A 70500-nucleotide genomic window follows, 5' to 3' on the forward strand; every position below is an offset into this window, starting at 1 on the left:
TATCAACCCACCACCGTTTATATTACGCTTCCCACACTCTTGGACAGTACACTCAACATTTTACATAATTTTAACTAACAATAAACATAAAAAAACACACAATTGAAACTGCTTTGCTGTGCAGAAACTTAAAAATAATAATTTCATGAGTCAACAATAAATGCACAATTATTGTTGTTATTATTATTATTATTATCATTATTATTAGAATATTATTAAGATTGATATGATTAAAATTAAAATGCTACTGGAACTACTTTGCGTGCTGAAACTTAATAATATTGATAACAATTTCACAAGAATCAACAATAAATCCAAAACTATTATCATATAAAAATACACACCATTGAAACTAATAATAATAAATAATAAACCTGATAATAATTGAAAAAATACATTTAATGATAATTCACAGTTAATCAAAAAATATTGTTATTATTATCATAATGTTATTATTATTATTATAATACTCACTATTGAAAAGACTTTGCTGTGCCAAAACGTAATAATAATAATAATAATAATAATAACAATAATAATAATTATTACTATTATTATTATTATTAAAATATGCACTATTGAAACTGCTTTGCTGTTCCAAAACCTAATAATAATAATAATAATAATAATAAAATAACAATAATCATTAATTAGTAATCCACAGTAAATCCAAAATTATTATTATTGTTATTATGGAAATACTCACCACTGAAACTAGTTTGCTGTGCTGAAACTTAATAATAATAATAATAATAATCCACAATAAATCAACTACTATTATTGTTATTATTACTATTAAAATACTCACCATTGAAATGACTTTGCTGTGCCGAAACTAGTTGTGGTGATTTCACACACTGAGAAGCTTCATCTTTCAGTCATGGTCTTCATCTTCTTGCTATGCTTTGGGTTTAAACCGTCTTCTTGGTAGATCCTGGACGTTTAGGAGGCATCGTAGAGCGTGTTGTTATTCCGTATGAGGTCTTGTGTGGATACAATGGTACGAGCTAGAGCTTGCAATGCTGGGTATCTTTGTTTAGCAATGGAGAGCCTGCATTTTAATTATTTTATAAAATGAATTTTTGTTTATATACTATATTTGTTTACTGTTTCTTCACTCTTAAGCTAAAAATGGTTATTTTAACACATAAAAAAAGAATTCAAATGCTGAAAAAAACGCCAAAGAATGATTAATTGTGAGAACTGAATTACAAAAAAATAATAATGATAGCTCTGCGAAGTTACGCAGGGTCTACTGTACAGAGTATTAGGGACATTTTATTATAAAAGTTTAATTCCCTATTTATTACAACATTACAACTGTTCACTTAGTCACCCCTATTGATTTAAAATAGTCTGCTGGTTTGCAGAATTTTTTTTTATCTAATAAATCTGTCTTAAAAGATGAGTAGATGTCATTTTTAATTAAAATAATGTGGTAAATTGGTAAGAGCGCCGCCTTCTGGTGGAACCGCACTTTCAGCTCATTCGCTCAATACAATCTTTTTATTGTTTTCACAAAGCGTAACTTTTTCAGGTTTGAGCGTCTGACTGGATAATAGAGGATACTCAAGATCTCCATGGTAACCATCCCAAGGTGAGTTTATCATCTGTTTTTTTTCCCTGCATACTTTCCCCGACCTTGACATTTGAACATACGCAGTCAGACATCCGTAGGATTTGAAATAATCCTGCTCTGCATTCTAACGGGGCCAGATTAAACCCCATCGGTCTGACGGTTCAAAAATTCACTGATAAATGAATTAGTGATCTGTAAATCATGCAGGCACACACACACATACACACACACACACACACACATATGTGCAGGACAGCTATTATGAATAAGACGGTACTTTCTTACTGCTACAAACAGCAGTATTTCACAACGTTTCCAAGATTTTTAATAATTTATTTTAATCCAAGCGTCTTTTCTTGATGCTAATTATTTTCACAAATCATTAGTTTGGAACTTTGTGTTCAGATGTATGTAGGGGCAATTCCAGAAAAGGTTGTTCTGGTTGTTTTGTTTTTTAATTCCACTGAACCTGAGAGCTGCTAACACTCTGTGTAATGACAGTAAAAGTCTTAAATCCTTGAAGCCATCCATCCATCACAGGGCCACATATAGAACAACACAACAATTCACAACCCTGAACCTCCAGATTTTATTTGGACTGTGTGTGGAGGCCCAAGAACCTTCTGGCTGTGCAGGAAAAAGGTTTAAAAAAAGAAGCAAAATGCAAAATGACTGCATGCACTTTCACCATATGGCCACTAGGGGGCAGCAGAGTGATCTGAATGAAGACTGCCTGAATGCGTGTGTGTGTGTGTGTGTGTGTGTGCGTGTGTGTGTGTGTGGTCTCATTTTGCTTGTGAGATTTTTTTTTCTCCCCCCACAAACAGGAACTTTGCAAACTTCCTGCAGAAGTGTGTCAGAGCACCCCCCCCCCCCGTCTCTCCACCCCCTGCTGTTTCCATGGGTAATTAAAGTCATACTAACAATTAATTACCGCCATCCCAGCTGTGGCCGAGACCCACAGGTTTCCGACGCGGCGGCACAAAGTTAACGAATAGTTTTATCCATTATTTATGCGGCTCAATGTTTGTTTTAGTAACAGCCGGCTGCTGTAACGCAAATCTTCTTATTTGCATTTTGCAAAACAAAGAATCAAAATACCTTTTTCGACAGTCGGTGATGACAAAATGCTATTTTCCTCATTCTCAGATTATTAGAGACGGTGTCGAGACCCTCGTCTTCACGACGCCGTGAGGTGACTCGGTGAGGCGAGGAGCCGCAATACCGCGGGCCGGCGATGCTCCGCGCTCAGTCGTAACCATGGTAATCTGGAGGAAAATGATCTCCCCTGACATCCCAGGTATGCCGTTGTAACACGGCGGTTGAAATGCGGCTCCCGGCCGCCCGGCGGCGTGCACGGAGGAGCTCGCCCCCTCTCATCCACAGTAATGGATTTATTTCTATCTCCGCGAGCGCGCCGGCCTTGGGCGAGACGGCGGCTCATCCGTGACTGACAGCTGCTGATAGGAGCCCGGCGACGTCCGGAGCCTGTTGCCAGGGGCGACGGGGCTGCCTGCATCCATGCAGTTGCCATGGAGATCAGGAGTTCAGCCCCGCCGCCTGCAGATGGCAACCAGACCCCATGTCAGTGGGGTCTGGAGAGGTGCCTTGTGGCGGCGCGGCAAGTGGAACAGGGGGGGTGATGTTGGCATTCAAGGTTCACCTGCAATTCACACACCTGTGTGTGTGTGTGTGTGTGTGTGTGTGTGTGTTCACCCCAGGCAAGAGTCCTCTGTTTGGTTCATTTCCTGCATCCATTGATGAAGTAGCGAGTGTTGCTTGAGGAGAACCAGGATGAAGATACATTGAATACATCTATGCAGTGCATGCACACACACACACACACACACACGCACACGCCTGCTCCCCTCTGTTTGTCTCAGCCCACCCGTGGCGACATATCCCATCATTCTTGCAGTCAGAGGTCAGAGGTCACCCGGATAGAGACGACTTGGTATTTCCCAGCCCTGTGAGACATATCATGCCTGGAGTGTGTGTGAGTCTGAAGCTGACACACACACACACACACACACACACACACACACATTTTCTGGACTAACTTTTGGCTCATTTGCACAGACGTGTTAAACCATCACAGGCAAACATCTGTCGACACGTCTGCTTTTTATTTAGAGATCCAGTCTGTGCCAGTGCTACAACAAAAACAACAGCACTTTTATTAACTTTATTTTATTAGATTGCTCGATGCATACACACATATATATAAAAGGAGTTTTTGTAAATTTCCCGTTGCTTATATAATTAGCTCCAAAAGAAAAAGGACTGAAATAACAATATGCTGTGATGACATCCATAAGCATAATACAATATTTTATTGTATTTTTAATATGCAATGTAATAATAATAATAATCATCATCATTATAATAACAATAATGACAATAATGTTAATGACGATAACAATAATTATAGTAATATATTGATGATGATAATAATAATGAAATAATGATAACAATAATAATAATAATTAAAAACAACAATAATGATAAGATACTTGCTCTGTCAGTCGGCCGTCATGTGCAATAATTCTCCATCGTGCAAAAGTTCCATTGTTTTCTGTGCAACAACCCTCATTTATATACATGTCATCATATACATATACTTCTTAATACACATGCATATACGTTACATATATTTTTACATGTATTTTTATCTCTGTCTTTGCTGGTTGTTTTTTTTATATTAATCGCTATTTTAGTCTTTATCTTTAGTTTGATATCCACTTCTATTCCCCACTTTACTCTGTAGCAGGAGCTGCTTTCTACAAAAAGTAATTTCCCTCTTGGGGATCGATAAAGCTGATTCTGCAAACGATTACGAAAAAAAAACACGTGTTTTTTATTTTAAATTAATTTACTGTTCACACTCGTGGATGTCGTGCGTGTGCGTGTGCGTGACCCGGATATTTCTACAAACCAAAAGAAGCAGCTGCGCGTCCACGCTAGGATGCATCCACGCGTGGAATAACCGTGCAAAGGCGTCGTGACGCCACGCAACGTCACGTCACGCCACGCCACGCCACGCCACGCACCCCCGTTCAGCACACCGTGTTCCACATCCACAGGAGTCAAATGAGGACACGGCGGCGTTGGAGGGGCGAACCCGTCCACGCCCACCACCCCTCCCCCGTGGAAAGGGGGGACGGAGGGGGGGTCATGCGTGTTTTTGTGACACGCCACGCGTGGAAACGGACGCGGATTTTTTTTTTTCCGGTGGTTTTTCGTGTTTAACGGACCGGCGGTGCGTTCATGTGTAGTCGGACGTTTCGCTATTACGCGGAAAGACAGGCGCGCGTTGACGTTCAAGCGCTTTATTAAAGGGAATCAAGTGACAGATCATTAAGAAATAAACAAAACTAATAAAGAATAAAAGATAAAACAAATAAATACATTGATTTACCTAACACACCGTTCTTTCGGCTTCCATCGGGCTGAAAAGTAGCTTCACGGCTTCTCCCAAAAAGGAGGTCTGGAAATTCCGAGCGCAGAAGTTGCACTTGAACGCACCTCGGTTGTGAGATCAGCTGATTTTTTTACGCTGCCATTTTGTCCGGCGAGGAGCGAGCAGGCAGTCAGAGCGAGAGCAGCCCGCCGGAGACACTCGACAGGCGGCTGGACGGGACGGGACCAGCCGAGGGGGGGGTTTATTCTCCAGACACCGGCCGATAATGTGGAGGCGGTAGCCGGGAGAGAGCACCAACCGAGCCCGGGGACCGCGGAAGCGACCAACTGGAGCTGTCATTTTTTTTTTTTTTAAGTTAGCGGCTCCGCCGGCTCCTGTCACAACCTGCCGGGACTCGCTCCGCTCTCCCCGCCGCCTCTCAGGTTAGCTAACCCCCCTTCACCCCGCTAGCTACCCTCGGTGTCGCTGTCAAGCCCCACCGGAAAATAAAATAAAGTTCGGACGATGCCCGGTTCGGTTCCCGAGGACTTTCCACGACCGGGGAAGGGTTTCTTCTTCTTCTTTTTCTTCTTTTTCTCCTTCTTCAGCGAGCGAAGCTAAAGTGCCGAAGCTAACAAGTTGACGTGGAGGAGGAACTCGGGGGTTGTTCTCCGTCCGGTGGAGGGGGGGAGGCGGCGGAGGATCGGCGTCCGCCGCGGCCGTGATTCCTCACGGATTACTTTTCTTCCAACTTCCCCCTCCTTCTTCTCCACCTCCTCTTCTTTCCCCCCCCCTTTCGCCAGGGGGGGCTCCCCGAAACAACCGCGTCCAGGTGACAAAACCAGACGGTTTAAGCGATGTTTATTTCTGTTCATAAAGTCATCTCCAGCGTTCACGGATTCCACAGCGGGACTATTTCTCGCTCCGGGCACAGCAACGGAAACATTAGCTAACACACACTAGCACGGCTAATTCCCCTTTTCCGGATAGATAGATAGATAGATAAAAAGATAGATAGATAGATAGGAAATCTTTTTATTAAATCAAACAGCAGATTTTTTTTCCCCCCCCTGCAGAGACTGGACATTTTTTTTCTACTCACCTGGAAATCCAAAATATTTCTCTCCTCCTCCTCCTCGCCTCTTTGACAGTGAGGTCGGATCCCCATTGAGCTATTTTTATTTTTTTTTTTTGTATTTTAATTTTGGGGAAATCCACGCAGAGACAAGGAGTCATGTCGGGCCAGTCTATCACGGATCGGATCGCAGCGGCTCAGCACAGCATGACCGGCTCTGCCATCAGCAAGGCGGTGTGCAAGGCAACCACACATGAAGTCAGCGGACCCAAGAAGAAACACCTGGACTGTGAGTACATCTGTGTGTGTGTGTGTGTGTGTGTGTGTTTGCAAGTGCAAGGCTTTGCACACATTCCTTTACACTCGGCCGCCTGCAGGCTGAAGCACCTTCTTCCTGCTCTCCCTTCACAAACATCTCGTCCGCCACAACTAGCCCAGGAGTTGACGTTGCCCGGCAACCGGAACACCCAAGAGTGATGGAGCGGGTCTTCTTAGTGTCTTACTTACTTTTCAAGTGAAGTTATCTATTTTTTTGTTTGCGGCACTGTGCTTTGCGCCACCGCTTCTCGGCAAGAAGGTTCCCGGTTTGATTCCGACATGTTTCTGTGTTCCCCTCGTCTGCGTGGGTTCCCTACGGGTTCCTCCTACTGTCCGAAAAACCTTCATTAGGACCCCAAATTGCCCAGATGTGTGTATGAGAGGGTGAATAATTGTGTATCAATATGAGACGTGATTGAAAGGTTGAATGATTTTGTCTTTTTATGATGTGTGAATGAGAGGGGGGGGATAGTTGTGTGTTTTATGTGTGAATGCAAGACAGTGATATCATGTCTCCATTTGACGTGTGAGGGAATAATTTTGTTTACATTATGTGATTGAAAGGTTGAATGATTATGTGTCTTTATGTGACGTGTGAATGAGAGGGTGAAAAATTGTGTTTCCATATGACGTGATGAATGACAGGTGTCAAATGGTCTGAGGCGGCGACTCGGTGGAACTGACACGTGGCCCTGCTGAGACGGGCTCCTGGACGGCGGCCCTAAATAGATGACGTCAAATAATAGCTCAAGGAAAAGTCCAGCTCTAATCGCTTTTTATTTAGAAACTGAAAAATACCAGCGGTTCCAACATGTTGCCACTAGGACGTTTAGTCTCTGTACCGGGTTTTATTTATACCGCCCGTCTTCGTATTACAGGAAATGCCTTGGGCGTCCATGTCGGGGACGGCGCCGGCTACACCGACACGGTTACTTTAACGCTAACTTTCCAAGCCGCTCCTGACGAGGATGAGCTGCGGCAGGGAAAGCGTCGCTGTCCGAATGTGAATCTCCACCGGGGTAGTTCAAATGCATCTCAGCTCTACATCTGTGGAACTGGAGAAAATAATCCCTTCAACCGGAGTGTTCTTCGCACATCTGTTGACACCGAGCGGCGTCCGGGACCCCCGGCGCTCCGACACACCCGAAACACACCTCCGGATGCCGGAGATGTCTCACGGGGCTCGCGGAGCAGACGTGACATGCCGCGCTCACCTTGTTCTCAAGGAGACGCTGCTCAAACCCTTTCTGGCCTTTTAATTCTTTTGCCGTGTGTGTGTGTGTGTGTGCCCGCACTGTGGAATTCCACACAATCAGCCGAAAGCAAACAGAGCAAATACCTGTTTCCCAGGTAAATGACCTGCAGAATCCCGAAACGCAGTCCTGCTTCATTTGACTAAAGTGCAGCAAGGAGTAATTAGGTCTGTCTGAGCAGCTCGTGGCCGCGAGGAAGAGTCTGACTTCCTTTTTCGGGAGGCGGGGGTCGGCGAGGGGGGGGGCCGTGCAGCGCTCGTGACTAATACATGTGTGTTTGTCTCCGTCTCCTTCCTGTCGGGAGTGTTGTGATGTCACACAGCGAGGCGCACTGTCGCTCCGCGGCGGTGCGAGGTGAACAGCGATGGGGGGGTGGGGGCGTGGAAGGGGACGCTGTGAGGACACGGGAAGTGTGTGTGTGTGATGTCACACAGAGGTTACGGCACATGGGAAGCTATGATTTCACCTCATGGAGCGGTTACCGCTGCGTGTTGGTTGTTGCAAACCCCCACGTCAGCAGAGACCCCAGGTGGTGTAAAGTATCCTAAAAGAGTGACGCGTGGCAAAAGTATATATTGAGTTTGAAAGGGGGTCAGACGGAGGCCAGCTGGACGAAGGGAGGGGGTCTGAGAGCTCAGCTGCCACAAAGTGACCCCGTCCTTCATGGACCAGCAGTCTCATTCAGTCCTGGCTGCCGGAGAACCTAAAAAAAAAAACGTCTTTTTCTTCTTTGGGGTCTCAGAAGCTATATTTGACGGCGGGCGCTCGGCGGCGCCGACGCGTGACAAAGGCCGAGTGTAACTTTGTCCCTGCGTCGAGTTTCATCTAGTATTAATACGACTCCGTGTTCGGAGAAGGTGGGCGCACTGTCTACCCGCCACTTGTTTTGCGACGTTGCAATGATTGGGCTTCTTCCAGTTGAGTTTTTATTTCTGTTTTTTGAAGTTCTGGGTAGTTTCTTGATTTTTTTTTTGGGGGGGGCTTTTTTTATTTCGAAATCCTCCAGGTCTTCTTTCCATCTAAATTCCTTGCCAACCACCTCCAAAATGCTGGTGTCAGCGCCGCCAGTCTGTGTCGACCTCGGGATCTAAATTCAGTTGCTCCAAAACCGCGCTCCAGCTTTGCCACCGCGTCGCTCAGCTGCTTGGACGCCGCCGCCGCCGCCGCCTCTCGCTCAGCCAGTGACACAAACTCCAGGTCCGAGCCAAATCTGCAGGAATCCCCAGGGGAATGGCGTTCCAAGCCATTTTTATGGTTGCAATTTAGATATGCCAAAAAGAAAAACACACACACACACACACGAAAACAGATTTTGGGCTGGCAGTCTGAACAAAGCCTGAGTTTAAAGTGCTTATGCAGTGGAATGCTGCTCAGTAGAACCTGGCCGTCTTGAGGGAAAACTAACAGGCGGCGTGGGATAAAACTCAGCAGAAAAGCAGGGAGACCGGATCGGCGTTTGATCGGTATCATGGCAACTGGTACCGATCCATCACGGTCTATCAGTCAGCTCTGTAATCAATACATGTATTGCGGGAGAGGGATTTGGCGGTGCTGTTTGATATCGGGGCGTGTTCAGAGCTGGTGTGGTGGCGTTATTTGCGTATGCGCGCGTGTGTGTGTGTGTGTGTGTGTGTGTGTACTTACGGCATGCTGTCAGTTTGAGATGCGAGCCATTTATCGTCCGCGTCTCCGCAGCCGAAACGCCACGTTGAGCCCAATAATGGCAGGCTATTGATTTCTCCGTGAGAGAGAGGCCATCGGCGGCGGCGGTTTGGCGCAGTGTTGTCAAATATTCATCCGCCGTCTTCTATCCGTGATGCAATAATCAAATGAAGGCTAGCCTGTAGCGGTCAAGCTCTCCCGTGTGACGAAGGGGAAGGCGGTCAGATACGAGCCCTCTGATGCAGCTAGTTAGCGCGCTAATGAGCACCGGGTCGCTAGTAAGCGGTCAGTTATCCAGCCGATACTCAGCTTAAGTGCTGCGACCGTTCGGAGTGTGAAAATAGGCTTTATTTGCCGAGCGTCCTCTCAACTCCGTGTCACGGTAAGCGCTTTGCAATGACACAGGCCCTCGGGGACGGAGCCCGCCGTCTTACCCGGAGCAAAAAGGGTTTTAGCTCCACCTGACACAGTGTGTGTTTCATCGGCGGAGACCCCTGCGCTCAACAGGTGCGGGAATAAAAATATCGATTTTCCTCCCCAGAAGATTTACGCAGGGAACTATGTTACGCCGTAACTGAGGGGACAAGTGCAATGGAGACCCAGCCGGTTCCGTGGAGGACCGCGAAAGCTTTCTGATTGGCTCCCAGCCCGGTGCCGACGTGCAGACGCGCACGCTTTACACATTAATATATGTGTTTCAAAAGAATTCGCCGTGATTCTGGGCTGCAGACGCCAGGCGGTCTAACAGTTGTGTTTGGAGGTGAGCACATTCAGGTGCTTTACAGCTGCATACCTGCCTCTGACACACACACACACACACAGACGAAAAGCAAATCTGGGATGATGTTATGCTGCTGCCTCCCGTTCTCCCGCACAAAAACACAACTTTCCTCTCGTTCTTCCCGCGGCACAAATATTCAGCGGGTGTCTGCGGCTGTCTGACAGCCCGCCGTGAATGATCTCACCGGCGTATTTGCATCCAGGCCCTCAGCCCGGAGGCAAGAGGAAGGAAGGGGGGGGGGGGGGGGGGGTTGCCACTGCCGCCGTCGCCGTAGCGCTCGCCGGCGCAGCGGTGACATTCATGCACCAGCAGCGAAAATAAGTACCATTTCAAAGCTGCTTAGTTTCATGATTAGGACTGTCCACCTCAATTAACCCCGGCTTGTGAGTCAGCGGCAAATACGAGGAGTCCTTCTCATGGCTTCTGAAAGCCGCCATAAATGGCTCTATTTATGGAAATCATCATCGTAAAAATCAATGAGGGGTGATTAGAATAGGCTGGAATGAGCCTGCGCGTGTCGGCACACACCTGTGAGCGGTTCCCAGGTCGTCAAGGTGAGGGGTGTGTGTTTATGTGTGTGTGTGAGGCGGCTAAGTGATTGTCATGCAAAACACTCCGGAGGCAGCGTCCCTCCACTTTGGCATCGTTCAGACGCTGATTGTTTCGCCATCTCTCTGCAGTTACGGAGCAGTTGTGACATTTAAAGTCGAGTTAAAGTCTAGCCTCCCCCCCCCCCCCCCCCCCCCCCCCCGCAAACCCCTCTTTCGCCAGCACTCTGTTGTCATGGCAGCAAACCAGGCAACTGGCATGCGTTTGACGGGGAGTTGGACGGCGAAATCTGCCTCCGTTGCCGTAATGGCGGTGTTTTTACAACCTCTCTGGGTGGAGCTCGGTGTTTGTTTGGGAGACTTTTGTCTGCAGTCGAGCCTCCAAACTCACGGGTTTGTCACGATGTCGAGCTGCGACCGCAAGCCTGTATTTCTAGCCTCCAAAAGTATTTATGGCTATATATCCGTGAAGTTGTCCATCAAATCAACCAAGAGAAAGTCTAGTTCCTCCTTTTAGATCATCAGACTTGAATACTTTGCTCTACAACAGGTAGTACGATATCTTATATTAGCAATAGCACTGGAATTTGGTGCACGTTGACATCAAGCTAGCGACCTCCGGAAGGCTCTGTTGATGGATAGTGATAGATGTTTGTCAGTAAGCCTCAGAGAGGGTCTTTCCAAAAAAAAAAAAAGGATGTCTGTTGGCTGACTCGAAGAAGGAATTTGGACACTGCCAAATAAAAGATCAGCCGTGCATCTGTCGACTACCTATAATTAGCCTGGAGAATTTGTTCAGCCCCGTTTCGACGAAGTTCTCTCTTTTTTTTTTTTTTTTTTTTTTTTTGGTCATACAAGTTCTGTGACTCGAAGGAATGAAGAAAGTCAAGATGTGGACGCTCGTCTTCTCACCATCTAGTTTTCACCGTCGCACATTTGCCTTTCCCGTGCCTCAAAAGGGGCCGAAGGGGCCAAATCTGTTTTGTTTTTTTTTTTATTTTTTTGAACTCTGGTTAGCACAACTTCGGCTGGATCGAGACCACTGGCCCACATTTTTGTCGACACTGGAGATGTTGGACCATCGTGAGGTAAAAACTAGGTTAGGCCTATCTGACAGATGGGTGGAGTGTAGAAGTTGACCTCCAGGCCGAGGCGGATCGGGTCAGGACTACAGCTTGCATGGAGTCGGAGGCCAGGCGGGTCGGTGGCCGAGCAGACGGGGGTTCACGGTTCATCTCGTCCTGTGTGATCTGGATCGGCCCCAAGTTTTCAAAAGCTGCAGACGTCTCTCATCAGGTGTTCCAAGAAGAAAAAAAAAAAAAAAAAACCAAACAAGCTAGAACGGTAAATAACATCCTGTGGCAATCAAAGGTGGAGCGAGCGGCGCTTTCAAGCCCCCGCTTTCCGAGGAGAAGCCATTTAGCCGAGTTTATTGGCCTCCATATTCGCGAGCGATAAACAAACTTAAAAAGAGGACGAGTCCTCACAGATGGTTTTTTTTTTTGCGTCGACACACAATCCCACTGTGGTGCGGGAGCGTTCGGGGGGGGGGGAGGCGGAAACGGTCCTGATAATATTAACTCCGCAGTCTCGGAGCCCAAAGCAGTCAAAAGCATATAATTTTGCAATGCCGGATCTCAAATGTCAGTCATCTGCTACCACGGGAAATGCCTTTTTTTTTTTTTAAACTCGCCAGGAGCGGCCGTCCGCAAATGTCCACCCAACGTGCCTGAAATGGCCGGTATCGCCCGTTTGTTAAAAGGCAGAACTATGCGCAGCGGGTTGTAGCTTCTGGTCGCAGAAACACCGGGAAGTAAAAAAAAAAAAAAAAAAAAAAAAAATCCAGCGCGGTCGGAAAGTTTGGCGCACCTCCCGCTATCGGCGTCCCATCGATTCCGGCACCTCGACGGCGGCGCAAAGTGTGTCCGGCGCTATCTAAACAGAGCAAGGCGACCCCTCCCCGGCTGCTGGGCTCAGATAGGCCCGCTTTGGACGACCAGGCGGGAAAAAGGCTTATTGCTGACTGTCTGGATACGTTTGTTTCAAGTGAAGCCCGGAGGGAATGCACGTGGAGAGTGTGTGTTTCTGGGCTCTCTCGTGAGAGCGCTCGAGTTTGTCTCTCCGTGGGAGTATTGAATCAGCCGCAAACACACACACACACACTCGCGCTATAAATATGTAATGCCGACTGCGCACTACTTGTGCGGTGATGGAGTGAACACACACTCACCACCCCTTCGCCTTCAGGTGGAGTTTCCGTGCCGTCCAGACGCCCGTCGTTTCGCAGAATCCCGCGTGAGAAAACACTTCCAAATTGCGTCCGACCGCGTCGGCGAGATATAAGTTACCCTGATTTACGCGCCCGTGCTATTCTGAGCCGTCGTATTAATCCGCGTCGTGGACGTCAGCGGCCTCCTCCCGGAGGAAGCCCCCGGTCGAGTGTCGCGCGGAGGAAACACCCGACGTTTCATTTACACGAGTCTTTCAGAAGCAGCGTCGTCGGCGCCGCCTTCACGTGTCGGGGAACATTCTGTGCTTCTGTTCCCGTCCCGCTCCGACGCCGGGGTATTTTTAGTCGCGTTCTCTCAGGAGCCTCCGGCTGGGGTTCGACTCCTTTTTTTTTTTTTTTTTTTTTTCCCTTCTTCCCTGTACCTGCGTCGACGCCACACACCCGGCGGTGATTTCGCGGCGGTTCACTCGTCCGGCTTTCCCGAATTGACCGGTTAAAGCGGTGCGGCTGGAGAGCGGAGGCGACCCCCCGTTTGGATTTCAGCCTCCACTCCTGCGTCTGTGAAACCGAGAGCGACAGGGACACAAAAGAGGGGAGAAACCACTCTCATTTAAGACCTCAAGGGTGGAATTAAAGCTCCAGAACCAGAGCGACTCTATTAATAGCCTGGTGATGTTCTGCTTTTCTATCCTCTCTGCTGTTTTCTGCCATTTTCTCAGCTCCCCCAACACACACACACACACACACACACACCCATTCCTCAACCGGCATCCCACCTGCCTTCCCGTCTTTCCTCCGCATCGTCCAACCTGTAGCGCGCGCTCCGCTTTTTCTTTTCCCCGCTGCTGATTCAGATGGTTTTAATCAGCCGCGGCGATCGCGCAACCGCTAATTAGTTCTTTGTCATTTGACTTTAAGGGAAAAAAAAAAAAAAAAAAAAAGGCAGCCTTTGTTGCCGACGGCGATTATTCTTCCACCCGCATGTGAAGGGTGAGGCCGAACCTTTAACCCGAGGCCGGGGCGTCGGGTGACGTGAATCGCTCGCAAGTCGGACGGCGAAAGACGAGAGAAATGCCAAAGAGGTGATTAACAATGGGTTCCCCTTGGTGGCGGTCATCCAATCGATAATTTAAAAAGATCATTTTCGACTTCAAGCAGCACGATGTTAAATTCTAAATGTTGCAAGGGGAGCGTGTTTGTGAGCGCGGCGGAAGGATACGTCATTACTCGGCGTTCGTTTGGGCGAGGCGGCGCCGCTCGGGTCCCGTTATACCATCGCATGCTTTGATATATCTCATTTTAATTCCATTTCATTGTCATTTTCCCTACGGCCTAGTTTTAGGCTACGTAAGTGACTTAGGCTATCGTTGTTCTGACTTACGTCGGTTTTTCGGAAAAGGATCTGATGTAACTCGAGGACCCCCTGCACTTTGAGCACATTATTGACTTGAAAATTGCGTCCATGTCGGCACTTTAGTCGTCTCACGGCTAGAAATAGGGTTAGTTCATGCTGTCTCTACCTGCGCCACCTCCAGGAACACTCATTCATGCTCAGGTTAGTTTGGAACTCCATGAAACATCGTGGCCACATACACTGCTCAAAAAAATAAAGGGAACACTTAAAAAACACATCCTAGATCTAAATGAATGAAATATTCTTATGAAATACACAGTTGAATGTGCTGACAACAAAATCACACCAAAACGATCAATGGAAATCAATTGTATCAACCCATGGAGGTCTGGATTAGGAATCACACTCAAAATTAAAGTGTAAAAACAAACTCCAGGCTGATCCAACTTTGATGTAATGTCCTTAAAACAAGTCAAAATGAATCTGTGTTGCTTCCTGAGTGGACACTATGATTTCACACAAGTGCGATTGACTTGGAGTTACATTGTGTTGTTCAAGTGTTCCCTTTATTTTTTTGAGCAGTATACTTCCCATGCATGCTTTATCTGGCCATACATGCTAAGCTATGCATCGCACAGAAGGAGGCGCAGAGTTCAGAGGTCACTTCTGAGTTCTGCAACAAACATGAAGGTGGCGGAGAAGGCATGTGACTCCCCATGCCGCGTTTGGCTACGCATCTGCGAGCTCCCCGAAAATGCAAAGAAGTACCCACAAAATGGAGGCGGAGGACGGAGAGAAGCCGTAGGGTTCAAACATCAGTCTCTGGCTGAGTGTAACAATTGTCCGAGGGGAAAAAAAAAAAACAAAAAAAAAAAAACTGCGAATAACTTCAGAACCGCTAATCCTTTTCATTCACTCTAAAAAAAAAAAAAGTCCAAGCTCAGCTTTCTGGTGGCGTCACGCTCCGACATCCAGAGGCTCCACCGCGACTGCGAAGGCAACGCTTTTCGGCAGAGACGTTTTCGAAAAAGGAAACCCTGGTGGTTTCCTCCCGCGAGCCAGCTGTCTGTATCTTATTACAGAAGAGGCCGGCCCGCAGTGATTTAGGAACGGAGCAGCAGCGATGATAGAAGGGCTTTGTTTTAAAACGCTCCATTTTAGCTGAATTTGGATTCAAACACACCTGACGAACACAATATCAATAGAACTTCTGGTCAAAAGACATCCTGTGGTTCTTGTCCCGCCCAACATCGTGGCTTGTTTGTGAGTCGCCGAGGTCCTCTGTTCCGGTACCTCGTGTCCGATGGGTGTGACCCGACGTCTGGAAGACGGCCGAGGGGAATCCGGGCCAGAAGAACCGTCTTCAGAACCTTTTTTTTTTAAAATTCTTTTCCCCACCGGCTGTTGAGCTCCTGAACCGTCACACCAGACAGGCCGGGAGTTACATAAGCACTTAAGAGCTCAGACACTTCTGATGTTTGTACTTCAATAACAGCAGCGCCGTGGCATTGTTTTAACAAACTATGACCTCCGGGTTCTATAGTTAGCTCTTTTTGCATAACCTTCCCAGAAGTCACCTTCTGTATAGAAACACAATAAAAGAATGCACTTCCCGAACAAAGACCATCCCTTCGCTCCGGTCGGGTCTATCAGCGCTTTGGAAAGTATCGACCGCACACTTTTCAGCCTGAACACAAAGGGGGAACGATGACATTGACGGGATCCCCGTGTATTTTTTTCGGAAAATACCGGCCCGTAGTTGATCGGGGTTCTCTTGACACTCGACCTTTGGGCGAAAAAAAAAAAAAAAATACAACTCGGGTCTTTGAGAAAAGGCCGCATTGTGTGACATCACATCCAGCCGCGATCCGATCGATATGGCGCCGCAGAAAGACCGAAACAAGAACCCCCACCTTCCTCCCGCTCTTTATCGCATTCAACAGCGTGAGGCTGAGTGTGCAAAGGTCGGCCTCAGCGAGGATCTCCTTATCACGTGGCGCCGGCTCACAACCCCAAACCTTACTTCTTGTCATTCTGCTCTCGGATGCAATTTAGAGACGAAGAAAGAGGAGGAGCGCCACGAAGGGGGTTGAAACTTTTGAAGAGATAGGAGCGGGAGAGGGTTGTACACGCCAGACGAGGTGCAGATAACGCACACTGCTTTTCGCCGGCCGCCGCCTTCATTCCCATTCTGAAGGCTCGGTCGCTCCCTCGCTCGCCGAAGAAGGACCCGTTATTAAAAACCCCGTCATCTCCGGCCCCCGCGGAATAACGGGGAGCGGCGGGACGTCTGAGCGGCCGGTCCTTCAACCGGATGACCGGCATTCGGGCCCTCCAGTTCTCGAGTGTCCATCCAAGTGTCCTTGAAAAAGACATTAGACGCTCCAACAAAGAGCGCCGCCGTAAAAAGAGCCTCGGCGAACCCTTGCTTGTTTAACACGGACGCGGCGCCGGCAGAAGTTGCGGTCGGTCGGTCACACGTGACAATATCCCGTCCGGTTTACGGAAATCTAACGCTCAGCGAGTGACGAAGCAGCATGGGATTGTAGCACCGTGATGTAAAAGCAACGGTTTGGTCTCTCAGGGAGGAGGTAGTTTGATGCTCCAGCTCTTTCCTCGCTGTGAATCCACCGGAGGAAGGCGTGAGACAGCCGGCCCCCTCGAGAGCTGACCGGTCAAAAGCCGTTTAACATTCCAGGCCCGACTTATTATGACATTTGCTTGCGCGCTTACGGCCCGTCTGGGAGAAGCCCGGACATTTCTGGTTTGCAGGGGACGCGGCTTAAGTCGTTTAACGGTCGGGGGAAGCCGCTGATATAAAACAGCCGGCGAACAGCAAAGTGCTGAGTCAGCGCCGGGTCAGGATGTGAGGAAAGTTGGAAATAGCGACTTGTGAATCGTGAACTCCAATTGCTAAACAGGTATTAGAGGACAGAAAATATCCATAAAGTTTGTCCAAATTATTCCTTTGTTTTAGTGTGAAGAACAGGTAAATTATAAAAATCCTTATATATGATGAACAACCCGATGTTCATGAAGAAAAGTGCAATGTCAACCACACAATCTCAGTTCTCCGTGCATTTTATTGTATTTTTCGCCACCGCGAGATTCGTAGTGGGTCTCATTGCCGCATCCATATCAAGCTTTCTTATTAGCCTCGACAAACAAAAGCCCTTCATTCCACATCCACTTTTCCCTTTTTTGACAACGACATCTTGCCGATGAGTGTGTCGGGTCCGACGGAAAAGCGTTTACATTTCTAACAATAAGTTAAAATGCTGTTTGCAGACCCGGAAGCTGCATTGCTTCCATCTGCTGTAAGAGTCACACAGTGTCGAGCCGCGTTGCTAACACTAACTAAAGCAGCGCAACCCCTAGCAGATTATGCATTCTTATTTAAAAAAAAAAATAGTTCATGATATTTATGTGTTTTTCAAATTGTAGTTTTATTCCACGGGCCGGATTGGACTCCTCGGAGGGCCGGCGCTGGCCCGCGGGCCGTACGTTTGACACCCCAGTTCTAGATGATGAATGAAAAGCTCGGGTTTTCAGAGATACTCCTGATCATTCGGCGCCTTCGTCGAGAAACACTGGCCTTCACGGATCGGTCCGGAAAGGAACCCTCGTTCCTCACCAACACAGAAACTTCCATCCTTGACTTTTTTTCCCCCAAACGTGACGCAAAGCTCTCGTTCGGAAACGTCTCCCCGAGTGGGATCGTCAACATATTGTATTCGTTTCTTTGTTTTCAGTCAACGCCGGCCGGAGATCGGAACGGCCATCGGATCACGATGTTGCTATGGCGACTCCATATCGTTTACCAAAGAACGGCCTCGACGCGTTGAATACAGCTATTCTGCGAGTTTACAGCCGCGTACGTAGGTGTTGCAGTCGTACGTGCGCTGGAAGAAAATCACGCCGCGAGCGAAGGGCTAATATTATATTGATAAATATGTTAATTTAACTTCCGCCAGCCCCGATCAAAGAATTACAGATGTTGCAACGGCGGAAAGGCAGTTTCGGCTGCAGCTCCGTGTCGGAGGTCAGCAGGAATACGTCCACGGCCGTTTCTGTTTCGCTCTCTCCGAGACGTCGCGGTCGGTCCGGCGTGGCCGGAGAGGAGGAAGTAAACTGGAGCGAGCGAAGAAAGAGAAGAATTCTCGCCCTGCGGAGTGGGAGCCGTTAATTAGAGAATTGTAATAATAGTAACATGTGCATTGGATTAAAAAAAAAAAACAAAAACACAAAAAAAAAAAAAAAAAAACCCACCAAAACCTTGATGAAGATCAATTAGTTGCGTCTTCTTGTTTTAACGGGGAAAAGAAAAGAAAAAAGGGAAAAGCGGAGGCAGAGATGCAAAAGCAGGTCAGGGATACAAGACACGCTTGTGTGCTGAGCAGAAGAGAGGAGGACCGAGATGAAAGATTGTGTGTGTGTGTGTGTGTGTGTGTGTGTGTGAACTGCTGTGGAGAGATGAGACCTCCTGGTGGATGAAGGAATGAAGAGAGGAGGACACCGATAGGTGGTTGCCAGCTTTACGAGATGCGATTTCTGCCACCTCCTCCACCTACTGCTTGATCTAGACCACCTGCTTTCTTTCTCTGTCTCACACACACACACACACACACACACACACACACCCTGAATATTTCAGATAGTCTGTCATGTAGCAGTGCTTCTCCAGCTTCAGCCCAGGTACCAGGAGGTCGGCGCTCTATCGTGGTCCAATCAAAAGACGCGGAGGTCAGGAGGTCAAGGGTCAGTTCTCCGTCGGGAACCCGAGAATCCTGTTTTTTTTTTAGCTCCGCCTCCTTTCTTTCTGGTCGCCACGGTGACTTGAAACCGTCCGTCCCGGACTCGTCCCTCGCTTGGTCCGATAGATCTCATCTTTAGGAGCCGTTTTGAAAAAAATGCAGGTACCCAAAACTGACCAATCACGAGCCTCGCCCCGCCGTTCATTCCCATACGACGGCGTCGGCGTCAATTACGGGTCCAGACTGGCCGCACCGCTGATCGTCCCCGCTCTCCATTTATTTACTGTATTCACTTATCAATTTTACATCAGACTCCGCCAAGGGGCGACGAAGTGAGACGAGCCGGATGTGGATTCCTGCAAATGGCGTGGATCAAGAGACCCTCATGTCTCAATATGGCGTTTCTTTCTGGCTCCGCCCCTTCTTCCTCCCGCCGTTCAGCGTCACTCATGTTTTCTGTTCCTGCTTTTTCTACTTGACTCCCCCCTCGGTTCAGGATCGGTGGCATCTAATACTTCCCACCTCGGCTGATTAAGTCGGCACGTGTACCCCCTTTACATTATCATCCACACACACACACACACACACACACACACACACACCAGCGCATCCCCATAGACCTAATCAGCCCCGCTCTTAGCTCTCGCTCTCGCACAACTCCGGGCCTGATGAAAAAACATGAGCTCGGCTAAAAAAGAAGGCCGGATGGACAGGCGGGCGTGGAGGGGAGCTGGAAGTCTAAGGGTTTTGTCAAAATAAAACGGCAGATTGAGCGGACAGTCTGAATACAGAGGAGCCGCGTGGCATTTGCGGGGAAAACTAATTAGTCGACAAAGACACCAGTCGCTCTTCATGCCAGTTTCCAGCGCGGGCGGTGGGTTGGTGGCTAATTAGCATTAGTGATATCGGGCGGGGATGCAGAGGGAGCGTGAAAAAGCCGCAGAGAGCGGCGTGAAAGACGGCGGCGAACACGGCGAAAGCTGCGAACCCGCCCAGATTCCTCCACGTGCACGTGAATCCACGCGGCTGGAACGTCTCCCGGCAGGCCACGAGTTGGCCGTCGCTCACGCCGCCAAACACCGCTAGATGGACGCACTTCTCACTTAGCATCGACTAAACGGCACGCCGTCTCATATGTGTGTGTGTGTGTGAGAGCGCGCGGCATCCGGGAAGAGACAGAGGCCGGCTGCCATGGCGACTGAAGGATGCAGTTACAGTAGATCTTGTTTTGGAATGGTGTGTGTGTGTGTGTGTGTGTGTGTGTGTGTGGGCAAATACTTACGGGATGTAATGCGTTAAGTGGTTGAAAGTAACAGCGAACACGGGTACGTGCACCTGCGCGCGCCCATGCCCGTGCATCTGATTATGATGATGAAGGCTCCCGATGGGCCGCCGCCGCCGCCGCCGCCGCCGCCGCCGCCGCCGTCCTCCAGTAGTTTTAAATGAGGAGCCGTTTCCGTAGTTACCAGGTGTGTGAGGCGGCAGCTTGTAACGTCCTGTGGAGAAGAACAAAGCGTGCGGAGAGGAGAGGGGGCAGGGTGGAAAGCGAAGGTAAAGGAATCAAACAGGAGGACGCCGGAGAGACGGAATAAACAAAGAAACCCTCACGTATCATTTTCCGGAGATGAACGCAGCGGTGTGCGTGGGTTCTCAACCAACGGCTGCGGTCTATTACGCAGTTGCGGCGAAACCCGAATTCCACGATAAGCCGGGGGGAACCTCGGCGAGGGCCGCTTCCGATCAATCTCCATTTAAGCCGTAATTGCGGCGAGGCGGGAAGAAGCCATTAGTTTCTGGTCGGCGCCGTAGCTCGCGTAGAGCGAGCCGACGCGGCCCGGCGGGACTTGTTTTTATTTTCCTTTGGCGCCGGGAGGTGACGAAATAGTGACGGGAGAGCGCGTCCGATCCCGAAGCGAGCGGCAGACGCGCCCTCGCCAGGCTCGGGTCCTTATTTTACACCGAATACGTAATCGGGCTTCGCAGGAGGGGGAGGGAGAGTCGCGGAAAATACTTGAAACTATTGATCGAGACCGAAAACTCATCAGGAAAATGTTCCCCGAGTCAAATAAAAAGTAGGGTAATGTTCTTATCGACCTTCGGTAGACAAACCGATATTTGTTGCGGCGGCTGGAGTCGTCCTCCGTTTTGGGGAGAGAAAAAAAAAACAAAAATGAAATAAGAAAAGCAGAAGGTGTCTGCTTCTCAGCGCGAGGTGTTAATTCCCGTTGTTTTCTGCTTTCAACCGTCGGATCTATAAGATGAAGTCGATCTGTTATTGTGGAGGAAAAGGAGTGACTGCGGAGCGTTTCGAGCGCAAGACGACTCAAAAGTTTCCCGGGTGGGGAAAACAAAAAACAACCGAACCTGCAACGGTGGAAAAGCAGGAAGGTTCTACTAGTTGGAGCTACAGCGGGGATGAATTTCTTTTTGTGCTCGCGTCTGAGGTGACGCTGAAGTTCAGTTTTGAAGCAGCTTTTTATCAATCTTTTTATCAACATCGCAGTCGCCCGATGACACTTTTCATGTCGGACAGGCGTGGAGCGCCGCTCTTTAACGTGATCTGAGGAAACCTCACGTTTTCCGTTGGATGTTGGAGGCCTTCTGCGCCGACGGGCTCAAAGAAAATCTGAGATAATAACAGGAAATATGCTAATAGCAGACGCTATATAATTATAGATTTAATTTGCTAGAACGTGTCAAACTCAAGGTCCGCGGGCCAAATGTGGGCCGCCTTCTCATTTAATATGGCCCACGGGAACGTCTTCAAATAAGTCCAACGCGTGCATTGACCATAAACAACTACATTTCCCGCAGTTCATGCCGATCACGTGACCCGCGAAGTGACGGCATCCCGCCATTAGATCGCAGTGAATCCACATCAGTGCCATTTTCAACAAGTGGAATTGAGAAATACTAATGATCCCTTAAATGTCCACGAAGAGAAAAGACCGAAGGCTGTTTCAAGAAACACGGGAAGGCCAATACATGTTTGCGCTCCGAGGAGAAAAAAACGGTATGTCTTTTGCGTTACGAGGCAGCGCTGGTTGTCAAAGAGCACGATCTATGTTTGCATTTTGACACCAAAAGTGGAGCATTTTGACACAAAGTATGCCAAAGTTAGCCTTCCGGAAAAACAAGAAATTGTCCAAGAGTTAAAAGCTAAAATGCCACGTATGCATTTGCATAGAATCTCTGCAAAATTTGAGTTTGAACGGGTACCAAATTCGATTATTTAACGTTAAGGAGCAGTTACATTTATTTTTGCGTTACATTTGGTCACATTTAGTTACACGTGATCCTTCGAGGGCAACGATTATAGTGATGAAAATGAGTTTGACCACAACAATGGTGGATGCCCGGTGAGATGCCGCGGTAGATTAAGCCCCGCCCCCCCGGGAGCCTGCCCAATGAGAGAGCTCGAAGACGCGTGGCTACTATCACATCGATCACAAGAGGAATGAGAGGTGGGATAAGGGTTAGCATAGCGCTAACTAGAAGCATTCTCAAAAGGAGAAAGCGGGTTTCACGGTAGCTGTGGATTTGTCTGACGTCCTTGACATGTCTGTGCCTCCTCACGTTCGTGTGTTTGAAAAAGCGCATTTTCTTTCTTTTTATTTCATCTGTGTGTGTGTGTGTGTGTGTGTGTGTGTCTCTGTCTCGCCCCGGCAGATCTGATCCACTGCACCAACGAGATGAACGTGAACATCCCCCAGCTGGCGGACACGCTGTTTGAGCGCACCGCCAACTCCAGCTGGGTGGTGGTCTTCAAAGCCCTCATCACCACGCACCACCTCATGATGTACGGCAACGAGGTGGGAGGCTGTTGCGGCACACACACACACACACACACACACACACACACACACACACACACACACATATAAAGAAATGCCCCCCGGGCCCGTCGGTGCAGGCTGCATCATAAGTTATATTATGACTCAACGCTCGCTGTCCCACACGTTCATAAATACAAACTCGCGTGCACGTTTCCATTATTTATTCATGCCGCTGTTCGACATTAAGATCAACAGATGGCGCGTCGCCGGGCCACGGATGCGAACAGGGGATGCAGATAACGTGCACAGCTACTTAGTGTTGACGCTGTTCTAAATTTTATTTATAGAGCACTCAAACAAAGGCCCCCTAGTGGCCACATTGGGAATGACAGGCGTAACACAGGAAGTTGACGCAGGGTCGGGGTAATCAATGCAGTATATCCTTATTTTTCGCGGGGGTTACGTTTCATAAAGAACCCGTGATAGGCAAAATCCGTGAAGTAGAAACCTTTTTTTTTTTTTTTCACAATTATTATACAAGTAAATACTCTATTATACATTGAAAAGAAAGAACAAACCATTTTACAGGCTCAGTCATTTGTTTCACAGATAAAAGTACTGCACTTTAGAACGTTTTTTTCAACAAATAACTTCTGTACTGTCAAATAATTATTTTAATCATCATTGTGAACAGAAGGCTTCAAATTGCGGAGATTAGCGCCGCCCATCGCGACCCGAGTAATTGGATTAAACGGGAGAAAATTAAAAATGACGATGAAAAAAAATGGCGGACAGTTGCAACCCTTTTTGCATCCTTATTAAAACTTATCGCTGCTGTCGTCCTTATGTTTATTTCTTCCTTCTTTATGGAACGAAGGGAAGATTCATTCATTCCGTAATGCCGACCTACAGCCGCATAGCTTTTACCTTCCCTTAGCATGTCAGGAAGTTTTTCTATTTTTGGTGCTTTTGTCGGTCCAGAGCGTTTTGTCAACATTATGGGTTTTAGAGAAACTGGAAATTGCAAGAGAATTTGCACGTACGTCATGTAAATTTGGCAAGCTGTTTTACATACGTGGCGCTCAGCTTTTGAAAGAGGATCTCGTTTTTGGTTTTGTCGTTCTCTGATGGTCGGCGAGGGCGAAGAGCGGGCGGCGCGGAACTCTTCGATCTGATGGTAAACCATTTACCAGGCTGACGCAAGTACCGGGAACTAGCTGTCGCAACCTGGTTTTTTTTTTTTTTGTTTTTTTCGGAGTAGCAACGCTCGTCAACATGCCACGCCGTGACCCGAAGGGGAAAAATCCCCAGCGGGCAAAAGCGCAGAGATGCCTGACTTAAAATGTCACTGTCCACGGAGGAGGCGGCGCCCTGCAAACACCCAACCCGCCCAGGCGGCTCCTCCGCTGGCGGCAGGTGAAACCGGCGCTCGTCGCTTTCCCAGAATCCCAGAATTGCAAATAGTTTTTTTTTTTTTTTTCCCACAATTTCATTACAGATTTTATAGAGGGTTGATGTACGGCAAAAGCAAATATAATATTAAATATTAAAATTGGTGAAGGAATTAGTTATACAATCATCCCTCTGATCAGAGGCCACTTCCATGTGTCCAACAAATTTTTTTTATTTTATTTTTTTTTAAATACGATCTGCCGGACCCACGCCAGATGTTTGCTCGTATCTAAGAAACTATCAATATCGCGCACGGCGGCCTGGCTGCGGATCCGCGCTCCAGATTGACGGGTTCCCTCCACCCGGGGAATAACCGGATAAATCACATGGCGGCGGAGCTTTTATTTTGTCGCGTTTTTAGATCCGTCAAATAGATGCTTGCAGTCGGGGCTTTTTATGGACTGGAGCTGCGCGGCCGACATCCTCCACAGCGGCAATAATGACGAAACTCATCACCATTGAGACACGGGATACTGTGTGCGTCTTTATGCTGATAAACTGGGAATGTAAAAACGTGCCGTAAAACGTATAACACCCTCAATGAATAATGTAAAAACCGCTGTCTTTCAATTACAGCCGGGTCTTAAAGCGACTAATAACTCCGGCTCAATGGGGGTTTGAAATGCGGCCGCGCGGATCTCCGGCGGAAACCGCGTGATGTACAGTAACGGCAAAGTGCTGATACGAGCAAAGCTAATGCACACAACGCCGGTGTGTGTTTTTGGTCCCGCCCCACACACCGACACTATGTGTGTGTGTGTGTGTGTGTGTGGTGATCAGACTGCATTCATCAGGCCTGTCAGGAGGCCGATGCTGACAAAGGCTCGGCAGCCAGGTGTCCCTCCTCCTCCTCCTCCTCCTCCTCCCCGTCCCCCACCTGGCCTTCCTCTCCAAAGAAAGATCCGGCCATAAAATTAGAAACTACAGACCCGCAGAATTGGGGTCAATAGACCGCACGTTCCTTTTCACGTCCACAAGCTGACGGCTTCCAGCTTGTCCGGCGTCCTCCATTCCCCGCCGCCGCCGGTAAAAGGGCAGTGGCGGTTGACTGGAGCTGAATGTGGGAGCGATGGACGCCGCCGCCGCCGCCGCCGCCGCCGCGCCCTGCCGGGGAGGGAGGGGGTTTGTTTGGTCGTTTCTGAGAAAAAGGAACAAAAAAAAAAAAAATGTTCCGGGACAGAAAGCTTAATGTGTAACCGCTCGGCAAACGGAGCGTTATCGTCTCGCATCGTCACGTTATCCAGCGAGGCTGACCTGACGTGAACCCCGGAGGTCGGAACCTGAGCCGAGACACGGCTGTCAACACAATTCCCACAATCTGTAGAAAAATTAAATGTTATAAAATCACGCGCCGCATTTATCCTGGCCGTCTCACCGCGGTAGGAATAAGAATAAGAACAACTTTATTTATCCCGAAGGAAATTGTTGTGCAAGAGCTACAAGAAAAATACAACGATAATAAATAATGGTAGAAAATTATATATTTAAAAAAAAAAAAAAAAAAAATGAGAATAAGAAATTCAAATAAACTATAAAGTGCCTTAAGTAACAAGTGAAAGATAAGGAGTGCACAAGAGTATGAAAAAATATTGTACATGTAGCTGTTTTAAATATTGCACAGTTATGAACATATATACAGATAAATTATTACAATTTACAGTAAGTGGATGAGTTTTTTTTTTTTTTTTTTTTAAGGTTTTAAGATTTTAAGATTCCCTGCAGGTGAAGGGAGAGGAATTAAAAAGTCTGACAGCCTCAGGTAGGAAAGCCCTCCTGTGGCGTTCAGTGGAGCTCCTCGGTGCTCAGACCCGACGGGCATGGATTCGCCACCCTTCATTTTCCAAACTCCAAATAAACGCAGCGCCGCAGTTTTGTTCCTCCCTCGCCGAGTCGTTCCTCCCAGCTGGTCTTATAAGCATCGGCGATCGGTGGAACTTGTAGTCCAGATCCTTCACAAGATACTCGTGGCGAGGGAGTACCGTCGGCTGTTTACTCGGGACAAAACGGACCCACGAAGAGGTCCGAGTGTAGAGTTAGCTAACGGCTAACGGCTAATGGCTAACGGCTAACGGCTAACGGCGCAAGGGGGAAGATACAAACATCTTTGCTTCGCTCTCCATGTTGTCCTTGTCATCTTCTCCTTCAGTGGTTTATTCTCGAACCTCCCCTGGAAGAGGCTGCTTCCTGGAAGCACCACGGTTTGGTTCTTGGAACTTTTCTTTCAGCATCGTTTGTTAGCGAACGTAGCAAAACACGCCGGGTAACGATCGCGGCGAACCCTCCCGGGACGGACGCTCGGCCCGGCCGTTGTCTCAGCCGTTATCGTCCCTCGGCTTCCAGGCATTTTCACCGGACAGAGCGGCACGGACCCAAAACAGCCCGGCAGGAAACCCAGAACAATAGCCGGAGGACGGCTCTTTCAAAACCGCCGCCTCCCTCCGAGCCGACCGCCGCGTCTCCTCGGGTGTCTGGGTGTCTCCTGATGGCGGGACGACTGAGGACGTGGACGGAAATGCTGAGAGCAGCAGGACACACCGTGTGTGTGTGTGTGTGTGTGTGTGCAAACGCGATATTGTTTGCCCGCTCCTCCGCGGCAGCCAGAAGTCGGGGCATCTGTCACCACCCCGAACCCGTGTCGCCACCGCCGTCGTCCCAGATAGCGAGCGGCCCGTTTCTTTCGATGACATCATCAAATCGCTCTCATCAACCCCCCCCCTTTATTTTTTTGGGGGGGGGGCAGGATGACAGGTGCGGGATGACTTGAGAAAGATATTACAAGAGACACACGCCTTTCCAGGGAGAAGGAGGCAGACTGCAAGAAGAGAGGAGGGGTGTGTGTTTGTGTGTGTGTGTGTGTGTGTGTGTGTGTGTGTGTGTGTAGGGGAGGGGGGGGTGATGAAAAAAAATTGAAGAAAATGAAAGACTGAGAGAAAAGGGATGTCTGGTTCTGCTGACTGCAGCACTGTGTCAGGAGGAGTAGCGACAGGGAGGATGTTATTTGTGTGTGTATGTGTGTGTAAGGTCACTCTGCTCTAATAGGGGTCATTGATAATCTGAGGAGCAGGGACATGGACACACACACACACACACACGCACGCACACGTGCGCGCTCACACACACTTCCAATCAGCTGCCGGCAAACGGAGATGATTAACGTCGACATGAAATGGTTTTGGGATGTTTTGTAACCTCCCGAGAGCCGTTTCGGGGATAAAAAGCGGCCTTGTCAGGACCGGCGGTCCTTCCTCCGTGTACCAACCGCACGCCAGGACGCCGCGTCCTCGCTCCTGCGCCGGCGCCGGCGCCAGCCTGGGGGCCGGACCAGGACCTGGGGAGCGGCGGGATTCGGGGTTTGACTTGAGGGGTCTAGTTGGGGCTCCGGTCCAGCTCCCCCGAATGACTGCAATTCAGCGCCTTGTCTTGAGAAAGATAGCTGCGTCTGCACCAGTGTGTGTGTGTGTGTGTGTGTGTGTGTGTGTGTGTGTGTGTGTGTGTGTGTGTGTGTGTGTGTGTGTGTGTGTGTTCCGGACAGACTCGTGCTTATCTCTGATACACTGACATCCTATCGAAATAGCCGAAGCTCCAGGGTGACCCGCAGTGAACACACACATGCAACACACTCCCCCAGCTTGTTTTATCAAGCCTTTTTCAGCTCAAAGATAGTGTGTGTGTGTGTGTGTGTGTGTGTCCACCCACCAGGGAAGGCTCGGCCCCCTGATATTTGCCCGTTACGACACCCGGTTATCAAACCCTCCCCAGCGAACCGGTTGTGGTCGCAGGCCAGATGTTTTTTTTTTTGTCGCCGGCGTCTCGCTAACGCAGGACGCCGCTAATGACTCGCTACCGCGTCACCCGTTTTCCTCGGTTCGGACGAGTTCCGGCTCAGCGCCGCCGCCAAAACAACGCATTTCCCGCGTTACTCGTGACGCCTGGGGGAGTCTGGGTCTTCACGTCGGAGGTCCTCCTCCGCTGCCGGGGAGAAGCTGCTTCCCTCCCTCCTCCGATGCCGCCTCCAATTAGCCCGACTGTAATTAGCTCCGCCGGCGCCGCCCTTGGATCTAATTGTGCCTCCAACAATACAATTAGTTCTTTCGCAGAACGAGATCGCCGGTGAAACCGAACCCGCAGCGCCGTCCGTTCCGTTCCGTTTCATCCGAGTCGGTTAACTCCGGTCGGCCGGAAACGGACTCTCATTTTGCTGTATTTCGCCAGAACCCGTCGGAGGAGGGTTCCAGTAACCGATCGGGACGAGTCTGAACGTTTGCAGCAGAAACCGTGGAGCGCTTTAGCGGGCCGAGCTACCGTTCCGGACCGGTTGGACGCCGCTAGCGGCGCAGCTCAAGCGTAACGGCAGCGGTTTTCAAGAATCGGGACGTTTCTTATCTCGGACCCGAAGGCCGGGTCTCGCTTTCTGCTGGAAGGCAAACTGAGCGGGTTCCACCCGGAGGAGCCGAGAAGTTCCAAGAACGGGAATTCCAGCCGGACGGTTCTTAGATCGGGATTGAAAAAACCCGAAAAAGGGATCGCAGGCTTCACCGGGCGGATAGACGCCGGGATCGCTGCGATTTCAAACCGAAAGGGTTGCCGTGGGCTTATAGCTTCGCTCCTTTTTTCTCTAAATCAGACCCTTTTTTATACGGCCCGCCAAACTATTTTCTTTTAATACCGTATTTTCACGACCATAAGGCGCACCTTACTAAAAGGCGCAATCTGGGTTATGTGTGCCGTTATTGTATTTAACACACACATAAGGCGTATCAAATGATAGGGCGCGGGTTTTATATACAATCTACGGCCACGCTTCCCCCTTTAACGTTCTCATGGTGTTCTCTACTACGTCCGCCTTGCAACAACACACACACACACACACACACACAAGGCGCACCGCACATTTTGAAGAAAATCTTTGACTTTTATGTGCGCCTTATGGTCGTGAAAATACGGTATTTTAAGAAGTATTTTCAATCAATATTGAATTTAGAAACTCCTTATTTTTTCCCCTTTGTTTAATTTTGTATGGATGATTACATATAAAATAATGTCTGTACATTTATATGATCATTGATGATTTTAAAGTAAAAAAAGAAATAAAATGCCAAAAAATGTAAATAATTAAAATGAAATTTTAATAGATCGCCTGTTTCAATTAGCGTTGACACAACATGGAAAACCAAATGGATTTCTTCTGCTAAAGCGCCAGGGTGTTTGGGTCATGCCTCGCCACACACACACACACACACACACACACTCACACACACACTCACACACACACTCACACACATAGGTGTTCAGCGCTGCCACCACCTTTCATGTTAGGAAGGAGCTTTTGATTAAATCCAGTTTTCAAGCTAAATGATGTACCTGACTTAGTGTTCACCTTTCAACATGGGGAACATTGCTTGTACAAACAGCCATAAGTACCTCGTGTGTGTGTGTGTGTGTGTGTGTGTGTGTGTGTGTGTGTGTGTGTGTGTGTGTGTGTGTGTGTGTGTGTGTGTGTGTGTGTGTGTGTGTGTGTGCGCGCGCACACTCGTGTGTTTCAGACGATGACTCACGTTGCCTGGCTGCATCATTGACCTCAGAGACTCACTCATCTGCCGGCAAATCACAACCGCTCCCCTGGGAGCGAGTTCCCACACACTATTAGCCCCGTCAGCTTGTAGGCGCACACACACACACACACACACACACACACACACACACACACAAAGGCATTCCACGAGTGGGATGTGGGATACATGTTAAAATGTCGACGCATTATTTAATCCGCTCATTGTCAGAGGCCTTCTTGTCAAGGTTTATTCTTTCTCGTGCGCGCGCACTGGATTCAGAGGCTAAATGCTTGAGTAAGAGGAGCTGCACTATTCAGGATGGATAAGGAAGAGGCGAGTGTGTGTGTGTGAGTGTGTGTGTGGGTGTGTGTGTGGGTGTGTGGGTGTCGGGTACAAAAGAAAGGGATAGTCTTCGGCAATATATAGGCCATTAGTAGGCAGCGGAGTGTGTATGGTTATTGTTTCGCATGTATCTGATTAACTTACACGTGTCTACCACACGTTTATATCCCTGTCTGTTTGCTTGTGTGTGTGTGTGTGTGTGTGTGTGTGTGTGTGTGTGTGTGTGTGTGTGTGTGTGTGTGTGTGTGTGTGTGTGTGTTTCTCAGCTTGCATAAGAGTTGCTTTCCTTCATTCCGGCTCCATCACGACTCATTCTTCTCATGTGAGTCATCACCCTTCAATGGAACCGGGTTTGCAGTGGGTTCTGACGGCTGTGCGCGAGTGTGTGTGTGTGTGTCTGTGTGTGTGTGTGTGTGTGTTGGAGCACACGGGTCGACGCAGAGGAAGCCAGCGGTCTTGTCCCTGTCAGATGTCGGCGCTTTTGTTCCCGTAAACAGACGGTGATATTTAAAGATCTGCTGATATGAAAGGGTGAGCCGGTGGAATCTGTGGCCTTTGGCAGGATCAAGGATTCCTTCCCTGCAGCATCGAGACGCTCGGCCTCGTCCGCTCGCCGGCAGGCCGGAGGAACGGCCCGCCAGTTATGCAACCCCACCACAGTAGGCTTCACGCCGAGATGAAAGAGTCCTGAAGTTTTCTCCGGCCCGATTTTTTGCCGTGTTTTCCCCCCTTTCTCTGGTGGCTTCTGTGTGGAGAAGGAACAGTGGTGAAAAAATCCAAACGGCGCAGGAACAGGACTTCCAACAAAGCGCTTCACGTGTCCGACGGCGCTAACTTCATGTTCTTGACACGGGAGCTTTTCTGTGTCGACTCCCGACAAGGTCTGACGGCGGTAGATTTGAGGTTTGATCCCCGCGTTAGCAAGCGGGAGGTCCGGTGGATCATCTGGAAGCGCAGCAGGTCCGGGTACCTTCGCCGAGTCCCCGTTCGCGGGACGAAAACTTTGGTCGGAATCAGGCTCCGGAGGGTGAAGGAGTTGGAAACGCCTCGGTCTCCACGGAGACGGGGAAAACCCAACACTCGGAAAACGCGCGCGCGCGCCAAGATCGCGCTCCGTTGCCATGCGTGGGTGGGAAGACCACAACAACAATGGCCGACCCCAGAGTGCTGCGGCGATACCTCAGAGTACTCGGTCTGGCTCGAGTCCCGGTGTGCTCCACCTCGGAGCCGCTTCCGTGCAAATACTTTTTTTTTTAAAAAATTTTTTTTTAGTCACAATCGCGAAAAACGCCGCCGCCTGAAAATGAAACGCCTCCTTGCTGCAAAATCTGTACTTAACTAAGTGGAGGGAGGGGAAAAAAAAAACCCAGATCTTCAGGTCAGTGCTTAGGCCGTGGGGTATGGTTACTACGGAAACAGGGTAAGATGTTGTGTGTGTGTGTGTGTGTGTGTGTGTCTATGTATAGCTGCCGAGGCTGAGAGAGTCGAGGAACGTCCTGGATTTTAACATATCAATAATACATGAGGTTGTTCTCCGATATGCGAACATGAATCCCGTGTCTCTTTACATCTTTCCGTCTCTCCTCTGTTGGCTTGGAACTCCTCACCTACCTTTTCTACCCCCCCAAAAAAAAAAAAAAATCCCAGTCTCCTCTTCCAATCGTGTTTAAAAAAAATAAAATAAAAATTCCCCCCCTTCAGAACCGTGCGTGTTGAATAATCCAGCGCTCAGCAGGGTTCTCGCCGCATCTAGTGGTTCTGCCGCTTTATAGATTTACTCCCTTTTTATCTATTTCTCTGCGTTTTGTGCGGCGCCTCGCCGTCGTCGCCGGTCGGAGGCTGGTAGAGGAGCTTGCGCTCTCGTCAGGCTGGAAAAGAGAGCTTATGAAGTACAAAGTTTAGCCGGGTTCGTCTCGGCGACCGCGGCGTCTCCGAGTCGCCGCGGGCGCTCCCGCCTCTCAAACCCGCAACTCAATCCCGATAGATACTCGGCGGAGTTTTTCCACGCCGTGTGTAATTGGATCATCTTTGCGTCTGGAGCCGGACGGTCGAGTCGGACCGAGATCGTCATTAAAAAAAAAAAAGCGAAAACAAAATAAAAATGATGAAAATACGAACGCTCCCCGATCAGCTCACAAACAGACGAAAGCGTACGAAGATGCTCCGATTTTCGATGAAAATTGCTTTATTTCGAACGTATTCCGAAGCCGGACGGGTTTGTCGCGTGCAGACCGCCTGTTTTGCGGCGCCGGTTTGAGCCGGTCTCATGTGGAGGCGGAGCCATTCAGCAAAGACAGTGGTCAGATTTATCCCCCTCATCCCACTTTTATCCGTTCCAGTCGTTTTAAACTCTGCCTGTGCGGAAGCAGGCCGGCTGTGGAGCCTCACGGTCATCCATTCCTCTCCTCGCTTCTTGTTGCGGTGATATTTCCATCTACAGTATATCCACTATATCCAGTATATCCCTAAGAACCCATGATAGGCAAACGTTGAAACCTTTACTTTTTTTTTACAGTTATTATACAATTAAATACTCTATTATACATTGAAAAGAAAGAACAAACCATTTTACAGGCTCAATCATTTGTTTCACAAATAAAAGTACTGTACTTTAGAAACGTTTTTGTCAACAAATAACTTCTGTACTGTCAAATGATAATTTTAATCATCATTGTGAACAGAAGGCTTCAAATTGCGGAGATTAGCTCCGCCCACCGCCACCCGAGTAATTGGATTAAACGGGAGAAAATTAAAAATGATGATGAAAAAAAATGGCGGACAGTTGCAGCCCTTTTTGCATCCTTATTAAAACTTATCGCCGCTGTCGTCCTTATGTTTATTTCTTCCTTCTTTATGGAACGAAGGGAAGATTCATTCATTCCGTAATGCCGACCTACAGCCGCATAGCTTTTAGCTTCCCTTAGCATGTCCAGAAGTTTAACTTTATCTGCCATAGATAGCATCTTCCGCTGCCTTTTGGGCCCTTTTGTCGCTCCAGAGCGTTTTGTCAACATTACGGGTTTTAGAGAAACTCGAAATCGCGAGAGAATTTGCACGTACGTCATGTAAATTCAGCAAGCTGTTTTACGTACGTGTACATATTAAACTGCAACCTTATTGACGCACAGGTAGAGAAGAAGCGGAGTGACTTTTTAGCCAATCAGAATGCAGAACACAATGCACCATGCAAATCCGTGAAGTAGCGAAACCGTGAAAAGTAAAGCGCGTTATAGCGAGGGATCGCTGTATGTGTATTCGGAAAGAAATACACGGAGTTCATGACGAGTGTACAGGAGATCGGAAACACCTCGTGCGAATTTGCGTCCAACGCGGGGTAAAAACGCAAATCACAAGAGATGGAGGGGTTTCTGTCCGACCCAGCGGTGGAAAGTAATGAGATTAAAGAAAAATAAAAGGTAGCGCGGCGGATTGGTAGAAGATTCTGAATATCATTCAGCTAATTCACGCCGCGCTTTATTTTCGTCATTAAAAATGGATTTTTGGCCCGAAGAGACACGAAGAGAGATCATCTCTCGCCTCTTCGGTCCGAGGCGGGAGGGTGAAAGAACAACGCTACGACTCTTAACATGTCGTTTTACTTTCCCGCGGACGGTGAGGTTTGAAGAAGAAGAAGGGGAACGACAGGGACAACATGGAGAGCGAGCGCCGCTCTTATTCTTGCCAAAATGTGCAAACTCCGGAAACTCCTCCTGGGCGCAGCAGGCCAGGGGAGTCCGGACCTCTTTTCTTTGCTTCTGTCCGTCGTGGTGCAAGAAAACAGCCGATCGGCGACGGCGACGGTTTTTGAACACGCTAAAAGTCAGTCTGGAGCGACTCGCTGGTCACGGGCATGGATTATGAGTTCCACCAAGCACCAAACGTTACCTTGGAGTAACGGCAGAACCGTAAAGAGACCCTGCCACTTTAGGTTGGAGCTCAAATGGTTCTCTGAGGTCCAAATGGTTCTAGAGCTCCCGTCTCTGCAGGAAGAAGCTAATCTCATGAAGGCATCATGGCTGAGATGAGACAGCAGCCTGAAGAAGACCTTGGTCTCCGTCAGAGTCGATGCAAGTTCTGAGAAACGGACAGCGAATAATTGTTGCCTCTTTACGTTTTAAACGCGTCCGTTTTCCGACATCCGTGACCCGGTTTCCCAGCGATCGTTTGCACGGAATGGCGAGGAGTCGGACTCCTACTTTGTCCGACGGACTGAACCGAAAGATGGTCCCCGCGTTCCAGGCGGAGGAGGATATTGAAGGTAGCCGGTTATAATTATTTAATGACGCTCCTGTCCAGTCTGTCTCTTCGCTGAAATATCACATTAACTATTAACCGCGACGGCGTTCGGCCCTCCGAGGTGGAAGGCGGAAGCTCACCTGACCCGAACCGGCTGCACGGCCGAGCTCGTGTGCGGCGGCGGCGGCGGCGTCTTTCCGGTCCTTTGACGTCCTGCTTTATTTTGTTTTGTTTTCTCCTCCTCTGACAGCGTTTCATCCAGTACCTGGCCTCCAGGAACACCTTGTTCAACCTGAACAACTTCCTGGACAAAGGAGCCCTGCAAGGTAAAGCCTATCTTTTTTTCCTGTTTCCGCTACATTTTGGTGTTTTTTTTTTTTTTCTCTCCGAGAAACAAGCGGTAATCCTGTCATCCCGTCACTTATTTATTTTCTCCCAGCCCCTTTTTTTTTTTTTTTTTTGTGAATACCGTTGACGAAAAACCCACAAGAAGGTCGGCGGTTAAAAATACAAAACTGATATTCGCCGCCGCTCTTTGACCCACTTATTCCCCTCCGACGCCGGTTCCTGTTTCCACTTCCTCACCTCCCGAGCTGCTTCCACTCATCTAATCACAGAAGGTCCGGGGAGGGTTAACTTTCAATCCCCGGCCCGTCGGAGGGAAGGAACGACAAGACCTCGGTCGCTTCTTTGCGACGTCGACATTAGCCGAGCGCAAAGCTCCAGAACGAGACCACAGAAACTTTGTCAAGTCCAACGGAAGTGGTGCGTTTTTTTTTCCCCCCGTTTCCATCAGGAAATTAAAAAATTGGAACGCCGGAGACGTTGTTTGCGGATGACATTGTGATCTGTAGTGAGAGCAGATAACAGGTAGAGGAACATCCAGAGAGGTGGAGGTATGCTCTGGAAAGGAGAGGAATGAAAGTTAGTCGCAGCAAGACAGAATATATGTGTGTGAACGAGAGGAACTCGGGTGAGGCTACAGGGAGTGGAGATCAAGAAGCTGGAGGATTTCAGGTACTTAGGGTCAACAGTCCAGAGCAACGGAGAGTGCGGAAAAGAGGTGAAGAGACGGGTCCAAGCAGGTTGGAATGGGTGGAGAAAAGTGTCAGGGGTACAAAGGGATAGAAGACTTTCAGCCAGAATAAAAGGAAAGGTGTACAAGACAGTGGTGAGACCAGTGACTTGTATGCTCTAGAAACAGTTACAATGACCAAAAGACAGCAGGCAGAACTGGAGGTTGCAGAGATGAAGATGTTGAGGTTCTCTTTGGGAGTGACCAGGATGGAGAGGATCAGGAATGAGTCCATCAGAGGAACAGCACATGTTCGATGTTTTGGAGAGAAGGTCAGAGAAGCCAGACTGAGATGGTTCGGTCATGTTCAGAGGAGGGATAGAGAATATATTGGTAGACGGATGCTGGAATTGGAGCTGCCAGGCAGGAGGTCTGGAGGAAGACCAAAGAGCAGGTTTATGGACGTAGTGAGAGAGGATATGAAGGTAGTTGGTGTGAGAGAAGAAGATCCAGAGAATAGGGTTAGATGGAGAAAGTGGATTTGCTGTGGCGACACCTGGCGGGAAAAGCCGGAAGAAGAAGAAGAAGAAGAAGAAGAACGCCGGAGACGGAGAAATTAATTTTTTTTTTTCTTTAAACGTTAACGCCGTCGGTTTCACCTGGTCCGGGAATTCCAACGGTCACGTCTCCTCCCGTTCTCGCCCGTCTCCCAGGCTACGACATGTCCACCTTCATCAGGAGATACAGCCGCTACCTGAACGAGAAGGCCATGTCCTACCGGCTGGTGGCTGTGGATTTCACCAAGATGAAGAGGGGGTAAGGAAGGAAGGCAGGCGGGGATTCGAAACCAACTGGTATATATTTTGGGGGCGCTAACTCCGGACGGGTGCCCGTCCGTCACCGCGAGAAGTAAAAGACGCCGTTATTTATGCTAGCTGTCTTCTCCCGCCCCCGGCTTTTATGCTAATCTAAACAAATCGGCTGCCGGCTGTGTCTTTAAAATTTGACTGACAGCTCGGAGCGCCGGGGTAATCTTTTCATCTCGCCGCGGCGGCCCATTAAAAATGTCTCCCCGAGTGTCAGGCGCTCCCTTTTAATCTATCGACTAACGACAACGCGCCCAAAATGACGACAGCGGCGTCTGTTTTTTTTTTTTTTTTTTCCTTTTTGTTGTTATCGGAGGATGGTGTCATGACTCCCCCGAACGCAGGTGCGCAGCCCGAGAGATCGGCTTTTTCTTCCCCCTCCCGTAGTTCCTCATTACGCTCTCGCTCACGTCCTGTGAACTTCCTGGATTCGCACGAACGTTTCTATTGTTTTTTTTTTTATTTTTATTTTTTCTCGTTCCCACTCCGTTTGCGCAGGATCGACGGCGTGATGCGCACCATGAGCACAGAGAAGCTGATCAAGACGCTGCCCATAATTCAGAACCAGCTGGACGCTCTGTTGGATTTCCAGGTGTGTGTGTGTGTGTGTGTGTGTGTGTGTGTGTGTTGGTGTTCATACGCGCCTGACGATTGGCGTTTCCAATCCAAACGTAATTAGAAGAAGCAGTTTGCGGGGAAGGAAAATCCAACCCCGCAGCTCATCTTTATTGATGAGCTCTCAGGTTGTCATGGCGACAGATGTGAGATGATTTGGTTTCAACCTGTTTTTTTTTTTTTCTTTTCTTTTTTTGCTAGCGAGCCAAAGTTCAAGTTCCCCGGCTCCGTCTGGGTTTTTTTAATTTTTAATTTTTTTAAATTTTTTTTTGTTATCGTAGGAGAACACGCTCTGTTAATTGTTTGGCGAAACGTCTAAATTAGCAAAGCAGCGAAACGAAAACTTGGGCGCATAACAATGAAGCCAAACACCATTTTTATCATAAAAAATGTTTTTTTTTTTTTGCCGTTGCTTTTGTCACAAGATGTATTTTTCTAATTGCGCGGCTGCGGATATTAGGATTTATTCAATAATCACCCGCGGGCACATTTATGCAGGAGGCACGGCGGCCGCCGTTCATTAACGCCGACGTCCGATCACTTATTCATTTTCTTCAGGCGTGACTTTTTAAGAGTTCGTAAAAGTATCGCCGGCGTCCGACGCGAGATAAAGAGCAGCAGGTAATGAATGATTGACGTCGCACGTCCGTGTTTGTTCAGATGCTTCTCAAACCGTTGACGGCAAAAAAAAATCAAGACGTTAGCGCCGGCTATTTTCCTCCTTCAGAAGTAAACCGACGCCTCCCCTCGCCTCCCGTCACCTCTTCCCCCTCTCCTCTCGTCTCCTCTCGTCTGCTCTCGTTTCCTCTCCGCCAGGCCAACCCTAATGAGCTGACCAACGGCGTGATCAACTCGGCCTTCATGCTGCTCTTCAAAGACTCCATCAGGCTGTTCGCCGCCTACAACGAGGGGGTCATCAACCTCTTGGGTAACAACGCTGATTAACACAAGTGCAGATATGATCGCATAAACACGGTGGCAGACCCCGGGGAAGCACACACACACACACACACACACACACACACACACGCGCGGTCTGGTTGTCACGGCAGCGCTGTAGGTTTTCAAAGGCTGCCATGTACCTGCTAAAGCATGCACTGATTGTGCAAGCTCGCTCGCTCGCTCTGCCTTGAACACCTCCTCTCTCTCACTCTTCCAATGTCACTATTATTATTACTTTTTCTGCCCCCCCCCTCTCCTCGTCTCACTCCCTCACACTCCTCCTCCTCCTCCTCCTCCCCCCCCCCGTCTCTGCAGAGAAATACTTTGACATGAAGAAGAACCAGTGCAAAGACGCCCTGGACATCTACAAGAAATTCCTCTACAGGATGACAAAGCTGTCAGAGTTCCTCAAAGTGGCTGAGGTACACACACACACACACACACACACACACACTGACACACACACACGAACACACACACAGACGCCAGTTTGATAGGAGTGTTTTCCTCTTGGAAAAAAAAAAAAAAAAAAAAAGCAGCCCACTGCGCTCACGGTGTCTGCAAGATAACAGCACCTGACACGCGCGCACAGTTTTATATATAAATAAAATAACGCTAAGATGGAGGATGTGTTTAGGTGCTCTGTTAGCTCCCCCTCCCTCCGGCTCCTCCGCTGACAAAGATGGATGCCCGGTGCCCGCAGACCCCCTCCTCCTCCCCCCCCGCAGCCTTTGTTTTGGCCGCCGTGACACGCCGACACGAACGCCCGGCGCCGCTAAATTCTTTTGTCTTTCATAATTAGCTTCTGTTTATTCCGCCGTCCTTTAAAAACCAAACAACCACCCCCGCATCTGAAACTTTCCTCGGCCGCCGAAAACCAGCCGTCGGTTTACAGCCGGTCCAGGATTCCATTCCTACGACGTGACGCCGCACAAATTTAGGCGCTCATGTACAACGCTATACATAGATACCCATGTCACGCGCTAATGCTAACACAGAGCTTACGAGGTCGAGGAGATCCTGAATCCTCTCGTAACAAAACCCGATGTTTCAGATGAGTCTGACTTGCGCCCGGCAGCCAAGCAAGTTTTCCAATAAACAAACAAACAAACGAAAGAAAGCGAGCGTCGCACGATCCGACATGGCGGGCGACGTCTTCCGCGGCTAGCGCCTCCTCGCGCTAGCTCGTTCCCACCCGGAATTTGTTCAAGACCGTCTCGTTAAATTCACGGGAGGCGGCGACGTAACCAGGAAACGCCGGAGGCCGAGGACTGGCTGTGTTTTAGGACTTCAAAGCATTTTTTTTTTTTTCTCCCCCATTTCGATAAAATTATTGCTGTTTAATTAAAAGTTAACGCGCGTAGAATGAAGCCTCCTGAGCGAGACGCACCCGGCGGACGCGGAGATACCGCCGCCCCCTCAGATAGCGGGCCGACGCCACATTGGCGTCTTGGGCGTGTTTGGAGGAGGACCGCCGAGATTCTCCTCCGTGAGGACTGAGGGAATACACACACACACACACACACACACACATACACACCAGTGTAACCTGTCTGCGATGATCCTGGCGTGGTCGTCTTTCCCATGAGTGTCCGTCTCCATCCATCCATCCATCCATCCATCCATCCATCCATCCATCCATCCATCCATCCATCCATCCATCCATCCGTCCATCCATCCATCCATCCATCCATCCGTCCATCCGTCCATCCGTCCGTCCGTGGCTGTGGGGTCCCGCCCCGCCCCGGCCAATCGCCTCGTCCGGGGACTTTTCCTCGTTTATTTCTGTTGTTGTTGTTTATGTTTGACTCTGCCACTGCATGGAGTAATGATTCCCCCTTTTTTTCTTTTCCCATCTTTTCTTTTTTTTTTTTGTTTCTCCTTCTTTAAACACCCCCTCCCCCCCTCCTCCTTTATTTGTTTTTATTTGGTTTTCCATTTCCTCCCCCCCTTCCCCCTTTCTTATTTATCCCTTTATTTCTTTTTGTTTTGTTTTCTGTTGAATTTGGTTTTGTTTTGACGACAGCAAGTCGGAATAGATCAGGGTGACATCCCCGATCTCTCACAGGTCAGTGTACATCTCACCTCCCACCCTCCTCCGCTGATCTTCCTCCCTCTCTCGCTGCTCGTCTTCTCACCCTCACTCATTTCCTCGCCTCGAAACTACCCGTGAACCTCCTCCTCTTCTTCTTCTTCCTCTTCTTCTTCCTCACCCACACTCCACCCTCTCCTCTCCTTTTGTTTTCCCCTCCCGACCACCATCTTGTCGCCGGTCCGACCAGGTCATCGGGCGGAACGATGTTTTTCCGACGCCGGGGGATTTTTTTTTTTTTTTTGTCCTCCGTTTTTAGTTTCCCCGCTAAAATCCAGCAAAGGAGAAAAGCCTCTAAACCGGGGGGATTAGCGGGCAGCGGCGTCGACGGGGTTTGTATTCTAATAATCCGTCCAACATGGCGTCCGCGTCGGCGTGGCCGCGTTCTCCGAGCGCCGTTTAAAAGTTAAAAAAAAAAAAAAAGAAACGTCTGGTTTTTATGCCCGCAGGACAAAAAAAAAAACACACACACACACGAGTGTTTTCACAGCCTGAGTGGAACGTAACCTCGGCTGCGCCGTAGAGAAGAAAAATAAGGTGGTGTTGGAGCCGGACGCGTCCGAGTGCGGTTGGTTAAAGTGTGTTTTCTTCTCTCCCGCTGCGTCGCAGAAAACAAAAGGATCATACATTGTAGGTGGTGGGTTGCGTACTGTGTTGCTTCCCCCTTCCGCCCCCTGCATGTACGTCATACTTACTCAAGTATGAGTGATCACACACACACACACACACACTTTTGCCCCCGGCACTGGCGGCATGTGTTTTTGCCCCCCCCCTCATGATTTGCAGCGGCTGAAAGGCCACAGAGGCTCATGAATAGCAAATGAGGCTCCGCCCCCTGCGCCCGCCACCCCCATCTGCATGGAAGAAGCCCGGCGCCGGTTTGGATCCGCTCGCTTGGATCCAACCGCCGCCGCCGCTCCACGCTTGAAATTCTTTATTTCATATTTGTCATGCACGCCACGGCTTTCCACGTGCACGGCGGCGGTGGCGGCGCTTTGCTCGCCGGTGACCCGACGGCGTGCAGGCTTTCACGGGAGAGACTGACTGGTAAAAAAAAAAAAGACGCAACCGGGAGACAAAAAGCAGAAGAGCGTCCTCCCTGTGTGTGTGTGTGTGTGTGAGTGTGTGTGTGTTTGTCACAGCTAATATTGACTTGGCATACAGAAGGCCCTTTTCTCCAGGCAACCGTTTGGCAAGAACCTGCTGTCTCGCCAGCCGCAAAGACCTCACTAGCCAAAAAACACTCCCAGATGTGTGTGTGTGTGTGTGTTTGCCTGCTCGCCCCGCAACCCTACCGACAACACACACACACACACACACACACACACAGCATTCTTGCGGACGGAGAGGCAGACATGACGTTGTCATATTTTCACAGTGGAAGAATTTCCTCCTCCGGCCGAGCAGAGCCGGCGCTGGGCTCTCGGCGGCGTCGGGGCCGAGAAGCCCAGATCGCTGACTCGCAGGCGGCGAAACCCGGCCGCCCTCTCGCTCGCCGGCGCCCCCTGCCGGCGTTTATGACGGTACGAGATGTCGCGCGTGGGAAGTTCCTCGCAGAGCGGCCTGGCGGCATCTCCCCGCCCGCGAGCGGAAACCCAGAACGGGCGTCTTCACGGGGAAAAAGTGAAATAAAAGTGCACGAACCTTCCCTCGGCTCCTCACCTTTATCCCTCGCTCCTCGTTTCAGACCCTCGTCTTTTGTTCTCTCCCTCCTCGGAGTGTTTGCTGCATGTTGCCATGGCTATTCTTAGAGCCCGATGCACTCTGTTACCTTCCTGTGAGACCGACTAACCCGGGGACGCTGCGTGTGTGTGTGTGTGTTACTGTACGTGTAGGCGGATCTTGAGTTTATTTTATTTTTTGTGTGTGTGTGTGACAGACTTTTCAAGAAGTCGAGCAGACTTGCTGAATTTTTCCTCCCCTCTGCTCCCCGCCAGGCTCCCAGCAGCCTCCTGGAGGCCCTGGAGCAGCATCTGGCCTCCCTGGAGGGCAAGAAGACCAAGGAGCTGAACGCCGACACCAGGTAAACGCCGCCGTTTCTCCGGCGTCTGCGTGTTCGGATGGTTTTTTTTTTTTTGGTTTTTTTTTGCTGCCAACCACGATAAAATCACATCCTTATCCATTCTTTTTCTTTTTTTTTTTTTTTTTTAATATATATATATATATATGTATGTAAGAGTCCTTGCAGAGGAACCCTGACTGGTATCTGCGCTACCGTTGATGTGGTGCGTCAAACAGGAAGTGCTTCAGTGAAGGGAGAACCTCCTTCCTGTCGCACGGTCGTCCCCCGTCCTGGGCTCGATGGCGGTCGGTTCTGCCACCGTATTCTGCCACCGAGGAGCGGAATCTTTGAATTCTGAATCGCTCGTGTGCTAACAACCCCGGTCGATTAATTAATCGGAACGATTAATGCAGAGTCGATTAAGTAATTAATCAGACGGACTTTTCAAGAGCTTGTACGGACTTTTCACCCCTATGCCTTCTCGCTCGCCTCTGCTCCCCACCGGCCGGTTACAGCAGTCCTACAGATAGATTAATTAACTATTCGAGGGACTAATTAACTAATTAATCGAGATTGCCCGATTCGTTAACTAGTTCCATGTGATCTCTAGAGGTGAAGAATCAGAACCGATGAATCTTTTTCGTGGAATCGAGTGAGATTGTTGTCCCCGGCCGCCATTTTTACCATCCCCATGCTGGGATTGGTGGATCAGGAGCGCTCCGTGACTCTATTGATTCTCTAAAATTTCATTTATTTCTTTGAGATGTGTGTGTGTGTGTGTGTCACCTGTGTGGAAATATTATGATTAGAAACAGCGCGCCTGATGTTGAATAACCAAAGGTGGATGCGAGGTTGACTAATCTCGCCCGCCGCCATTCATTCTGCTCACATCCAAACGGGCGGCGGCGGCGGCGGCGGCGGCTGTCGGGCCGGCGGGGGGAAAGGGAAGGCTGGCAGGTGATTACTTAAAGGGCCGTAAGATAATTCATCCGGTAAGGTCACACACACACATCTCGTCCGGACGACATGACAGTGACTGAGGTGCGGATGTATGGTTTAGCATAAGTGATACACAGCCGGCCTTTTCCATTATCTGGGAAAAATGAACGAGAAGAGGCGTTTTATTATCCCCGCTCTGTTTAACACGCGTGATTTAGCATCGCCGGCGAACGGCGAGTTTTAGGAAGTTAGCGGGCGCGACCGCGCGACCCCGCGACCCCGCGCACGGCCTTCGGGGCTCCCCGGCAGGGATCGGAAATCGCGCTCTTCCGCGTCGTAACTTTGCAAACTCGTCCTCTCAGAGCGTCCACGCTGTCCAGCGCCGTCTCCTCCCTGTCCTCCACCGGCATGTCCTTCACCCGCATGGACGAGAAGGAGAAGCAGCAGGCCTTGGAGGAGGAGCAGGCCAGATTGCAGGCTCTCAAGGTACGGCTTCTTTATTTTTCTATTTTGACTCCACACACTTTGGGATTACATGAGAGCATCCGTAAAATGCCAGATTACCTAAAAAAAAAAAACGAAAAAAAAAAACCAGTCACTTCCTGTTTCGCCGCAAGCGAACGTCTCGGGGCGGGTCTTGTTACCGTGGTTACGAGAGCACCAACAGAGCGGTCTTCTGTTTTCTGCGATGATCAATTCACGACGCGATGAATCATTAAAAAGAACAAATGAAAAGGTTGGATGGTTTTCAAAAATCGGGGATAAAATCGTAACGCCGAGCAAGGACGGCCGTCGGGAATCTAATCTTAATAATTCTTAAAATTAATGACTCTTCTGTTTATGTTTGTATTCATATTTTTTTCTGTTATTGTTGCGCTGCTGTGAAAAACAAACGTGCCCAATGGTGATCAATAAAGGATCATCTTATCTTATCTTACAATTGTCCCGTCTCGTACACACTCCGGCACTGAATGGCACGGATCAGGTGCCCCAACAAACGCCAGTGTGTGTGTGTGTGTGTGTGTGTGCGCGCGCAAACCATGCTAACACCCTAGCTCCGACACGCCGCACGTCTCCCCGCGCTGCCAGTATCTCTTCGTTTTGTTGATCCCCGAGTGTGTGTGTGTGTGTTTGAAGCATGTGCACGTCCTGCCAGATGAAGTGCACCGTGTGTGTGTGTGTGTTTTCGGGGTGTCTTTGTGTGCTCAGCTGATTGGATTTTAGCGGTGCTGTTTACTCGCTGCCCCCTGTCTCCGCCAGGGTCGGCTGATTACCTCTGGGTTTAGTCGGCGAGATAAAGTGAGGGGAGAACATTACAGAGTAAGGAACAGGGAGGGGGGGGTTAGCGGGTTAGCAGGTTAGCAGGGGTCGTTCAAACACTCCGCAGCTGTCCGCGTGCCTGACGTCCACACACACACACACACACACGCACAGAGTGACTGTCCGGCTTGCACTCAAAGCCCTGAAACCGCAGTTGGCGTTTGCACACAGTGGCAGGATGTGGAGGAAGGGGGGGAGGTTGCGTCCAGGTACGCCGGAAGCTTCTTTTCCCCCCCAGGAGGCCCCCGTTCCTCCTCCGCTCCCAGTGAAGCGGAAGGAGACCGGAAATCAATGGAGGCGGCTTTTGTTTGTCGGGATCAAACAAACCCGGCGGGTTGGCGTTCTCGCACAAGCGGAGAAATGCGGATTAAACACCACGCCTTTTATTCCGCGGCGTTTTTGCGTCACCTTAAAACCTGTCATCCGGAATCGTCCGGCTCCGCGTCGATTCCCCATTACTGATTTCCGATGACCACGGTGATATCTGAGAAACCCACGCCGCGTAGCCGCCGCCATTAATTCGCTCCTCGACACCCCCCACCCCCCCCACACACACACACACACACACACACACACAAATTGAGACGCATGGCTACGCCGTAACATCTCCGTGTCTCCCAAGCACATAATTGTGTTTTCCAGCCGAAGCATGTCATTACACTCTCCAGAGATGCAATCCGCATTTCGCCGAGACAAAAGGCGCCGCCTCCCCTCCACGTCGGGATGTCTGTGTTTGTTTTCCAGGCGAAAACAAAAAAAAAAAAAAAAAAAGGAAATATCGAAACGATCCGATTCGAGCGGACGGAGTCGTATTTGCGGCGTCGTCCGCGTGGAATTCGCTCCAAAAAAAAAATCAGGAAACAGTTAAACCGCAACCCCTTCCCTTTTATTCCCCCCCGCCTTGGGTGAATGTCTCCATCTTTTATTTTTATTTTTATTTATTCCCAGGACCAGCGCCTGAAGGAGATCAGCATGCAGACGCCGCCCTCCGCCTCCCCCAGCAGTCAGTCCATAGGCAGCGCCAACAACAACAACCACATCACACCCACGCCGGAGTTGTTCACCTCCACGCTCTCTGCCAACAGGTGCGGCGGCCATGTTTCCACGCCCGCGCTAACATTCGGCGGCCGCGAGGGATTTCACACAACGGCGGTTCACTCTCGCTAAGCCCGATCACGCTTCGGTGATCGTCAATTTCGAACCGTGTTAGCTTTAGCCAGCTAAGCGAGCCGCGGCGCCGGACAGCTAGCCACACGTCGATCCATACTCCGGCGGGAAAGGATCCCGATCCGGACGCTAGGGATCCCATTTCTGGACTTTGAAAAGGTGACGATTATCTTCTCAAACGCCCCCATGTGGTCCAGCTGCGATCGGCCTCCCGCTCGCCCCGGAGGAGCGAGTATCCGTCTCTGGTCCTCGCCGTTAGCGTTAGCCCCCACGATCGATCGAATATTAGTGGCTGATTCTCGTCTTGTCAACCCGTCCCTCCGCTTTCTCTTTCAACCCTCCCGCTCCTCTCGGGCCTTTATTTATCTCCTCGTCCATTAAACCGTCACCTTCCTCCCCCTTTTCTCCCCTCAGTGTGCCCAACCTGAACAGTGACCTGTTTGACCTTCAGCCGGCCTTCATCCCCGCAGTGCAGAGCACTCCTTCCATCTCCACCGCCAACAGTGCCTGGGGAGGTATGTCGCTCACACACACACACACACACACACACACACGCTTAAAACACCATGCCAGGTAAGAGGGGAACTCACCTGCTTGGTCCTCCTCCACTTCCTAGCTTAGCGAGTTAGCTTAAAGCCACAGGCGCAAAGCTAACTACGAGTTACACGTCACCTTTATCGCTCTCGTGCTTGTAGTTTTGCGGTTCTGGGGGAAAAGAGTCGATGAGCGCCTCCTGCCGTGTCCAATCAGAACGCAGAATGACCTTTTTTTTTTTTTTTTTTTTTTTTTTTTGGAAACGCCGGTTTGTTCGAAAGCGTCAAGAAGCGCAGAGGCCGTGGCTAAAGATGGAGCGCCGCTTCCACGCACGGGGATGAAGACCTCGCGTTTACGAGGCAGACCTGAGGGTGCGCCCCTTTTTTCGCGCGGCGGGTTATTAACGCCTCCCTTTTTCCCCCCAGAAGCCAATGTTGCGTGTCCTCGCCGGCTCGCCGCGCCGCAGCCGCAGCAGACTTAGTTTGATTCTCAGGTCTTGTGATTGTAAATACTGGCAGTATTTTGCCGTAATCAATCCTGTGACCATATGTTGGCGCTCAAACAGCTCAATAAGGCAGCCGGGGGAAATGTCAGCCGTGATTCAAACTCCCTCGCCTCGTTTTCCTGTTTGTCGGTGTGGAAAATGCGGCTGCCGCAGAAATGCTGAGCAACGGCACACACACTCACACACACTCACACGGCGGCGTTTTATCCCCCCTTCCCTCCCCTACACAAAAAAAAAAAAAAGTTGACATTTCAGCCCCGCTATCAGCTAACTCAAATCAGAAAGCGGCGCGGAGATGCATCTGGAGGCGGCGCCCGCGCCGAGCATTACGGGCTTTCTGACAGGGGATTTAACCCGAGCCACTTAGAAGGGAGTCCGGCCGGGCCGCGCGATCCAGGCCGGAGACGCCGCTCCTCATCGGCTCGGCTTTAGACGTCGGCGCCCTCGCCGCGATCGGCGGGCTCCGACACGGGGAGCCGAGATAATTATCCCCGCCGCGCTCCTTCTGAAATAACACAAAGAACACGCGAGTAAACATCCACAGCTAAAAGCGTCTGTGACCCAGATGAGTGGCGTTTCAAATTAGTAATAGATTTGTTACGGGAAGCGACTGAGTTGGGAGTGTGTGGGTGCTCCTCTCCGCCGCCTCCACGGAGCTTATAACGTCTGCAAAGCCGACGCCGCTTCTTATCCGTATCGCTTTTGGCGCTCGGGTCGTCGTTTAGCGCCGTGAGGCTAAATGTCAAGCTAAGTGTTGGCGGCCTTCTGCCTCGACACCGGCTGGAATCGGCGCGTCACGACGAACTCACCCGCCTGCATCGTTCCGATCGGTGCGACGGGAAAACACAGCGTCGGCTGCAGGGTGTTTGCCGTCAGCGCCGAGAGGAGCTAATGACTAGCTTCATCCCTCTCATTCCCCCCCCCCCGAAAAGGTTAGCTGTAACGCCGCCGCGTCTATAAATGGTAACGGCGGCCCGTTGTCTTGTAAATTTCTCCGACAGGCGTTCTCCGAACCGCCGCCGCCGCCGCCGCTGCGCTCTAATCCCCCGGCATGGATTGCGGCGCAGAGAGAAAAGAAAGCAAAGCCGAAACAAAAGGCGCACCGGTGGATTTCCTGGTGTACGGGCTTAGCTCTCCTGCGAGAGCCTTTCATTCCCGGCAGCTCGCCTCCCAAACCCAAGTTACTAAGCAACAACAATGCGGCCCATGACGGACCGTAATGTCCGCCTGTCTAATCTGACGGGATTATTAACCGTGGGAGGCGTCGACGTGAATGTTTGTTCCTCCGGAAGCCGCCGTCGTCCCCCCTCTCGCCTCCGAACGGGCCTTTTTATTTTTGTTTTTTTTTTAACTGCCCCCCCTCCCAGGACTGGAGAGCCAGCCCCTGCAGCAGACCGCCATGGCGGTAGATTTCGATGCCGTGTTCGGGAACAAGGGAACTCCCCAAAACAACGGCACGCCGCAACCAGCAGCCGGTAAACGTCCTCCGCTGCCGGCCCGCCACTAAAACCCCTCTTGCTTCCGCCGGCGTCGCCGGCGTCGCGTCTCACTAACTTCCCCCTCCTCGCCGCCGCTCGCAGTCGCCGTGGGTGAGAACCTGCGAAAAAAAATCCGATAATCACCTTGACAACCGGCCCGCCGGAACCGAGGAGTCGGGCGGCGGTTAACTTTTAATCCAGCCTCACGCCACCGGAATCAGAATCCCCCGGCTCCTCTCAACCGCCGGCCTTTTTCCTCTAAGCGGTTCCTACGCGGGTCTGCAAAAAAAAAAAAAAAGATGCTATTCGATGAGAAAGTCCATCAACGTCGGGGGACGAGACCCGCGCAGGAACCCGCGCTCCGCTCGCCAGGCTTCCTCTTAACCTCTCGCCAACCGACACCCGATCCTGCAGAGAACATCCCCTGGAGCCAGGCGGGGGAGAAGAGCCACCCCCTCGATCCAAGGTCGTCCAAGGACTCTTTCACTCCCGCCTGCAGACGGGACGGTTGCAAAGTCTCCGCCTTAAAAGTTCGGACTCCCGTCCCCACGCACACACACACACACACACACCTCATCCATCAGTATTACTGGAAACACACCGGGATTAATCAGCCAGCTGTTTGACGGCAGCACCTCGTCGGGACGTTATCCCGCGCCGCCGGGTCACCGGATATAAATCTGAGACGCCGGCCGGGGATTTTGTAAATACTTCACCTTAGATGGCAGACCGAGCGTTTTTCCACTTCCTTTATTTCCGCCGGGCTTCTGGAGTGTGTCGCCGGCCGACGGCAGCGGGCGCGCTCAGCTTCTCGCCATCCGCAGCACGCGCCGCGCCGCCACGACTACTACCAACGCGCCATCTGGGCGACTGGCAGCGCCTCCCAAAAAAAAAAAAAAAAAAAAAAAAATCCCACGTGTGTGTGTGTGTGTGTGTGTGTGTGTGTCTAATGTGTCCACTGGTGAATATCTGCGAGTGTGCGTTGCTACCAATGTCTGCTTCTCTTTGCACATCATCTGTCATCTCGCCCCGTCCCATCTGTCTGCTGCTGCTCGTTATTTCGTTTTCTGCTTTGTCCCGTCTCGCCATCACACTCGACAAGGCAGGAGTAGCCCAGGCGACTCCTCTCCATATGTTCTCCTCTTCCTTCGCTCCCTTTTTTTTTTTTATCACCCTTCGCTTTTCATTCCTCGAAAAAGCACCTTTTTGCGCGTCCGATTGGCCCTCGGTCGGGGCGCTACGTCGCGAGACGAGAGGAGGAATCGCCGCGGCGCCCGTCGTCATTTCGTATTCACGCGGACGCCGCAGACCGACAGTTAACATTCAGCGAAGTGCTTTAACGGCGGCGGGGAAGTGAAGGCGTGAAATGGGACGGGAGCCCCGGGGGTCCGAGCGCGAAAGGCGCCGCCGACTCGCCGCTCCGGTTTTTTAATTTGCGATCAATTATCCATCGGTTAGCCGCTGACAGTGATCTGTTTCCGAGTGTCTGCACATTAGCGGCGCGCAGCGAGGGGACCCGCTAACACCTCCCGGGAGGGTTCAACACAGGAAGTGAAAGGTTTGATAACAGGAAGTGAAAGGTTTCACTGCAGGAAGTGGAGTGAGGGTTCCTGGGCACCTTTCGGCACCCTGTCGGCACCCAGGAGGCTCGCACTGTGATTGGACCCGGCAGTGTCCAGTTGCCGGGCACTTCCTGGTTCCCTTCCTGGTCATTTACTGATTGATTGTTGGTCCCTTCCTTGTTCCCTTTCTGGATACTTCCTGGTTGGTCGCTAGTTACTTCCTGATTGGTTGACAGCTGCTACCCGGTCTGTTGGTTACTTCCTGCTCAGTCGCTGGTTGCTTCTTGTTTACTTCCTGGTTGGTTGCCAGTCTACGCTTGGGTACTTCCTGGTTGGTTGCTTCTGCTCCCTGGTTACTTCTTACCCGGTTACTGGTTGTTTCCATGTACTTCCTGGTGGGTCGTTGGTTGCTTCCTGGTTGGTTGACAGCTGCTACCTGGTCTGTTGGTTACTTCCTGCTCAGTTGCTGGTTGCTTCTTGTTTACTTCCTGGTTAGCTGCTGGCTGCTCACAGATTACTTCCTGGTTGGTTGCCAGTCTACTCTCGGTTACTTCCTGGTTGGTTTCTGCTGCCCCCTGGTTACTTCTTACCCCGTTACTGGTTGCTTTCCACGTACTTCCTGGTTGGTTTCTGGCTGCTTACGGGTTACCTCTTGGTTGGTTGCCAGTTGACTTTTGGTTACTTCCTGCTGTATTGCCAGTCTAGTCTTGGTTACTTCTTGGTTGGTTGCTGCTGCTCCCTGGTTACTTGCTGCTTGGTTGCTGGTTGCTTCCCGTTTTCTTCCTAGTTGGTTGCCGGTTGAACGTTGAATACTTCCTGGTCTGTTGCCGTTCTACTCTTGACTTCTTCCTGGTTGGTTGCTGCTGCTCCCTGGTGACTTCCAGCTCAGTTGCTGGTTGCTTCTCGTTTACTTCGTGGTTAGTTGCTTGCTGCTTACAGGTTACTTCCTTGAAGGTTGCCGGTTGACTGTTGGTTACTTCCTGCTGTATTGCCAGTCTACTCTGGGTTACTTCCTGGTTGGTTGCTGCTGCTCCCTGGTTACTTCTTGGTTGGTTGCTGCTGCTCCCTGGTTACGTCCTGGCTTGCTTCTGGCTGCTTATGGGTTACTCTCTGGTTTGTTACCGGTCTACTCTTGGTTACTTCCTGGTAGGTTGCTACAACACCCTGGTTACTTCCCGGCTGGTTGCTGGCGGTTACGGGTTACTCTTGCTTGCCGGTTGACTGTCGGTCACTTCCTGGACGGTTTGCCACCACTCTTGGTTACTCCCCGGTTGGTTGCCGGCGTCCATGTCAATTTGGAACCTGGTTAAAGTAACTTCTAGTTGCAGACACGTTCTCACAGCGGGTATGAAGCGGTTCTGTTTCCTGTCATCTGTGACCTCCCCCTCCCTTCCCGTCTTTCTGCAAAAAGCAGCGCACCTTGAAGTTCTCACGAGGAGCAAACCCTCAGACACGTGGAGAGGATGTGACAAACTCCCTCCTCCTTCATTTCCTTCCCTCCCGCTCCCTCACTCCTTCTCATCTGCTAAGCTAGCGGGAAACGGGCGTCTCCTGAATGTCTGGTGTCAGCAGCGCTGTCAGTGCCGCTCACCTCCTCCTAACCAAATATTATTCCTCCCTGCTCGCTCTTCTCCTCCCCCTGCGTGGCGAAGGCCCTGGAGTTGCAGTTTTTCTTCCCGCCTCCCTCGTCCGTCTCCTCCGATTTACCCGGCGGGTCGAAAACCACCAGGAGATCACGTGATCTCCAGGTGGTTTTCAGCGGGAACCTTCAGCGGGCGCTACTTCCGGGAAGAAAAAGGCGTAGGGTCAGATTCCTCCCGCTACGGCGAACGCTGCGGAGACGCCCGCCGGCAGCCATGTTTGTAGTTCGCTTCCCTCGTCCGCAGGTGTCCAGGTCGTTTCCGACGCCATTTTCATGTTTTCGTGTTCGTGTCGGGGTCCTTCGGCTTCTCCGGGTTCCTCCGGGCAGAATAGAGAACGAAGGAATGAATAATTCAGAGAAGTAACAAATTACAAATTTTACAAATTTTTTTGTACCTAAATCAAATTTGATTTTTTTTTTTTTTTTCTTGGATAGTGTCCTTTATTTTTATTTTACTTTTCTTTTCTACTTCAACTTTTGCTCAAACGTTCTCATTTGTAATCATCCTCCTTACCTTTTTACTCACACACACCGATACACACACACACACACACCGACGCAGCACCATTTGCTGAATCAATGCTGCCATGGGAACTTGTTAGCTCCCACCGACGCCGGCGCTCCGACAGGAAATTACTGTCGTTTAAACCCGCTGGCGAAAGGACAAACACGATCATTGTCCACAGTCTGCACCTCACGCCACACACACACACACACACACACACACACAGATGTGCAAAACTAATGACTGTTTGGAGTCGGAGTCGCTACATGACAGCCGTGATCAGATAAATCGATCATTCCAAGCAAGTGCCGCACGCCGCCGAGTCAGGGATTATGGGCTCGGCGGCGGATAAAAGCGGGCCCCCCTTCACGCCGGCGAGAAGAAGAGGAGGAGGATGATGATGATGATGAAGAAGGAGAAGAAGCACGGGAGGAGCTTCTGCCCTCCAGATTTTCTAAAAATAGAGCGCGGAGAAGTAAACGATCAGGCCGCTCGGCGAAACTCTCAGATCAAAACCGTCCGTCTGGCTTTCATGAAGATTTTGGGAGTCTGGAAGCAGCAGCCGGGTCGTAACATCCGGGCGCTAAATGGCTCCGACCCGCCGCTCGCCGCCTGTCACCTGACCTTCACCCCGAGCTTGCATTTTCCGCCGTTTTCCGCGTATCCACCTGCGGCTCGTTAACACGCGCGCGTGTTTTACCCCGCCAGGATTCGATGCTCTGGGAGACCTGTTGAAGCCCACCGTCCCGGCGCACACCGCTCCCCCTCCGCCGCCGCAGATGGCCATCCACCCGGGAGGGAAGCTGCTCGCCAACGACCTGGACTCGTCGCTGGCCAACCTCGTGGGCAGTGAGTGCCGCCGGCCACCTTTCTGGAGGCTTTATCTTCCAGAAACGTTCGTAGCGGGACGCGTTTGACAAACACCCCTACCTCTCCTCCTCCCCAGACCTGCAGTTCGGCGGCACCCCGGCCAAGAAGTAAGTGTCCGAAAATCAGAACGCCGGGTTCCGGCGCCCGTCCTGACGTCCCGCTCCTCCTCCCTCGCCCTCCAGGCCGGAGATGCAGTGGAACCAGCCGGGGGAGAAGAAGCTGACCGGAGGCCAGAACTGGCAGAACAAGACCATGTCCACCACGCAGTGGAGCCCCGCGCCCATGGCCCCGCAGCCCATGCCTGTGCCACACGTGGTACGGTCATGCTAACACACACACACACACACACACACACACACACACACACACGCACAGAGGCTGTTATCGTGCGTTCGATCGACGCCGTCGATCCAGGAAGCCTGCGCCGTCGTCCCCGGCTCTCTTTGTGTCACCAGTCGGGGCTCCCACATGGAAACCAGGGGAACAGTTTTGACAGGATGAGAAGCTAATAATGACCTCGGCGCCGCGAGCGAGGGAACGAGGGGAATTAAATATCCGGTAATCGCTTGTTTATCCTCTGGGTTTCCTTCCGGAGCCACGGAAACGGAAATCCGCAAAGACGCGGATTTATTACGTTATTTTGGTGTAAATTGTGACGCTCCGATTAGCGATCGACGCCAAACGAAGGAGGCCGGATGCTAAATGCGTGCTACGCGCAGGAGATGCCGGCCGATGAGCCAATCAGAGGGCGGGACACAGAGCGCCGTGTCCTGGTTGGTCGCCACCGTAGACAGTGCTTCGTTAAACCATGAAAATAAGATAAACTTAAGATAAACTTTTGTCACAGCAGCGCAACAGTTGTAGTTAAATAGTGAAACAGTTAAATATGAACATAAATATGAATAGAACATTATAAATCGACTAGAAGACAGCGAGAAAAAAAAATCAAAATAATTGAAATTATAAATATATGAAAAAAATTATACGGCAGAAACCTCTGGTAAGGCAATAAATCCACGATACGAAATTAGAACGTCTCTAAGATTCGAAAAGATAAAATTTATCGATCCCCATAAGGGAAAATTCCAGTCACAGCAGCATAACAGTTAAAAAAATTCAAATAAAGATGAATATAAATAGAGAGACATCCATGAATAAATAGACAGCAGCGACATAATAATGGACTTTTACAGTAATAATATATAGTTTATATAGTAAAACTAGTCATAAGGGGCTGCTCTTCCTCCAAAATCCACCTGGACAGGAGGAGCACCGCCACCTGCTGTTCCCCCGGCGACGTGAGCGAATTTACATTTTGAACGTTTTCGCGACGATCTGGTTAAAATGCAAACCCGGCCTGATGGGGGGGGAGGAAAAAAAGAAGTCCTTGAAACTGTTCTCCGTGGGGGCGTGGGAACCCCAGCAGGGGGGAAATCCAGAGATCTGGCAAGGCGGCGCCGCGGGGGGGGAAACCAGGAGCGCCATCCGACGGGGTTTCGCTCGTCGAAACCCGATCGCGGCGGCGGCGCCGCCGGTTCTCGGGATGGGAGAGCGGCGCCGCGGCGTCTGAGCGGCGTCTGAGGAACGTCTGAAGCCTCTCCAGCTCTTTTGAAAAGAACCTGCCTCAGATGAGGTCTGAAGGCGTTTGACGGCGCCCGGCTCAGAGCGGGGGAGGAGGGAGATCCGTGATTGGACGTTTGGGAATCACACTCGAGCGTTTGAAACGGGAGCTCAGAAACCCGCCGACCTCGGGCCTCCAAAGGCCTCACGCACACACACACACACAGCCCCGGGCCTCCTCCCGAGTGTGTTCTCGCAAGCGTAACTTGTCCCTTCCGGTCGTCGCCGTGACGACCGGCAGGAAGACGACCTTTGACCCGGCGGAAAAACTCCCCCCCCTTAGCCGCTAATATCGTCCCACATGGCAGCCACGACTGCAGATCAGACCCTGAAACCAGCGCACGAAGTGTGCAAGTCAAGGCCATGACTTCTAGCAGACGCTCAGTCACTGCCTCTTCTTCCTTTTCTTCCTCCTTTTCTTCCTCCTTTTCCTCCTTTTCTTCCTTTTCTTCCTCCTCCTCTTTGTCCGGCCTGAACCTGCTGGGAGTCGATGGACCAACTGGTGGACTCTGATCGCTGCTTGTCTCCATGCATGTAAACAGTGAAAGTGGTGTGTGTGTGTCTGTCTGTGAGTGTGTCTGTGTGTGTGTGTGTGTGTGTGTGTGTGTGACCTTGGCAGCTCCCGCCGGTCCTCCTGATCTGTGGCATGCAGTTTCTGGCTGACGAGGACAAACTGTCACTAACCTTCCTCTGCTTCTGTCTCTTTTCAATATCTATCATTTCCTCCTCCTCCTCCTCCCTCTTGGTTTCTTCTCATGTCGTCCCCCTTCCACTCCTCCGCCGCCCCCCCGCCTCCATTTCATCCGCCGCTTTTGCCCCGTCATCCAATCGTCTTCCTCCTCATTTGCTCGTCATGTTTCCCGAATCCACCTCTGACCTCTGACCTCTGACCTCTGACCCCCCTCCCGCTCCTGTTTCCTCTCCACCCTGCTGGTCTTCACTTTTTGGTTCTTCTTCTTTCATCACACACCTCCACCTGCACCCCCCCCCCTCCACCTCACACACACACTCACACACACACACACACACTCCTCCATTACTTCCTTTCCTTGCGGCCTCCCGATGCAGAATGGAATGTTCTATACTAGTTACGTAAGTACTCGTCCTCGTCTCCACATCTGATCATCTTCCTCTCTTCTGCAGCCAACACACACACACACACACACACACACACACACACACACACACACACACACACAGACACACACGCACACACCTGACTATTAATACTGGCAGATGAAAGGGGCGCTCCTCTCCGTCTTGCATGAGTTTAGTTTGATTCATTGTCTTTGCGCTCGTGACCTGTTTACAGAACGCACACACACACACACACACACACACACAGCACACACACACACACACAGCACACATCTCTCCTGTAACAAGTGGCTCTAATTCAAAACAGTTTGGATTCTGGCTTTTTTTTTTTGTTGTCAGCCGTATTGACGAAACAAAGAGAATTACTTGTGTGTGTGTGTGTGTGTGTGTGTGTGTGTGTGTGTGTGTGTGTGTGTGATGAAATGACTAGACAGGGAGCTCGCTGCTCCCTAGAGGCGTCCCAGTGTAACTGCACCACAGCCGGCGCACTGAAATAGTTGTTTGACGCTGGCGCTCTCCAGCCAATGAGATGGCTGGAATATCCCAACCCACACACATCTGACGTTGAGGAACAGCCAATCAGAACCTTTGTTTGTGCGACGTCCGAAAAGGCGACTCGCACCCGGAGCTCTGCTGCAGTCCATCGCCGGCGCGCTCACGCGTCCCTATTAATTCTGCCGTTTCTAAATGCCAACGATCGTTACACAACCGCAGTGTTTCGCCGTCACGAAGGGACCCGCTGACGCCCGGTCGTTTTTGACGAGCCAGGAGATGTCAACCCCCCACACACACACACACACACACACACACACACTCACGCACAACGTCGCAACCAGCTCAAGTTATTAGAGCAGCAAACACGGTGAGTGTTTGGCCAGAAGGGCAAAGAGGCAAAATCCCAGCAGCTGGAAACGGAGGCCGGCCTCCTCCCGCGCCGGACGCCGTTCAATTAATGCCGCCACGGCGGCGGCGGCGGCGGCGGCTGGGTTGAAGACGGATCGACTACAAAGACTGATGGAGAGTCGAGGGGAAAAAAAAAAAACGCGAAAACGCCTCGTTTTTCCTCCTCTGCTTGCGGACGCGTGGAACAAACCTACGGTCGGGACGGACGGGGTCAGCGGCGGCCCCTCCGGTTCACATCCCGCCCGGCAGAGACAACTCTTCTGATGTTTCTGACGCCGACGGGCCAATTACCGCTAAAAATAGCAACCGTGCACAACAACAGGCGCCGGCGGTTGATATCAGCATTGCAGTAAGAACTCTGAAAAGCACTTCTAGTCCCGTCAGGTTGGACTCAGCTGTACTTCCTCCGTCACCTCTGCTAATGTGGACGTAGCCTTCGTTTGCGGTTCCTCGCCTGCAACAACAACAACAACAACAACAACCGAATACCCAAAATGTACTTTTCTGTCCGTCGTCTGAAAGTCCTTTTTTTTTTTTTTTTTCCCCGGCGGTTTTCCGATTCCGTCCGAGGCCCGACGTCGAAGCCGCTCTCATTACATTACATTACATTACATTTGGCAGACGCTTTTAAACACTTGCAAATACAAGATGCACAGGAAATATACAAAACAGTAAGCTTGGGTTAATGAGTTTTTTTTTTTTTTTTTTTTGACAAAGACGTACACAAACGTACACACACACTGCATAGCCTAACTTGCTGCCAACCTGATCTGGGGCGTCAGCGCAGTAAAAAGTCCTGAAAGAGAAAAGTTGTTACCTGTTTCTTGAAGGTTGAGAGAGATGATGCTAGTCTTGTTGCTTCCGGAAGTTTGTTCCACCACTGAGGTAGTAGAGCTGAGAACAGTTTTGCCCGAGATCGCTTAGAGCGAGCAAAAAGCCGCTCTCATCTTTAATCGCTGATGGAGGAAGCTTTGTTTTCGACGGGAAGCAAACGGCAGCTGGGCGCCACGTGAGAGCGACTCTATACAAACAGCATTAGCAAGACTCTTAGCCACCATGCGTGCTAACTATGCTAGCAGCATGTGAATAGAAGGGCCGCCGCCGTTGTTTGGTTCCGCTCAAACGTCTCGCTTCTAAGAACCGAACGCCACCCCCGAACCGAGGACGCAGAGAGGAGGGTTAGATGGAGGAAGCTGATTGGCCGTGGCGACCCCTGAAGGGGAAGGAGACCGGAACGCCGGGATCCGATGTCTGCTTGCAAGACTTTTAAAAATCCCCGTTGCCCCTGATTTCAAACGCCGCGGGTTTATCCGCTCGGATTCTCCTCGGTGCGCTCGCCCCGGGGGTCCGGAGGGTTTCGGCGCCAGACTCCCAATCTCCGGACCGATGGCGGCCGGAGGGGGTGCGGCCAGAACCACTAAGCCAGGGAAGGGTGTCATGGTCGTCTCCGGCCGGAACGCCGTTTGTAAAGGAAGCGGCGCCGCGTCTCGTCTCGCCGCCCGCCGGCACTGTTTCTCGCAGAGGAAGCATCCATGACGCGCTCAGCGGGCGCCCCGTCGAGACGACCGACGTTTATTTTTATTTTCTCCACCCCGAGCGGCATTCCCTTCTTTTTGATTTGACTTGAAATGTTCGAGCGGGCCGATCGGATCCGGCTCCGCCGCCAGGAAGCGAGATTCCCCGCCAGCAGAGGGCGCTCGACGCGGTTTTGTCGAAATAAAAGAGCGTCGTCATCCATCTCGCTAAAAGCATAAAAAGTCATCCGCAATCCCGAACCCGCAGAACGTTGTCGCGTCGCAAGATAAAACCTTTCTCATCGGATCACTCCGGAAAGCCCTTTGCGCTTTCGTTCTAAGCCGCCTCTCGTCCGCCGCAGGCTCCGGCTCCCATGGCGTTCCCCATGACGACACCGCAAGTGCCTGTGTACGGAATGGTGAGTCGCCCGCTTCCTCGCCGGCCGTTTCCTCCCCTCGCCGTTTTCGTTGTAACCTCCTGGCCTCTCCGTCCAGGTCCCTCCCCAGATGGGTCAGATGGGCGGGGTAACGGTGATGGCTCCTCAGCCCGTCATGTACAACCAGCCTGTCCTCAGACCCACCAACCCCTTCGCGCCCATGCCAGGAGCCCAGGTGAGCCGCCGCCGCCGCCGCCGCTGCACGACTTTACTCCAAGTATTCCCAAGAAAAACCAGCAGATGGGTGACGTGGGCGCGTCTTTCCGTCCACGCAGATGCAGTTCATGTAGTCCAGCCGCAGGGGGAAGCAGAGTGCCAAAAGCAACACAAACAGCAGCAGAAGAAGAAGAAGAAGAAGAAGATGATGAGGAGGATAAAGTGTGACAGGATGGAGGAGCTCCTTGACTGAGCAGCGACCGCAGAGACACGCCGGCGGCGAGAAAAACCAAACGGACACCGAAACAGAGGAAGAGGAGGAGGAAAAGGAGGCGGGGCTGGGGGAGGGGCTGACAGAGGGGGCCGTCCTGATTGGCTGTCGCCTGAAGCGCCCACACGTGAGCGCACTCGTAGCTTCGCGTCTGCTTTGTGTTTTAACTTCAACCGACGGAGTGGTGATGGAAGTGAGAGGAGGATCGACAAACTCCTACCTCTGGTCTTTCTTCTCCTCCTTCTCCTTCTTCTCCTCCTTCTCCTTCTTCTTCTTCTTCTTCTTCTCCTCCTCCTGGCGGCTGTGAGCGTCGGCCGCAGCATTAGCTTTATTTCATACTGGTGCTATTTGGTCCCCCTCCCACCCCCACCGACGGCCCACCGGGAGCCCTCCGCGGGGGGAGGACGGTTAGTGTGCTCGGTGTGCAGAGGTGTGTGTGTGTGTGTGTGTGTGTGTGTGTGTGTGTGTGTGTGTGTGTGCGGCGGTTGATTCAGGCAACACCTTCACAAGCCCTCCTCCGTCCCCTGCTGTCTTTGTGCAGCCGTCCAATCAGTGAGGGATTCAGAAGTAGATCTCGAACCTCCCCTTCCACTCCTCCTCCTCCTCCTCCTCCTTCTTCTCCTCCTTCTCCTCCTTCTTCTTCTTCTTCTTCTTCTTCTTCTTCTTCTCCTCCTTCCCCCAGATGTGGCTCCCACCAGCGATCTGTCCACATCGTGTTTGAGAGCTTCGCCCCGAGGCGCCCTGTCACTGCTCCTTAGTTTCTCCACCTGCAGAAGCACAGGACCCACCACAGGCTAGCGGCTCGCCGGTGTGTGTGTGTGTGTGTGTGTGTGTGTGTGTGTGTGTGAACCATCAGCAATCCAACCTTTATGTTTTTGTTTTGAATCTGAAGGCCTGGTCGGGATGGAAAGCGCAGGAAGAGGACCTAGCGGTGTTAGCATGCAAGACGAGTTAGCGTGTTCGTGTGTTCGTTAGCTCAGCCGTCTGAGGTTTCTGAGCTAGAAGTTGTTAATTAGTCTGTTCGTTAGTGAAGCAGAGCCCGATCAGAAACTGATCAAACGACCCCTTTGACCCCAAACCGATCAATAACCTTTTTATTTTCTTTCTGAAGAAGCCCGTAGAGTTTACCTGCGTGAATTAGCTGCCAACTTCCTGCTTTCTCCCCAGGGTTCATAGTAGTGTGTGTGTGTGTGTGTGTGTGTGTGTGTGTGTGTGTGTGTGTGTGTGTGTGTGTGTGTGGTCATCGAGGTTTGAGAAAAAAAAAAAAGAAAAAAATTGCACTGAATCAACGTAAGTGGCTTTAAGTGTGATTGACGGTGGAAGCTCCGCCCCCAGAGGAAATACTTACAAAAAACAGGAAAAGCGCGGGACATCCCATCGGCACAAGCCGTCGCCATGACGACCTTCATGCATTTTCATGTCCCATGAACTGGAGCGGCGTCGCACGGGACGCCGCGGGAAGTGGGTCGCACCCTACGATGATGTCAGAACCACCAACGCGGAGGTGTTTTTTTGTTTTTGTTTATTTTTTTTTAAAGAGAATCCCGTCCGGGTCGGGGGTCGGGGGTCGGGGGGGGGGGGACTTGAACTTGAACTTGTCACGTCAGCCAATGATATCGCTCGGATCGGCCGCGACGAACCGGAGCCCCCGCCCTCGCCATCTCGGCTTCACGTGCGCGGACTTTGCACTGAAGAAGACCTTCCTCCGTTTGTCGGAGCGGCGAACGCCGAAAAGCGCGGCCCCTCCCCCGTCTCGCGTGCCGTAGCTCCGCCCCCTCCGTCCCCGCCATGTAGATATGTAAAGTACCAAACACCAGCGCTCGCCCGGTTAGCCTTCGCTCTCGGACGCTCCTCGTAGCAAGTCTTGTGTTAGCTTTAGGCTTCCTTCATCGCCGTCGCCCCCGAACCCGCCTTCCTCCTCCGGCGTCCAGTGACTGTAGCTCTCGTATCTCGGTGTCTCTTGTCTTCTAGCCGTAGACCAAACCTCCCCAGCTCGGCCTCTGTGGTTCGCTTCTCGCTAGCTTTTAGTAAACACCTCTTCTTCTTCTTCTTCTTCTTCTTCTTCTTCTTCCTCCTTCGGGGGTCCCAGACCCCTTTTCACCCCCCGTCTGGACGACATCAGACCGACTCCGCCTCCTGCGAAGGTTTAGCCGACACGCCGGGCTGTTTGCGATTGGACCGCTGAGTCCTGCCGTCCAGGTCGACACACACACACACACACACACACACGCATACACTTAGCTCCTCTGTAGAGCACAGGCTTGGAAAAACAAACGCAGAAATGGGCTTTTAGTCAACATGTAATAAGCTCCGCCCACTTTAAGACGAAGACGTTGGTCCTCCTGGTTGCGTCTCCACGGCGACAGAAACCCCTGGACGTTTGGACCCCCGAATGAAAGTCCGAGCTTAAAGCTCACTGTCAACACACACACACACACACACACACAGCTGGGGGTTCAGACCACCGACCTTCTGGTGAGGAGTTCACGGACAGTTTTTGAGCCGAAGGTGGAATCGGAAGCACCCCGACCTTCTCGGCAGGGTTCTAGATGTTCCCCGCCTTCAGGGACCCCCGGGTCTTCTCTGTTTTTGCAGCTTTTTTTTTTTATTTTTTTATTTTTTACAACCAGCAGCTTCATTTTCGGCGGCGCTTCCCCTCCATCATAGCGCCGATGGAGAACATGGCGTGGGACCGAATCCTGGGTTCGTTGCTCCTCCTCCTGCTCCTGCTCCTCCTCCTCCTCCGGCCAAACTGTTCTCGCCAAACCCCCCCAAAGATGTCACACCCGTTGCCATGGCGACCCCTGCCGGCTCCCGGTAACCCACCCCCCCCCACCCCCCCATGTCGTCACTGTGTCGAATTCTAAACCTGCACGTTCTGTCGTTTTTACATCTGTTTTCTTTTTTTTTTTCCCATTAAGAACCCTCGGATTGCTGCCTCACTCCCCTGTATATAGTCAACACACACACACACTCACACACACACACTCACACACACACACAGCTTATTCATAACCTGCAACTGCATTATTTTCATTTTTTTTTTTTTATTAATCCGGGAGACGCGTTAAGGTGTTAAGGCTCCCGCAGTCTGTCGGTCCGAAGGCCAGGGGGCGGGGCTTAACCCGGGGATCCGCCAGGAAGTCTCAATGATGCCAAATGTTTATTTGATTTTTTATTTCTTTTTAATTAATTTCTGAGCAGAGTAATCAATTTCTCCTCCTTCTCCTCCTCCTACTCTTTCTCTTTGTACATTTCTATTTATTTAAAAGCAGACCTCTCCGGAGCGCGTGGGGGCGTGGAAAGGCCAGCACGCCGCCGCCACAATCAGGCTTTTTTTTTTTTTTTTTTTTTTTCTCCCCTTTTTTCACCTCGGGGTGGTTTCCTCTCTTTCACTCTGTTTGTTTTGTTTTTTTTTTGTTTTTTTTTTTCGGAAGAAATAAAGAGTCATTTTCCATTCCTACCCGACTCTCCCTCTGGTTTGTTCCTTGAAATACACACAAAATTCCCAGATTGTGTGTATGTGTGTGTGTGTGAGTGTGTGTGTGTGTGTGAGGAAAAGCTCAGATGCTCCCTCGCCGCCTGCTCCTTTACCCCGTCACGAGGTCGCGACCCCAAAAAGTGTGCATATACCATGTATTTACAGAGGTGGGTGTACGGGGAAGCTCCGCCCCCTTCCTTGGAGCTCCGCCCCCTTGCCTTGGAGAACTCCACAAGTTGCCATGTTGGTGGCAGCTGACGTTCCAACACCCCTACCCCGGATAACTCCTGACAGCTGTGAGTGTGTGTGTGTGTGTGTGTGTGTGTGTGTGTGTGTGTGTGTGTGTGAGGATGCTATTTTTACCCGAAGGGGTGGGAGATCTTTGGTCTCCTCCCGGATCAGGTCCTCCCTCCCCCTTCCTGCCGGGTTGAGAAGCTTCTGGAGGTCTTCTGCGTTCCTTCAGAGCAGCGCCGGGTGTGAGGACTCGCCGCCGCCGCCATGTCTCTGCTCTGCTACAACAAGGGCTGCGGCCAGACGTTCCACGCTGAGGAGAACCTAGACGGTGAGAACCTCCAGATAGGAGGACGCCAGTCCCATCACATTTTCACAAAGTACTTCAGAGTAACTGTGCTCTCATTAATACCGTGGAAGTATAGAAGTACCATCAGGGATTTGAAGTAAAACTACAATGTGGAGGTTCTCCAGGGTCACGGTTGAATTCTTGTCCAGATCTTCACTTGAAGATGTTTCCGCCCTCATCCGAGTGGCTTCTTCGCTTTCCCAGTGTAACCGCCAGGGTTTTGGACGCGTCTAGGCAGAAACCAGGGGTTCAGGTGGACGTTACCAGGGCTGGATCTGCCGCCGGATCCCTCCTGGTGGTTTGGAGGGTGCAGAAGGTCCTGGTCCGTGCGTGCTAATCCGTCTTGGTATCGATCCCAGTGCGGGGTTACTCATCTGTGATTGGTTGGCTTCATTTACCTTCATTTCTGGACTATTGAGCGCACCTGAATATAAGCCGCACCGCCTAAAAATAGATAAATAAATACACTTGTACATAAATACGCCGCACTTGTCCGAATAAATACAAAGAAACATTTTTTTCTAATTTTTCATTAAATACGTAACGGACAGAAATGCTTTTTTTTTCCCCCGAACAGTGACTGTAACTGAATCATAAATAAAACAAGGAAAATCCATTTTCCGTCCCGCTTTGTCTTCCAACTGATCGCTATCTAAGCCTTTCGTCCTGCGCACCAAAACCGTTAAACTCGTCTTCTTCCGTGTCGGAATCGAACGGCGTCCGAATTTCACGATCATTTCTTGGGTCCGATGTGACGAGACTCGATGTTTTGGCGGCGTCATCCAAAAAAAAATTATAAATTAGCCGCATTGTTGTTTTAGCCGCAGCGTTCAAAGCATGGGGGAAAAAGTAGCGGCTTATAGTCCGGAAATGACAATACTTTGTAAGTATATATTTCTGTGTATTTTGGTCTTGTGATCGACTACTTCATAGAGTAACTTAAGTACCTGTTACACAAACAGTAGGAATAATGGAAAAAGTACAATACTGTCGATGCAGTACAAGTACACGCTCAAGGAAGAAAATACTTCAAAATCGTGCTGCAGTGGTTTCTTTTCCAACCCGTCAACAACATCAACCCCGACCCGACTTCTGGGTTTGATTATTAAAAGCGGACTTGAATCAGTAAATGTACACGGTGGTGACAGAAGAAGTAGTGGTACAAGTACTTGCAGTACTACAAGTACTACTCCTGGAACTACTACTACTACAAGTACTACCCCTACGCCTCCTGGAAACACTACTTCCAGGAGGCATCTGAATGTTCTAGATTTTGTGATCCCTGTTGTGTGTGTGTGTGTGTGTGTGTGTGTATGTGTGTGTGTGTGTGTGTGTGTGTGTGTGTGTGTGTGTGTGTTGGACCAGCATGCAATGCATCGTCCGCCACGTGTCTCCAGAGCGACTGACTGAAGAGGCAACTGTTATCAGTTTCCTTATATAGGACGAACAGCAGCTGGTGCTCTCTGCAGAGTGTGTGTGTGTGTGTGTGTGTGTGTGTGTGTGTGAATAAGCACACTCTCCTCTCCCTCCTCTTCAAGACTCCTGCCTCTTCCACCCGGGGATCCCCATCTTCCACGACGCTCTGAAGGTGAGAGACTGTTAGCTTCACGCGTCAGGATCTGAAAACATGAATAAGATAAAAGTGTGTGTGTGTGTGTGTGTGTGTGTGTGCGTGTCTCCCCAAAGGGCTGGTCCTGCTGCAAGAAGAGAACCACAGACTTCTCAGAGTTCCTCTCCATCAAGGTAACGCTGAACAGGAAGTTGAAGCTCGAGACGTTTTCTTTTAATTTCAAAATAAAAAAATTAAAACATGGCTGACAACAGGAAACTGAAATCATCCATTTTTCCTTTTCATTTATTTTGATGATGCAAAATCGGTGATGAAGAGAAGGGAGCAGCTTGTTCTAGAAGTGTCTATGTGTGTGTGTGTGTGTGTGTGTGTGAGAGAGAGAGATGAGGGTTGATTTGAAGGGATGAATCTACTTCCTGTTTCGCTTTCGCTTTAAGATAAACAACTTCCTGTTTCGCTTTCGCTTTAAGATAAACAACTTCCTGTTTCGCTTTCGCTTTAAGATAAACAACCACAACAGCAATTAACGCTTAATTAAATCAGTTTGTAACAGGCAAGTGTGTGTTTCCTCAGGGAGAAGCTTCTCTTCCTTCTTCTTCTTCTGCTTCCTTTTTTACTGCCAAAAGTTCAGGAGGTTGAACATCAAGCTGTCAGTCATCTGTAAGCCACGCCCCCTCCGCTGAACACCGTGCTAGCCATTAGCTGGCACGGCTAACAGTGTGTTGAGGCATTCAATAACTTGATGTGTGTGTGTGTGTGTGTGTGTGTGACCTGAGGCGGCGTCCAAACTCAAGGAATCTGTTCATCCTGGATTATTCCTGAATTCCCTATGAACCCGGCTCCTCTGTAAACAAATATCTCCAAAAGCGTTGCCATGGCGATCACCCCTCCTTCTCCCCGCCCCCGCAGGGCTGCACCCACGGGCGCCATAGCGACCAGAAGCCGCGGGAGCCTCTGCTGCCCGCCGTGTCCTCGGAGAAGGGCGGCGTCAAACAGCACGGCGGCCCAGAGATCATCTACCAGGGACCCAAGTCTGCAGAGAAGCTGCAGAGGGAGAGACCCGGGTGAGAGAGGGTCACACACACACACACACACACACACACACACACACACACAGCAGGATCCTGATATGTGTGTGTGTGCGTGCAGTTCGGACGAGTCCAAGACCAGGCTGCCCCACAAGGCGTCGGCGTCGCTGGTCCAGGCCCTGCAGGACCTGGACATCAGCAAGCGGGCCGAGGAGGAAAAGAAAGGTGGGAGGATTATTGATCGATTGATTGATCAGAGGATTTGATTCCTCTGACGAGAAATAGAATGTAAAATATTTATCGTCAATGTGTTTTTTTTCCCCTGTGAATCCACTTAAAATGAAATAAATGTATCATTTAATCATTATTAATAAATTAATGGACTTATTTTTGCAATAGAAAATTCACACAGTTGTAATTAACAACAAGAAAGAAAGATTTTATCAGATTTAGATTTTATTTTGCAAAATACAGTAAAAAAAAACACTATAAATCGATAAAACCTCCAAAAAAAAAAAAAAGTTCTATTAATGCAGTATTATTCAGGTATTTGGAAAACAGGGCTGCCTGTATTTATCAATCAATTATTGATTGATTAACACATTGACGCTGTTTATTTTGGATTTATTGTGAAATAAGAATAAGAACAACTTTATTTATCCCGAAGGAAATCGTTGTGCCAGAGTTTCAAGTAAAACATAACAATAATAAATAATAGTAGGAAGGAGGGAGAATAAGAAATACAAATAAAACCATATAGTGTCAAAGTCAAGGCTATAAAGTGTTTTAAAAAGTACAAAGATTTGATTCGACTTGAAATAATTGGAAAATAAAACGACACCGTCGTATAAAAGAAGCAGCAGAGGGTGAGATTATTCTCCGACTCGAGATAAAGTCATTGAATGTTCCGACCGAAGCAACGGGTCGATGTGTTTTCTGTTTTTCCCCCTGAATTCGTCGTCCGGCCTCCAACAGAAGGCCAGGCGGCCGCGGTCGGGACGCGCTGCAAGAACCCCGGATGCAGAGCCGTAAGTTCTGGTGTGACATTCAAGTGTGTGTGAGTGTGTGTGAGTGTGTGTGTGTGTGTGTGTGTGTGTGTCCAGTGTTTTTAGAACCCAGAGAGCGCCATCTAGTGGACAGAATGTGTAAAAACAGGCGTGTGTTTACTATCAGGATTTTTGAAGAGAATCTTTGATCCGGGATTTTAAAGTTTTGTTAATGTTAATAAAATCACAATTATTATGATTATATCAACCTTCCTCGGAGCGCTTCTCTGAAAAAATGCAGGGAACATCATTCTGCCTTCCAGGCGCAAAATTATTATTCAATTTATTCTTTGATTTTTGCAAATTAGAAGTCGGCTGTATTTAATCCGGCCGCTCTTTTATTTATTTATAAATATTATTATCTGAAGCTGTCAAGTCAGTCATAATATATCATATCATGACCTCAGGTTTAATTTGAACCTTGGCTGGTGTTTGTAAGACACGCTTTGTCATGGAAACTGTAATAAATGTTGAATGACACAAACATAATATTATTAATAAGCTTTATTTAATGTTTCAAGGTTTATCAAGGTCCAGAGACAGACCTGGAGGTTTGCACGCATCACCCTGGAGGACCTGTCTTCCACGAGGGGTAAAACACACTCTCACACACACACACACACACACACACACACAGAGTTTATCAACAAGACTTGATGTATGATTCATGAAAACAAAAAACACACTTATCATTTTCAACTTTTTATTTCATTATGTAAAAACACAATTAGTCCAGTGTGTGTTAGATACTGCTTAGTTAACACAGTGTTATTACTCGTGTGTGTGTGTGTGTGTGTGTCAGATACAAATACTGGAGCTGCTGCTGCATAAAGACCATGGACTTTAACGCCTTCTTGGACCAGAAGGGCTGCACGAGTGGGAAACACCGCTGGGTCCAGAAGCAGGTAGAGACACCTTCAGACCCTTATTATTTCATATGCGTATTTAAAAAAAAAAAAAAAAAAGTATACATATATATATGTATATATAAATAAAATTATATACATATATTAAAATGTATATAAAAAATATGTGTGCATCTCAAACAGTCATAGTGTAACACTGCAATAACCTGGAATTATACACATATATAATTAGTATATAATAAGTATATACTTTTATATACCTTTTTAAAAAAATTACATTGAGTTTTATTTTTGTTTCTTTTTGTATTTGATACTTGGATTTTTTTCTGTGCAGTTTCCCCCTTGGGGAACAATAAAGTATTCAAATTCCAATATATATCTATTCATATATTTATATATATTCGTTTGCAGTACTCCAGGAAGAAAATGGCACTTACATAAATTAACTATTTTAAAATATGATGTGCTTCAATTTTATCTCCACCAAGAGCCACTTCTTTACTGAAACATCTGCTCAATTATTCCAACAAGACTCATAAATGAATAGGGATTTAAACAGAATTGACAGATAAAAATATTAATCAAATTAATCAATCGGAAAATGAATTAATCAATAATGTATTTTAATTCAATGTAATTAATTAAATTAAATAGGATTGTATGACATTGTGTAATAATTGTGTCATAACATGACAGTTCTTGAGACTGAAGTGTGTGTGTGTGTGTGTGTGCAGGATAAAAAGAAAGTGGCGTGTCGGCATGACTGGCACCAGACGGGGCTCAACGTGGTCGTCACCATCTACGCCAAGAACGCACACCCGGAGTTCTCCTGCATCGAGGCCAACCGCACAGTGGTGAGCGCGCACACACACACACACACACACTCACAGAAACACACACACACCTGCTGACACACTCCTCTGCTCGCAGCTCTCCTGCCAGATCCAGTTTGAGAACGACAAGATTTTCAGGAGAGACTTCCACCTGTGGGGCGTGAGTGTTATTGATCATATTGATTTGGGATCTCATCGATATCGGAGCGGCCCTTTGAGGTCGGGTTCTCAAGAACCATTGGCGTGCAAATATTAGCGGTAGATATCGGGATTGATCCATGTGCGAAAACCCGGCGTGACCCGTGTCTCCGCCCGCAGGTGATCGATGTCACGCGATCCTCGGTCAACATGGTGCCTTCCAAGGTGGAGGTCACCCTCCGCAAGGCCGACCAGGTGTCCTGGGGAAAACTGGAAGACCCCAACCACAAGCCGGAGGCGGAGCCGGCGAAGGACGCCGACGACCGCCGGGACGCCGCGCCCGGCTGGGACATCGCCGACGACGACATCAGCGACTCGGACGAGGAGTGGGCCTACGACACGGCGGCGAAGAAACCCCAGGAGGAGGAGAGGAGGAGGAACGAGGCGGAGAACCTGCAGAATGTGAAGAGGAAGGAGGTGGAGGACGCCATGAAGCTGGCCATGGAGGCGCAGAGGAGGGCGGAGGAGGAGAAGGAGGAGCAGAGGAGGCTGAACGAGCAGGACGGCTATGAAGACATGCCTGACCTGGAGTGACTCCTCTCTGTTAGCTTGGCTAGCTTAGCACCACGAGCAAGAGATTTTTGTAATAAATGTTGCTGGTGACTCACGCCAGGAGCCCTGCATGGTTCTTGATGAAAGCTATCCAGTTTTATAGAAAACTATATCTTAAGTTGATAAATAAAGCTGTTTTTGATGTAAACATGGAGGAGCCAGCAAGAGCTAGCCTAGCAAAGAGCTAACACCGGGGTGCAGTACCTCCGCCACACCGGAAGGTGGCGCTACGCAGTCAATCCTTACATTACACCGACGATAAATGTGTCAGTGAAGGAGTTGCGACACCATTAAGGTAAATTACGCACATAATTTAAAAGAAAGGATACACTTAGGACTTTTAACGTACAAACCACGACTAAAAAACTCTACTTTATATTAGCGCTGTTTCGACGAGTCGCACTTGCAGGAAATAGACGCTAGCCGTTATAGAGATCTTACCTGTTAAGAGCGGCGGGATCAGCGCTTCTTTTAAATAATAAATATGACGTCAAATCTATAATTGCCGCGGGTTTTTATTCTGTTTCCAAGATTAAGATCCGTCTGCGGATCCCGAAAACCCTTGCTTTTATTCATAAACGCGTCATTCGAGATGCCATTGGTGAACTTTCCACGGCGAGTCTACTCACTTCCGGGTTCTAGATCCAGTATTTCCGTCTTCTTTTACAAACACAACTAAAGACATCGCTTTGCTCAAGTCTGCAATGATTTATTTAGAGTTTGTCCTCTACTTTGCCTGGTTATTTAGTAAGAATGTGTGTTTTTCCCCGCCGTTGCTTTGAATTTCCTCCCAAAAGCTTCTTCGACGATTCACTGTCGAGTGTTTCCGCGTCACAGCGCCACTCAGGTCAGCGCCGGTACTGCAGGCTCAGGCTCTCCAACGTCTCATTTCTATATTATTATTATAAATATTTTTTCGAGTTGGGATTTTTTATAAGCCTGTCACGGAATTATATGTACGGGATTTAATTGTTATGTTGACATGGTACTGCCCATTAAGAAAAAGAAGAAAAAGAAGGAAATTGCAGTACCACCACCTGCCAGCAAGTGGCGCTGTGATACTGAAAGCCGAACGGAAGACTCCTGGGAAAGGTTTGACGCATGCGCAATAAAACTTGTTGGCAAATGAATTAAAGCCTTTTCACCAAATGTTTTGCATTTCTGTATTTTTTATATTCTCTCAGTGTCTCTGTATTCTTCTAGCATGCCACATAATTATCATTTATACACAATTTTAAAGGTATGTTATACAGGTTTTTAATCTTTGTGAAGGTACTTTGTACAGTTTATTTTGGAGGTTGCTTTTATAAAAAAATGTAAAGCCACATTCTAAAAGATTTAAAGATATTCTGAAGGTATATTTTATAAATACAAGATATTTTTAGGTACAGTGTGGAGATTTATAGACTTAAAAGGAACTGTCTGTATTTTGGAGGTATATTCTGCAGATTTACAGTCTTTCAGAGGATACATCCTGCAGATTTAATATATTTTGTTGTCATATTCCTCATATTTACATTTCTTTCAAGGTAATATCTATAAGTGTATATTTTTCGGCTTTTTTGAAGATACATTTGTAGATTTTTAGTTTATTAAGGTATATTTTATAGATGTGTCAATTTTTAACAACATTTTGTACATTAGACAGTATTTTGAAAGTATATTTTGTAAGTTTATAGTGTTTTTGAAGGTTTTACCAACAGATTTATTGTATATTATATTTATTCTTTCAAAGGTTTAATCAATCGCGTTACACCTTTTTTTGATGACACATCCTTTGGTTATATTTTTGCAAATCGACATATTATTGATTCATAGTTTTTTGAGATATATTCTGAAGATTTATAGCTATTTTGAAGACAAATAAAGATTTATAGTTTTAAGGTTTAATTTTTTTTTAAGTTTTAAGGTCCATTCTTTGGATTTATAGATTTTCATGGCATATTCTAGATTTATATTTGATAAAATATATATTCTGTTG

At 49.6% G+C, this 70500-nt stretch overlaps 2 protein-coding genes across 13 annotated transcripts; both read left to right on the forward strand.

Moving 5' to 3' along the window:
* Nucleotides 1–5357: 5357 nt before the first annotated feature.
* On the forward strand, nt 5358–58277 carry LOC147223439 (phosphatidylinositol-binding clathrin assembly protein). 12 transcript variants are annotated; one of them, XM_086165697.1, is made up of 21 exons: nt 5364–5422; nt 6202–6343; nt 22624–22766; nt 34563–34638; nt 36041–36143; nt 36692–36785; nt 37625–37736; nt 38066–38172; nt 39777–39818; nt 41780–41865; nt 43146–43269; nt 45052–45188; nt 45685–45785; nt 47677–47784; nt 52205–52345; nt 52443–52473; nt 52549–52681; nt 55055–55078; nt 57864–57920; nt 57997–58113; nt 58214–58277. In XM_086165697.1, the coding sequence occupies exons 2-21, from the start codon at nt 6214–6216 to the stop codon at nt 58226–58228; spliced, it is 1881 nt and encodes a 626-aa protein (XP_086021823.1). In that variant the 5' UTR covers nt 5364–5422; nt 6202–6213; the 3' UTR covers nt 58229–58277. The 12 variants fall into 12 exon arrangements, with proteins under 12 accessions (XP_086021833.1, XP_086021823.1, XP_086021834.1 ...); XM_086165707.1 differs by lacking the exon at nt 22624–22766 and having other exon boundaries at nt 5358–5422; XM_086165696.1 differs by lacking the exon at nt 5364–5422 and having other exon boundaries at nt 5946–6343.
* Nucleotides 58278–62192: 3915 nt separating this feature from the next.
* Nucleotides 62193–69018, forward strand: LOC147223440 (cysteine and histidine-rich domain-containing protein 1). The gene is made up of 11 exons (XM_086165709.1): nt 62193–62408; nt 63965–64014; nt 64113–64169; nt 64906–65060; nt 65146–65249; nt 66000–66052; nt 66592–66662; nt 66873–66975; nt 67671–67790; nt 67867–67929; nt 68088–69018. Exons 1-11 carry the CDS (start codon nt 62345–62347, stop codon nt 68499–68501), a joined length of 1254 nt encoding a protein of 417 aa, XP_086021835.1. The 5' UTR covers nt 62193–62344; the 3' UTR covers nt 68502–69018.
* Nucleotides 69019–70500: the final 1482 nt, after the last annotated feature.

Source organism: Fistularia commersonii, chromosome 19, assembly GCF_037954325.1.
Source record: "Fistularia commersonii isolate RoL2024-O1a breed Wild chromosome 19, RoL_Fcom_v1.0, whole genome shotgun sequence".
Classification (NCBI taxonomy): Eukaryota; Metazoa; Chordata; class Actinopteri; order Syngnathiformes; family Fistulariidae; genus Fistularia; species Fistularia commersonii.

Excerpts from the sequence above, each read along its gene's own strand:
- LOC147223440 (XM_086165709.1), top strand. The coding sequence starts at position 62,345 with ATGTCTCTGCTCTGCTACAACAAGGGCTGCGGCCAGACGTTCCACGCT. Across the intron at positions 62,409-63,964 it reads CGCTGAGGAGAACCTAGACG|ACTCCTGCCTCTTCCACCCG; the intron begins GTGAGAACCTCC and ends CTCCTCTTCAAG. Across the intron at positions 65,250-65,999 it reads GGCCGAGGAGGAAAAGAAAG|AAGGCCAGGCGGCCGCGGTC; the intron begins GTGGGAGGATTA and ends GGCCTCCAACAG.
- LOC147223439 (XM_086165697.1), top strand. The coding sequence starts at position 6,214 with ATGTCGGGCCAGTCTATCACGGATCGGATCGCAGCGGCTCAGCACAGC. Across the intron at positions 6,344-22,623 it reads CAAGAAGAAACACCTGGACT|ATCTGATCCACTGCACCAAC; the intron begins GTGAGTACATCT and ends TCGCCCCGGCAG. Across the intron at positions 45,189-45,684 it reads TCCACGCTCTCTGCCAACAG|TGTGCCCAACCTGAACAGTG; the intron begins GTGCGGCGGCCA and ends TTCTCCCCTCAG.